This window comes from Salmo trutta, chromosome 6, assembly GCF_901001165.1.
Source record: "Salmo trutta chromosome 6, fSalTru1.1, whole genome shotgun sequence".
Taxonomy (NCBI): domain Eukaryota; kingdom Metazoa; phylum Chordata; class Actinopteri; order Salmoniformes; family Salmonidae; genus Salmo; species Salmo trutta.
Window position 1 is genome coordinate 44,648,534 of NC_042962.1, and position 60,401 is coordinate 44,708,934.

The following is a 60,401-nucleotide window of genomic DNA, read 5'->3' on the forward strand; positions in this document are numbered from 1 at the left end:
CTTCCTTTTTGGTGGTTGTAAAATTTAACATCTCCTTTCGGATTTGGATAATTAGCGGCTATCGCCCTGCATGCATTATTTGGTGTTTTACATTGTACACAGAGGATATTTTTGCAGAATTCTGCATGCAGAGTCTCAATTTGGTGTTTGTCCCATTTTGTGAATTTCTTGGTTGGTGAATGGACCCCAGACCTCACAACCAAAAAGGGCAATGGGTTCTATAACTGATTCAAGTATTTTTAGCCAGATCCTAATTGGTATGTCAAATGTTATGTTCCTTTTGATGGCATACAAGGCCCTTCTTGGGTTGTCTCTCAGATCGTTCACAGCTTTGTGGAAATTACCTGTGATGTTTAGGCCGAGGTATGTATAGTTTTTGTGTGCTCTAGGGCAACTGTGTCTAGATGTAATTTACATTCGTGGTCCTGGCAACTGGACCTTTTTTGGAACACCATTTTTTTTTGTCTTACTTAGATTTACTGACAAGGCCCAGGTCTGACAGAATCTGTGCAGAAGATGTAGGTACTTCTGTAGGCTCTCCTTGGTTAGGGACAGAAGCACCAGATCATCAGCAAACAGTAGACATTTGACTTCAGATTCTAGTAGGGTGAGGCCGGGTGCTGCAGACTGTTCTAGTGCCCTCGCCAATTCATTGATATATATGTTGAAGACAGTGGGGCTTAAGCTGCATCTCATCATCGTCTCATCCCCCGGCCCCGTGGAAAGAAATGGGTGTGTTTTTTGTCAATTTTAACCACACACTTTTTTGTTGTTTGTGTACATGGATTTTATAATGTCGTATGTTTTTCTCCCAACATCGCTTTCCATCAATTTGTATAGCAGGCCCTCATGCCAAATTGAGTCAAAACCTTTTTTGAAAACAACAAAGCATGAAAAGACTTTGCCTTTGTTTTGGTTTGTTTGTTTGTCAATTAGGGTGTGCAGGGTGATTACGTGGTTTGTTATACGGTAATTTGGTAAAAAGCCCATTTGACATTTGCTCAGTACATTGTTCTTGCTGAGGAAATGTATGAGTCTGCTGTTAATGATAATGCAGAGGATTTTCCCAAGGTTGCTGTTAACGCATGTCCCACAGTAGTTATTGGGGTCAAATTTGTCTCCACTTTTGTGAATTGGAGTGATCAGTCCTTGGTTCCAAATATTGGGGAAGATGCCAGAGCTGAGGATGATGTTAGAGTTTAAGTATAGCCAATTGGATTTTGTGGTCTGTATATTTTATCATTTAATTTAGGACACCATCAACCCCACAGGCCTTTTTGGGTTGTATTTTGTCCTGTAGTTCATTCAATGTAATTGGAGAATCCAGAGGGTTCTGGTAGTCTTTAATAGTTGATTCTAAGATTTGTATTTGATCATGTACCTTATTATAGAGCCAAAATGATTGGAGCAGTGGTTTAACCATACATCTCCGTTTTGGATAGATATCTCTTCGTGTTGTGGTTTGTTTTCCAAATTTCCCAGAAATGGTTAGATTCTATGGATTCTTCAATTACATTGAGCTGATGTCTGACGTGCTGTTCCTTTTTTTAACGTTTTGTATTTCTGTATTGTTTTAGTGATCCACCATAGTGAAGGCGTAGGTTCAGGTTTTCTGGGTCTCTATGTTTTTGGTTGGATAGGTTTCTCAATTTCTTTTGCATTCTTCATCAAACCATTAGTCATTGTTGTTAATTTTCTTAGGTTGTCTGCTTTACATTTTTTGATTTGATAGGGAAGCTGAGATCAAATATACTGTTTAGGTTTTCTACTGCCAAGTTTACACCTTCACTATTATAGTGAAACATTTTGTCCAGGAAATTGTCTAGAAGGGATTGGATATGTTGTTGCCTAATTGTTTTTTGGTAGATTTCCACACTACTTTCCTTCCATCTATAGCATTTCTTAATATTATTCAGTTTCTTTGGCTTTGATGCCTGATGACTGAGCATAGCTCTGTTCAAGTAGAGTGTGATTGTGCTGTGATCTGATAGGGGTGTCAGTGGACTGACTGTGTATGCTCGAAGAGACTCTGGGTTGAGGTCAGTGATAAAGTAGTCTACACTACTACTGCCAAGAGTTGAGCTATAGGTGTACCTACTGTAGGAGTCCCCTCGAAGCCTTCCATTGACTATGTACATACCCAGTTTCCGAAAGAGCTGCAGGAGTTGGGACACATTTTTGTTGGTTATGTAGTTGTGTCTAGGGGGGGAATATTGGGGAGCGAATGCTGTCACCTCCAGGTAGGTGTTCGTCCCCCTTTGTGCTGAGGGTGTCAGGTTCTTGTCCAGTTCTGGCATTTAGGTTGCCACAGACTAGTACATGTCCCTGGGCCTGGAAATTGTTGATCTCCCCCTCTAGGATGGAGAAGCTGCCATCGTCAAAGTATGGGGATTCTATTGGGGGGCTATAGGTAGCACACATGAGGACATTTTTCTCTGTTGAGATAATTTCCTTATTCATTTCTAGCCAGATGAAAATGTTTCCTGTTTTTACTAATTTAATAGAGTGGGTTAGGTCTGCTCTATACCAAATTAGTATACCCCCTGAGTCTCTTCCCTGTTTCACATCAGGTAGTTTGGTGGATGGGACTTCCAGCTCTCTGTAATCTACAGTAGAGGGCAACCAGTCTCCTAGGGCTGGGCGATATCTTGAGTTTTTTCAATATATTCGAGTTTATGTTTTAACGCTATATGGAAAATGCCTGTATTGCAAGAATCGAGGTTCTGTTATAATGTTGTAACATTTTACAAATGCAGCATCTCACTGTCTCTTCTCTGTCAACCCAATGTCGAATCATGTCCCAATTGCATGACGACACGTGCACAGAGGTTATCCACCAATCACAACCCTAGTCAGCGTTTCACAAATTGTGACCACGCCGGAGAAGTGTAGCGGCGGTAAGAGTTCAACCAAAATGGAAAGTGAGGAAGCCAGCTCAGCCTCTCGTGAGGATGAAACCATCCCCAAAAAGGGCAGCAATGTCTTTCCAGTAATATGGAAGTGGTTTGGGTTCAAGGGGTCTGATGTTCAGCAAACAAATGTCCTGTGCAAAATGTGTCGAAAGACAATTGCTACGAAAAGCAGCGGCACAACCAACCTCTTCCATCACCTGCAACTGAAACACCCGGTGGAATGGAAGGAATGCGTGAGACTACGCAATGCTGATTCCAGTCGCCCGATTTCCAAAACGTCTGCTAAAAGACAAACTACCATAGCTGCATCCTTTTCAAACGTAATCCCTTATGACAAGAAAAGTTTGAGGTGGAAGGAGATAACGGATGCAGTGACCTATTACATAGCGAAAGATATGGTCCCAATCTTTACAGTAGAAAAGCCAGGCTTTAAAAAGCTGCTAGGTACAGTTGACCACAAATATCAGCTGCCAAGCCGCAAGTATTCACGGAAGAAGCCCTGCCGCGATTATACACTGCTACCCGCGAAAGAGTCACAGAGAAGCTGGCTAGTGTTTCTTATTTTTCCACCACAGTCGATCTATGGTTGAGCATAACGTTAGAGCCATACCTAAGTTTAACAGTCCACTACATACATGAAGTCTGGAAATTGCAAAATGTCTGCCTCCAGATGTCTTACTTCCCCGATGATCATACAGGTGAAGTAATAGCCCAGGGTCTCAAAGACTCTCTGGCATCGTGGAAGATGAGCGAAGACCGACAGGTGTGCATGACTACTGACAGCGGGAGCAACATAATTAAAGCATTGCGCTTGAACAACTGGACCGGCCTGCAGTGCTTTGGGCACAGGCTTCACCTCATCATCGGTAAGTGTGACATTGGATAATTAAAGTGCATTCAAAAAAGTTATGTTCAGGCCAGCTGTATGCTAATGTGTTAGTAGTTGTGTCATTCTGCCAATCCAATAGCAAATAACCACAAATTAACTAAATGAATACATTTTCAATCAAAATGATTAGATAAATGACATATTCAAACAGCTAGAGGTCAAACGTTCCTAAACAATAGAATATACGTGTGGGTGGGAGGGGGGGATGGGGTTGTGTTGGTTTGACAGGTCAACTGAATGCTGTACTTGTCACGTTATTGAAAATGCTGCCATTCTTAGAATCCTTTCCTTCTTCATTCTTTTCAGAGAATGGTGTGAAAGACCCACGAGTTGACCGTGCCATTGGGTTGTGCAAGAAGGTGGTCAGCACCTTTTCCTTCAGCCGGAAGAAGAGGAGAGACTTGTCTGTAGCACAGGCTGAGCTCAGTCTGCCCACTCACCAGCTCATCACAGAGGCCCCAACCAGGTGGGGGTCAAGACAGAAGATGATAGAACGAATCCTGGAACAAGAAAAGGCCATAACCTGGGTCCTGGGCTCAGAGAAGAAAAGCAGGCACCTGGTGCCCAACTATCAGGATACAGGAATTCACTGACATGCTGTCTGGGGAGAACTATGTTAGCGTCTCCTATCTCAAGCCTGTGCTAAACCTGTTCAACAGCAGCCTCCCGCAGCCAGAGGAAGGTGAGGGCACGCTCACAAAGAAAATCAAGAGTGCTACACTACAGTATCTCAATGACAAGTACAAAGATCCTGCCACAGTTTAACTCCTTGATATGGCCTGGCTGGTGGATCCCCAGTTCAGGACAACATATAAAGCAGATTTTACATTTTTACATTTTAGTTATTTAGCAGACACTCTTATCCAGAGCGACTTACAGTAGTGAATGCATACATTTCATAAAAAATGTTTTCCTGTGCTGGCCCCCTGTGGGAATCGAACCCACAACCCTGGCATTGCAAACACAATGCTCTGCCAACTGAGCTACAGGGAAGGCTAGATTGAGGCTAGATGACAAGGCTAGATGACAAGATTGAGAGCATCAAACAAAGAGCTGTTTTGGAGCTGAAGTCTCTGCTAGCTGAGGAAAGCACACGTCACCCTGGTCACAACTGTGCGCCAAGAAGAAGAAAGTAAACCTGTGTCTAAGAAGGGCAAGAAAACACTTGCAAGCTTCGTCAAGACGACAGCGCTGTCTGGCCCACAGTCAGAAGAGGACAACATCACAACTGAGTTGTCAAGGTACTTGATGATGTCCCCTGACACAGACAAAGACCCACTTGAGTGGTGGAAGCTCTATGAGGCCAACTTCCCAAGACTGAGGAAGCTTGCTAAAAGTACTTGTGCATTCCTGCTACAAGTGCCCCTTAGGAGAGGGTCTTTAGCACAGATGAGAACATTGTGACATGTCACAGGGCATGCCTCAAGCCAGAGTCAGTAGACAGGCTTGTGTTCCTCACTAAAAACTTGTGAAGAACAAAGTAAAGGAAGATCTTTTTTGACAGAATTTTATAATTTGATTTATTATTGTGCAAATTTGTCTTAGGAATACATTTTTTTCATTATACATTTTTTATTTGATATGGACACAATGATGACAGCCTGGCAAGCAGTGTTGTTCATTTGTTTTGCACAAATAGGCCTTGAGGCCTTGTATATATTTTTTATTTTAATAAAGAAAAGTAAATAAAGAATTATGTCTTGGCCTTTTTTAAATTTGTTTAGAGAAAAACAAGAAAAATCGAGATATATTATATCATGAATCGTCCAAACCTCTGAAAAAAATAGAGATATTACTTTTAGGCCATATCTCTGTCATATGAAGGAGACCAAGGCGCAGCGTGTGTATCGTTCCACATCTTTATTTCTATGTGAAACTATGCAAGACATACAATAAACTAAAAACAAAAACAACAAACCGTGATGAAGAGGTGCAACATGCATAAACTCAAAATAATCTCCCACAAACACTAGTGGGAAAAACAACAACTTAAATATGATCCCCAATTAGAGACAACGATGACCAGCTGCCTCCAATTGGGAATCATACGAAAAACCCCAACCTTGAAAAAAGAACCTAGAACACAACATAGAAAATTAAACTAGACAAAAAAAACTATATAGAAAAAAGAACCTAGAACACAACATAGAAAATCTAAACTAGAAAAAAAAACATAGAAAAAAGAAACTAGAACCAAACATAGAAATAAATAAACTAGACAAAACCCCCCAGTCATGCCCTGACCTACTCTACCATAGAAAAATACGAGCTCTCTATGGTCAGGACGTGACAATCGCCCAGCCCTACCGTCTCCTTTATATGTTTTTTGTATGATGACAATGTCTGTATTTCAATTTTTTTTGATGAAGTCTAGGTTCCTGCTCTTTAGGCCAAAGGCAAATGACCTCAGACTTTGTATATTCCAGGATGAGATAGTAAAAGCTTTGTGTTCCATAGTGTCTAGTGTTGTTTTTGTGTGGTTTCGGCCCGGACCATCACAGTAGGTGTGATCAGAGCATGTTGAGCATCGGATACATACCTCTTAGGTCGCAGGATGGGGCTTGGGAGGGTGTAATAGTGGGGGTTGGGCCTGTTGCTCTGCTCACGGCTTGGGCATATGTCCTGCTGTCATGTTGAGGTTCTTGTTGCAGGGGCGGGGGGCATGGGGTGGGCAAAAGGGGCAGAGGTCTGATGTGGGGGGGCCTATATAGGGTGTGGACAGGGTTTGGGATTGCTGCCTTGTAGAGGTGGACCTGGTCGTAAAGGCTGTTCAAATCCAGGGTGGAGTGGTGGGCCAGGTAGACATTAGGTTTTGAGGCACAGTCTCGCGGAATGCTTGCATTCACCTGCTGTATGGTGGCAGTGTGAAAGTATTTTCATGGTAGCAGGGTGGAGATAACCACTTGTTCAATCACTCCCTTGAGTGCTGTGGCCACCCTTTCCTGCTGGGCCCTCAGGTCATTGTGCCTGTGTGAATTATGATGTGGCTGGGGGACCCTAGCCTGCATTCTGACAACAGGTCCAGGGCTTGCCTAGTGTTTGGGCACCAGAATTTAGCCACTTTGTGTTTTGGAAAAAGTTTATCCTCTTGAATGTATTTGCCATTTGAGTCAATGAGGAGCACAGTCTCTGGCTTTTGTGTGTCCTCAGTGGACGTGTGGGGTTTGTCAATAGAGCTATTTGGTCCTGCCGTACATACCTACACGTACGCTACGGTCACAAGACGCAGGCATCCTTACTGTCCCTTGAATTTCTAAGCAAACAGCTGGAGGCAGGTCTTTCTCCTATAGAGCTCCATTTTTATGGAATGGTCTGCCTATCCATCCATGTGAGAGAAGCAGACTCGGTCTCATCCTTTAAGTCTTTACTGAAGACGGGGCCACAGTGTCTCACGACCCCTCCTGTCTCAGCATCTAGTATTTATGCTGCACTAGTTTATGTCGGGGGGCTAGGGTCAGTCTGTTATATCTGGAGTATTTCTCCTGTCTTATCCAGTGTCCTATGGGAATTTAAGTATGGTCTCTTTAATTCTCTCTCTCTTTTCTCTGAGGACCTAAGCCCTAGGACCATGCTTCAGGCCTACCTGGCCTGATGACTCCTTGCTGTCCCCAGTCCACCTGGTCGTGCTGCTGCTCCAGTTTCAACTGTTCTGCCTGCGGCTATGGAACCCTGACCTGTTCAGCGGACGTGCTACCTTGTCCCAGACCTGCTGTTTTCAATTCTCTAGAGACAGCAGGTGCGGTAGAGATACTCTCAATTATTGGCTATGAAAAGCCAACGGACATTTACTCCTGAGGTGCTGACCTGTTGCACTCTCTACAACCACTGTGATTATTATTATCTGACCCTGCTGGTCATCTATGAACATTTGAATATCTTGGCCATGTTCTGTTATAATCTCCACCCGGCACAGACAGAAGAGGACTGGCCACCCCTCATAGCCTGGTTCCGCTCTAGGTTTCTTCCTAGGTTTTGGCCTTTCTAGGGAGTTTTTCCTAGCCACCGTGCTTCTACACCTGCATTGCTTGCTGTTTGGGGCTTTAGGCTGGGTTTCTGTACACTACTTTGTGACATCAGCTGATGTAAGAAGGGCTTTATAAATACATTTGATTGATTGATTGATTGATTGATCAGGGGAGCTGACAGGGGGGCTGTTAGGAGGCTGTTGGGTCTGTTGGGGTGGTGGGCCCTATGTTGTCTGTCCCATTGTGGTGTTCAGGTTGTGGTCCAGATCTGAGGTGGGGTATTCTGCTGGCTTTTTTGGGGGAGTGTCCTAGTCTCTGTCACACCTCAACTTTCTCACCTCCTTCAGTGCCATGTGTGCCTCTAAGTTCTCTCACCTCAGTCTGTAGAACTGCCAGCTCTCTCAGACAGCCGTCCATCTCCACCTTCTGCCCTCCGGGTCTTGTTGAGGGGGTGTTGTTGTGGGGTCTGTTTTGTGGGTTTGTTCTGTCTGAATTGTGTGGACTGAGCTCCACCATGTCTCTCTCCAGCTCTGTGAATTTATCCCTCTCAATGATGGAGGAGCAGTGCAGTTGTGGGACATGGGTGTGTTCAGTGCTGGGGGGGTGACTATCCTCGTCTGCAGGACAGTTTGAAGAGGTGTGATCAGACTCACTCAGGATGGGGGAGTCGTCACAGAGAGAGGGATTTTCCTGCTGTGCTCTCTCTTTGATCCCGTAAAAATCCTGCTGGAATTGCATGAGGATGCCCTGCACAATTACTGTCCCAGACTTGTACACGGTGACAGAGGTTTTTTTTTAAATTTCCTCAATGTCTAGCATTCAGAGTTTCCACCCTGGGCCAATACCCTCTCTCTTGACATAGGGGTAGTGTGCCCTTATAGCACTGTGCCATGCCAGGGGATGGTCTGTGTGGAAAAATATGTTGCTTACGTTCCTCTCTTTGTAGCAGTCAGCAAATAGTGTCTCTGGATTGTCCTTGAGGAGCTTTTTTTCATGGGGTACTGTATTGTAATGACCTCTGCACAGGGATAAGCCATGGGCTCAAGAGTTTTCACAACTCTCACTTCACACTTCAGTGCTAATTGAAGTTGCAGCTAGGTCAGTTTTGTCCTAACAGCTTGGTAGCTTAGTAGCCTTATTTATATAACAGAATTACCTAGAGATTATAGTCTAGGGTTGCACAATTTGTGGAATATTCAGAGGTGGAAACTTTCTGTGGGAATTAACGGGAATATATGGGAATTAACAGGAATATATGGGAATTAACGGAAATATACAGTGGCAAGAAAAAGTATGTGAACCCTTTGGAATTACCTGGATTTCTACATAAATTGGTCATAAAATATGATCTAATTGTCACGCCCTGACCTGAGAGAGCCGTTTTTCTCTGTTTAGTTAGGTCAGGGTGTGATATGGGGTGGGCATTCAATGTGTTTATATTTCTATGTTTTGGCCAGGTATGGTTTCCAATCAGAGGCAGCTGTCTATCATTGTCTCTGATTGGGAACCATACTTAGGCAGCCTTTTTCCACCTGTGGTTTGTGGGTAGTTGTTTTCTGTTTTGTATTCGTTACCTGACGGAACTGTTGGCTTTGCGGTTTGTTTCTTTGTTCTAGTGTTTCATTGTTTAATAAATATAATGAACACGCTGCGCTTTGGTCCCCTCTCTACGACAGCCGTAACACTAATCTTCATTTAAGTCACAACAATAGACAAACACAGTCTGCTTAAACTAATAACACACAAACAATTATACGTTTTCATGTCTTTATTGAACACAGTGTAAACATTCACAATGCAGGGTGGGAAAAGTATGTGATTCAATAACAGGTTGACCCTCCTTTAGCAGCAATAACCTCAACCAAACGGTTTATGTAGTTGCGGCTCAGACCTGCACAATGAATTTTGGACCATTCCTCTTTACAAAACTTTTTCAGTTCAGCAAAATTCTTGGGATGTCTGGTGTGAACTGCTCTCTGTCTGGTGTGAACTGCTCTTGAGGTCAGGACTCTGACTGGGCCACTCCAAAAGGCATATTTTCTTCTGTTGAAGCCATTCTGTTGTTGATTTACTTCTGTGTTTTGGGTCATTGTCCTGTTGCATCACCCAACTTCTGTTGAGCTTCAATTGGCGGACAGATAGCCTTACATTCTCCTGCAAAATGTCTTGATAAACTTGGGAATACATTTTTCCGTCAATGATAGCAAGCTGTCCAGGCCCTGAGGCAGCAAAGCAGCCCAAACCATGATGCTCCCTCCGCCATACTTTGTAGTTGGAATGAGGTTTTGAGGTTGCTGTGCTGTGCCTTTTTTTCTCCACACAATGTTGTGTGTTCCTTCCAAACAACTCAATTGTAGTTTAATCTGTCTACAGAATATTTTGCCAGTAGCGCTGTGGAACATCCAGGTGCTCTTTTGCGAACTTCAGACGTGCAGCAATGTTTTTTTTTGGACAGCAGTAGCTTCTTCCGCGGTGTCCTCCCATGAACACTATTCTTAGTGTTTTACCTATCGTAGACTCGTCAACAGAGATGTTAGCATGTTCCAGAGATTTCTGTAAGTCTTTAGCTGACACTTTAGGATTCTTCTTAACTTCATTGAGCATTCTGCGCTGTGCTCTTGCAGTCATCTTTGCAGGACGGCCAATCCTAAGGAGAGTAGCAACAGTGCTGAACTTTCTCCATTTATAGACAATTTGTCTTACCGTGGACTGATGGACATCAAGGCTTTTAGAGATACTTTTGTAACCCTTTCCAGCTTTATGCAAGTCAACAATTCTTAATCTTAGGTCTTCTGAGATCTATTTTGGTCGAGGCATGGGTCACATCAGGCAATGTTTCTTGTGAATAGCAAACTCAAAAAAAATGTGTTTTTTAATAGGGCAGGCCAGCTCTAACCAACATCTCCAATCTCGTTTCATTGATTGGACTCCAGGTTAGCTGACTCCTGACTCCAATTGGCTTTTGGAGAAGTCATTAGTCTAGGGGTTCACATACTTTTTCCAACCTACACTGTGAATGTTTAAATGATGTATTCAATATAGACAAGACAAATACAATAATTTCTGTGTTATTAGTTTAAGCACACTGTGTATGTCTATTGTTGTGACTTAGATGAAGATCAGATCAAATTTTATGACCAATTTATGCAGAAATCCAGGTAATTCCAAAGGGTTATTTTTCTTGCCACTGTATGCAGATGAATATTAATACCATTTAAATGTAGATGATTTTTCTACCATATCATATGGAGACAGATACATGAACCTTTTACCTTATCACAAGTAGACATAATAGAAATAAAAATACCAACAATTTGTTACGAATTTAACTTTAATTAAATGAGTTGACTCTTCACATGGGATGATTTCACTGAACAACAAAAGAAAGGGAATATTGAATGATCCTCAATGATCCAACATTCATCTGTAAAATGATAGTCTAGAAACTAAAGCTTTGGTTGTCTTCCTCTCAGGCTTCCATGTCTTCTCCCTGGACCTCCTCAATGTCCACCTCTTGAACATCAGACTCTGAGGCCTCATCTTCACTGTCACTTTCCAACCTTGTTGAGGATGGCTCGTTGTCAGGCTCAAAAAGCCTCAAATTTAAATGGGCTTCAGGCAGAAGTCTTGACGCCTTTTGATGTATTTCAGAACTGCAGTTTCCTCTGCTTGGAGCAACAGTGAAGTGGGCAGGGCAGTACGGATTTCTTCTCTTACATCTGCAAGCAGAGTCTGAACATCAGACAGGATGGCATTGTCTCCCTCAATCTGTGGAATGGCTACTGCTATACGTTTCAGGATTTTCAGGCTGCTTACCACTCTCTCCGAAAATACATCATCCAGGAGGATCCTCTTGATGGGGCTGTCCATATTGGCAGACTGTGATATAGCCATTTCTTGGAGAGACTCCTTTCCCTCCAGGAGACTGTCAAACATGATGACAACACCAGCCCAATGGGTGTTGCTGGGCAGCTTCAATGTGGTGCTCTTATTCTTCTCACTTTGCTTGGTGAGGTAGATTGCTGCTATAACTTGATGACCCTTCACATACCTAACCATTTCCTTGGCTCTCTTGTAGAGTGTATCCATTGTTTTCAGTGCCATGATGTCCTTGAGGAGCAGATTCAATGCATGAGCAGCACAGTGTGATGTGAGGGTAGGACTCCTCCACTTTAGACCAAGCAGCCTTCATGTTCGCAGCATTGTCAGTCACCAGTGCAAATACCTTCTGTGGTCCAAGGTCATTGATGACTGCCTTCAGCTCATCTGCTTCATGTGCATGATCTTCCTTGTGGAGATGTAGTTAATTATTCCTTGCCCACGAACATTCGACCACCCATCAGAGATGATTGCAATACAGTCGGCTTTCGCTATGATTTGCTTGACCTTCACTTGAACTCTGTTGAACTCTGCATCCAGCAAATGAGTAGATAAAGCATGTCTGATTGGTGGGGTGTATGCTGGGTAAAGAACATTCAGAAATCTCTTCCAATACACATTGCCTGTGAGCATCAGAACTGAACCAGTTGCATACACAGCTCGAGCAAGACATTCATCAGCATTCTTCTGACTACGTTCCTCCATTGAGTCAAAAAAACTTCTGATTCCAGGAGGACCATGAGCTGTTGCTATTGATAAGGTGTCTGATTCATCATTTTCACCTCGAAAAGAAGTAGAGGGACTTTTGTCAGAGGTTGCTTGTTGTGAGCGCTGAGGGAACTTTATCCACTTGGCCAGATGATTCTGCATCTTTGTTGCATTCTTCACATATGATTTGGCACAGTATTTGCAAATGTACACAGCTTTTCCTTCGACATTAGCTGCAGTGAAATGTCTCCACACATCAGATAGTACTGTGGCATTTTCCTGTAAAGATGAGAAAAAAATGAGTAAAAAAAACCCAAATACAATTCCATGTACAAATAAATTGTTTAGCAGTTGGATTAAACAACTCCTTTGTAAGATAAATGTATGGAAACAGGTGAATGAACACTCCTCAGTTAGCAGGCTCAAGCAAGCTAAAACCGACATGGTAGCAAAAACTAACTAGCAGAAATTGTTAACAAGTTAGAAATGATTTAAACACAGTTTGCTGTAGGCTGCTATTTACTTGTTAACAAAAAAATTATGTATGTCATATAAAAAATATTCACCCCACCCAGTATTCTAATCAAAACTTACCAATTTAAGAAAGATTCCCAAAATTCCCGGGCTTAACTTTCCGGTATTTACTGGAAAGTTTTCGACCCTTTGCAACACTATTCGACCCTTTGCAACTCTATTATAGTCTTTACATTTTTTGGCTTCAGAAGTAGGTTCAGACTGAACATTACTCACTCAGTTTTGTGTTTGATGGTGTTTACAGGTTCCGCTGTGTTTCTTCTGCAGGTTTTGGTTTGTTAGAAGTTTTTTCTTGATAGTCAAATCAAATTTGATTTGCCACATGCTCCGAATACAACAGGTGTAGACCTTACCGTGAAATGCTTACTTACAAGCCCTTAACCAACAATGCAGTTCAAGAAATAGAGTTAAGAATAAACTAAATAAACTAAAGTACTTTTTTTTAAAATAAAATAATAATCAAAAAGTAACAAGAAATTACATAACAATAACGCGGCTATATACAGGGGGTACTGGTACCTAGTCAAAGTGTGGGGGTATGTACAGGTTAGTCCTTTGTAGTAATAGTCCATTCAGGTAATTTTATGTATGGAATTTTGATTTGGATTAAAGGTTTTGATGTTGAGGTTAGTATCCTGTATAAGTCCTTGCCAAACATTCAAGTTTATCTACATTTATCCAACTCTATTTCTATCTTTTTGCAGAAGAACTCAGGAGCCCATGAGTTCACTACCTCTCTCTCTCTTTCTCTCATCCTCTCTCTCTGTCTTTCTCTCTCTCTCCTAGGATGTCCTCAGTCTCACTATTTGCATAATAAGCTATTATGTTAACCATGTTAAAGGCAGAGCGGAGGTGGAAATGGAAAGAAATAGTTCATATAAACACAGCAAGACTGCAGTACTTAGTGCTGATGACAATTTGGTACTGTAATGGCAAATGGATGACTTCATCTCTATAGTACTGGGAGAGACAAGACCACAAGTGTGTCCAAGATGTGAGCAGCTGCCCTGGGTGGTTTCTGCTTTGTGTTTGACCTGGGCATGGGTCAGTGAGAGACAGCTAAAGCCTTTATTTCTTTGATTATTTGAAACAAAAGAGGGAAAATGTATTCTTTGGGCTCAACAGCCAATTGTTCGGGCCATTTACTGAAGAGCAGGTCCATAAATTGTCAAATAAACACATTTTCTATGTCATCCCCCTCGCAGCGGTACTGCACCACTTCAAGTTGTGAGTGGATTTCATAAATCGTGAAAGCCGATTACAATTAAGTCTGTATAGTTAAAGCAGTAATTCTTTCAGAGGGAAACCAGTGAACTAAAAGGGGATTTCCCACACACAACAGATGGTTCTCCTTCTAGCAAGAGAGGGACCATGACTCTATAATAATTCCCAGAGCTACGTTTGAAATGTTTACTCTTGGAAGACGGATCCTTAATCTGTCCTGACCTAGTTTGAAGTTCTTAACCCCTTCCCAAATTGCACCCTATTCCCTTAGTAGTGGACTACTTTTGACCAGGGCCCATAAACTATGGCTGCATCTTAAAACGCACCCTATTTCCTATATAGTGCATTATTTGGGATGCATTCATAGTCTTTTCTCAAATTTACATAAATAATATTCTACAAGATTACGATGGATTTTGAGCTTCTCTTTATTAAAAACGTGTAAAATTCCTATACATCAGAGTCTTTTATAGACAAATAATTTAATAATGAGGGCATGTAGAAACATATTAGTATTATTTTATGAGCTGATGTTGACACCTATGTGGGTTGCAAGCAGATCTAAACCATATTGCATGTACAATAATCGCAGTAACGGTAATGTGTGAGTCGCTCCTGTAAATAGCAGGGTTAGCGGTCCTTAAAAATACTTTTGGTTGAGATAGTCAGATAATATGGATGGTTGTGAAGCAGTTATTCATAATTGTAGCACCAGCCGTTGTTGCTTAGACCCCTGAAATCGTCCCCATCTCAGCAGTATTGGATATTTTCTGTATCAACAGTATATCATTTCGAATATTTTCATTAAATCGAACGTAAAAAGATATTTAGCTACGCTTATCTACACAGTCTGACATAAATTGTCATTGTCACCGCAGGAGATGGAAAAGAGAAGCAGCCTACATGAAAAGTCATATGCTCTCATATACAGTCTGTATAAATGCTACAAATAGTAATACTACAGTTTTTGCTCTCTATTAAAGTCCTTCATAGCAAAGTGTTTTTTGATGAGTGAAAAATGGCTTTGTCACAAAATGGTTTTTTGAAATGCAGCTGAAACATGGCCTTGAATGACGTCACAGGACGCATACAGCACAGCTACTGCATACACAGTAGCTCGTTTGTTTAGCTACCGATTGGAAAATGTACTTGCTTTACTTTGCGTTGACAGTGATTCAAAGTCTCTTCAACATCATGTGGATGGATGAAAAGCATTGGCTGTGCTCAGCTCCTTTGGCAGTTTCTTGGGCATATGATAAAAAAACGATTTGTCTAAGGCTAATCAGAACACATGTAGATAGGTGGCTTTAGTATCGACCCCTATCACGTTGCTGGCGGTGCATTTGTAGAAGCCCTGGTCTCTCTGTGTGGGGTTCTGGATGATGAGAGAGCCTTGTGGGTGGAGGTACTTGTTGCCAAAGAGGCGTGGCTGGGCACTGACCGCTAGCCGCGTCCTATCCGGCGTCTCCCAGGCAATCTCAGCTCGGGGGATCCCCGTGGCAACACAGTTCAGCTGGACCGCCACGCCGCGACGAGCGTACATCACGGGAGGCGGGCCATTGGTGATGCGAGGTAGGTACGCGATGACAATGATGGGTACGGAGAGCAGGGCGCTGCCGTACTCGTTAGCCACTCGGCAGACATAGGAGCCTCTGTCGTAGACGGACGCCTGCTGGATGGCGAGCGTCCCATTGGCCAGTACGGCGTAGCGACCGGCTCTCTGTGGCCGCCCCAGGACCACCCCACTGGGCAGGGTCCACGTCAGTCGGAGGGGGTCCCCCGTAGAGAGACAGTGGAGTTGGAGGCTCTCCCCATTCATAATACTGATGGGGGAGTGGTAGCGGTTATTGATCTCTGGTTTCCTTTCCGGGGCTAAAGTAATAGTACGTTCCACTAGCCCGGCTACATTCCTCGCCAGGCAGCGGTACATACCACTCTCAGAGACAGAGGGGTTAGTGATGACCAAGGAGCCGTCAGGTCGGTGGAAGAACTTGGAGAACTGGGCACCCCTCATGAGGGGGGAACCATTAGGGAGGATCCAGGTTACCGTTGGGGGTGCTGGGCCTCCTTGAAAGGAGCAGTTCAGGGTCATGGTACTGCCTATCGTTAGAGAGAGGCTCTCTGTTTTGGGTCCTCTGAGCTGTGGCCTCTCTACCATCTCTCTAACCTCCAGGTGGACCATCAGCCTGGCCTCCCCGCCCTCGTTGCGAGCGATGCAGGCCAGCTGAGCCGAGTCGGTCCCCTTCGGCGAACGTATATCCAATGTACCGTTACGATGCACCGTTATTCTGCTGCCGTAGTATGGCACCGGGAGGATGACGTTCTCCGGTAACACCCACATGACCCGGGGGATGGGTGTCCCCACGGCCTCGCAGGCCAGCATGGTGCGCTGGTCCCTTATAGCCGTCACTCTGATAGTGTTGACCATACCTCTCAGTCCATTGATGGTCGGCGCCGTCACAAGGACTTCCACCTTGGTGACTTTGCGGTCCTGGCCGGCACTGTTCCTAGCTGTGCAGGTGTAGTTACCAGCATCAAAGCGTTGCATCTTCTTGACCACTAACGTGCCATCATTATGGACCTGGTACTTAGTGGGGGAGGAGGCAATGGCCTGGTGGGTGGGGGATAGCCACGTGATGACTGGGGTCGGCTCTCCCTTGGCGCTGCACTTCAGAGACACGGTCTCTCCATAAAGAACCCTGATGACTCTCGGGCTTTGAGTTTTGTCTCTGATGATCGGAGGGTCCGCCACCACCTTGACGTGAACCTTCATCTCATCCTTCCCTATCTGGTTCTCAGCGTAGCAGGTGTAGTCTCCTTCCTCTCTCATCCCCACGTCGTTGGCGTACAACGTCCCGTTGTCGAACACCACGTATCTGGGGGGTGGGAGGGGTTGGGTGATTGTTTGAAAATGGTGTTGTGATTCTTATCGACTATGCAGTTAATGTGATTCAATAACAGATTGGGTGTACATACTGTATTATGTGATTCAATAACATTTTACGGTATGTGTAAAGTTGATGCGATTCAACAAACACCAAGTACCTGCGGGTGCGCCCACCTCTAACCCTGCTATCCGTCTGTTTCAGTGTGTTGATCATGGTGCCGTCCGGCAGAGCCCAGCGGATCTCAGGGTTGGGGAGGCCAGACGCTACACAGTCCACCTTCAGGTCTCCTCCATACATCACCTTCAAATTCAAAACGTACATCAGACAGAAAACCGACCAAAATATTTGCATGACACTCACATGCAGCACATTAAAATATCACATTAAAAAACCAAGGTTCTGCCCCATATGGCACCCTAACCCCTATATAGTGCACTATTTTTCACTAAGGCCCATAGGGCTCTGGTCAAAAGTAGTGCACTTTACAGGGAATAGGGTGCCATTTGGGATGCACCCCATTATTTACATAGAAACCTAAGACAAAAGACAGACCTTCTGACTCGCCAGCAGCTGCTTCTGCTCAATCTTGGCCGGCTTGGTCAGCACGTTAACCCTCAGAAGCATGTAGTCGTCCCCCATCTTGTTTCGGGCCACACACAGGTAGTCCCCATCATCTTTCTCTGTCATGGCCTGGATGGCCAGAGAACCGTTGGTGAACACCTTTATCCTGGGGTCGAAGCTGAAAAACCCCCCAACAAAAACAAGTTGTTATTGTTTGTGAATAACAGTATTTCCTGCTGTTAATAGCAACCATTTTAGGTCTTCCTTTGATGGTTTTTCAGCTAACCTTTAGGGAATAGAAAATGTGTCTGTATGATTTCACAGTAAACCTTCTCATTCGTGATAACATCTGATGATGATAGTTGATATACAGTGCCTTCGGTAAGTATTTATACCCCTTGACTTATTCCACATTTTGTTGTGTTACAGCCTGAATTCAAAATTGATTAAATATTTTTTTTCACTCATCTACACACAATACCCCATAATGACAAAGTGAAAACATGTTTTTAGACATTTTTGCTAATATATTGAAAATAAAATACAGAAATATCTCATTTACATAAGTAAATGAGTCAATACATGTTAGAATCACCTTTGGCAGCGATTACAGCTGTGAGTCTTTCTGGGAAAATCACTAAGAGCTTTGCACACCTGGATTATATAATATTTGCACATTATTATTTAAAGAATTCTTCAAGCTTTGTCAAGATGATTGTTGATCATTGCTAGAGAGCTATTTTCAAGTCTTGCCATACATTTTCAAGCCGATTTAAGTCAAAACTCTAACTAGGCCACTAAGGAACATTCAATGTCGTCTTGGTAAGCAACTCTAGTGTATATTTGGCCTTGTGATTTTGGTTATTGTTCTACTGAAAGGTGAATTTGTCTTCCAGTGTCTGTTGGATAGCAGACTGAACCAGGCCTTCCTCTAGGATTTTGCCTGTGGTTAGTTATATATATCTATTTAATCATAACTTCAAAATATGATGAGTGGTACTCAGTGATGTGTTGTGTTTGATTTGCCCCAAACATAACGCTTTGTATTCAGCACATGAAGTTAATTTCTTTGCCACATTTTTTTTGCAGTTTTACTTTAGTGCCTTATTGCAAACAGGATGCATGTTTTGGAACATTTTAATTCTGTACAGGCTTCTTTCTTTTCACTCTGTAATTTAGGTTAGTATTGTGGAGTAACTACAATGTTGTTGATCCATCCTCAGTTTTCTCCTATCACAGCCATCTAACTATTTTAAAGACACCATTGGCCTCATGGTGAAATTCCTGACTGGTTTCCTTCCTCTCCGGCAGGAAGGATGCCTGTATCTTTGTAGTGAATTGGTGTATTGATACACCATCCAAAGTGTAATTAATAACTTCACCATGCTCAAAGGGACATTCAATGTCTGTTTTTTACATTTTTACCCATCTACCAATAGGTGCCCTTCTTTGCAAGGCATTGGAAAACCTCCCTGGTCCTTGTGATTGAATCTGTGTTTGAAATTCATTGCTAGACTGAGGAACCTTACAGATAATTGTATTTGTGGGGTACAGAGATGAGGTAGTCATTCACAAATCACATTAAACACTAATATTGCACACAGTCCATGCAACTTATTATGTGACTTGTAAAAAGTACATTTTTACTCCTGCCATAACAAAGGGGTTGATTACTTATTGACTCAAGACAGCATAGCCTAGTGGGGTGGCAGCGTAGCCTAGTGGTTAGAGCATTGGACTAGTAATTGAAAGGTTGCAAGATCAAATCCCCGAGCTAACAAGATACAAATCTGTTGTTCTGCCCCTGAACAAGGCAATTAACCCACTGTTCCTAGGCTGTCATTGAAAATAAGAATTTGTTCTTAAGTGACTTGCCTAGTTAAATAAAAATTTCAGCTTTTCATTTTTTATTAATTTGTAAAAATGTCTAAAAACATAATTCCACGTTGACATAATGGGGTATTGTGTGTAGGCCAGTGACATAGCATCTCAATTGAATCCATTTTAAATTCAGGCTGTAACAGAACAAAATGTGGAAAAAGTCAAAAGTATAAATACTTTCTGAAGGCACTGTACATACAGACAATGGCCTAAAGGGCATATTAGACAGTGAAAAAGATGCCAGAAGATGCATACCTGTACTGGGAATCCACTAATTTCTTAGAGGGAGTCCTCCAGACGATCCTGGGCTCTGGTTTTCCTGTAGCAATGCAGTCGAGCCTCAGCAGCTCCCCGTAGACCACGTCAGACTTCTGGGGAGACGAGGAGGTAATCCTGGCCTTGGTGGAGGATGGGAGTCTCAGTACTGTCAGAATGCTGGTTCTCCTGGAGGCTCCTACTGCATTACTGGCCACACACTCATATCTCCCTGCATCGCCTTGGCCTAGCCCACGGACGTACAGGGTCCCGTTGGGGAAGACAAAGAAATTACGGCCGTTAACGAACTGCGAGGTGAGGAGCTGGACTCCGTCGGGCGTGGTCCAGCGCATGATGGGCGTAGGGGCTCCTTTGGCGGTGCAGTGGATGTAGGCCGTGCTGCCCTCGGGGAGGGACATGTTCTCATAGCGAGGTTGTTGGATGACTGGAGGCAAGGCTGCCACATGGAGACGGACAGAGACTGTATCGGCTCCCACCACGCTGCTGCCGATACATTTATAGATCCCTCTGTCTGTGTGGCTGGCCTGGGTTATCCGGAGAGTACCGTTACTGAGGAGGTTCAAGTGCTTAGGGCCAGACTGTGGGCCGGGCTGGGGGCCACTGGCTGGATTGGCAGGGCCCGGGGCTGGGGGCGCAGCGAGGTGGATCCTGTCAGGCAGCACCCAGGTGACCCGGGGCATAGGATGTCCCTGTACCTGGCACTCCAGATCGATACCGTCCCCGTGGTACACGGTAGCATCGCGGTAGCGCGGCTGGAGCACTCTTGGATGCTGGGCCAGGACCATCAGGGAGACGACCATCTTGTCCACGCCATACTGGTTCTGGACCATACAGAGGTACTGGCCTCGATCCTGGGGCTGGCTGTTACGGATGATAAACGTGCCGTTGGGATGGACCTCGAACCTCTGGACCCGAGTGTTCTGGGCTACTGTCGCTCCTGCATGAATGAAAATAATGTGTGTTTCAAGACACTGAGCAGATTAAAACAATGCAGATAAAGGATTATTTCTACAACATGTTGTCTGTTGAAACGCATAAGAATGGAGCTTAGCTTATATCATGACAAATAGGGTTCTCCTTTTTTTGTTACATTAACAGGCTTATATACAGCTGTGTAGTTCTGTAACAGAGGGTGAAGGAGGATGTTCTATGAAGAGGGGAGAACAGAAAAGGAAGAACTGTTATACATACCAGTGGAGACTCTCGTCCAGGAGAGGAAAGGCTTGGGCTCCCCTACAGCCACACAGGGCAGCTGGGCATCCATCTCTGCATTCACTGTCACTGTCCGCACATCCACATTGGTGATCCGGGGCTTCCCTCTTACAACAGGTCCTGCTACGGAGGGTCTCTGACCACCTCCCGACACCCCACCTGATAACCCCTGTGTCTGGGTACGGGTCTCTGTCCTCTGGCCCCCACTGGACGGACTCTGAGGCCTCGATGAAGACACTGATGAAGTCTGAGAAAAGCTCTTTGTGGTGGTGGAAGCGAGAGTGGTTGTAATGGTCGTCTGTTTGACCATCTGGGTGTTTGTGATTGTGACTGTCCTGTGGGGTGTTCTGGGTTCTGTGGTGGTTGGTTTAACACCGGTGACTGGGTCAGGCTTGATGTCAGTTGACTCTAGTTTAGTAGTGGTGTGGGAGTCGGCTGGTGGTGGTTGTCTGTTGGGGTCAGATCTGGTGATTAGGATGGAGTCTTCTCTGTTGAGGATCGGGTTGTTTCTCCGGTCGGGTTGAGAGATGAGGACTCTCTCTCTGTGACTGTCTGGGATGTGGTTGGAGTTGGAGGGAACCTCCACTGTTCTGGATGAAGGTTGGGCCCTGACCCTAGTGGATGGAGTGTTTAGTACAGGGATCTGAGGCCTCACCCTAGAGGGGAAAACTATGAATGTCCTAACTGATGTGGAAGTGACAGGTGACATAGTGGGAGTAACATCCTTTGTCGTAGTAGCAGCAACAGAAACTGGAACATTTTCCACTGGTGTTTGGTCTTTGCCTGTGGTGGAAATGCTTTCTCTGATGTTATAGTGCCCATCAAAGGTTGTTCTGGGCTTAACAGTGGCTGTTTTATCGGAACCAGATCCGCGATAAGAACTTTCAGATGTCGCCGGCCTTTCCGTGGTGCTAACCCGAGCCTTCTCATGTTCTGCCTCCTCATGGAAGGACTCTTTCGTTGAGGCACCCGGGGTGTGTGTGGTTATTTCATGCCGGATAGATGGAGACACGCTGTCACTCTCTTTGACCGGCGCCTTTTTAACCTCAGTAGTACCTGTTGTATATCGATAGTCTGGCGTGTTGAGCTGTCCATCTGCTGGCACTCCCGGGCGAGTGTTGTGATTCTCCGGGGACTTGTCAGGACTTGGAACAGGGTGAAGGTCTACAGTAACGCTGCCTCCCCTTTGTGTTGTCTCGGTTAGTTTAACTGCAGGAAGGGGGATGCTTGTAAATGTCCCCTGACTGGCTGTTGTGTGCACATCCGAGTGCTCTGGGACTGGGCTCTGAGTGTTCGGAGTCTGAGAGGCACTTTCTGGGGCTGTTCTGTGATGGCTGCTCTGGGATGTTTGTTTATATGTTTCTGTTAAAGAGGTTGTAGGAGACGCCGGTGGGGCTGTTGTGCTCCTGAACAGTGGTTTGGCGTGTGGTGAAAGGGTGTCCTTTGTCTCGGAGCGAGTTGTAGGTTTCACTGAAGGGTCAATCCTGTCTTCGTATAAAGAGACTACTGTGTTCTCTTCGTGACTCACTCTGCCTGATGACGTTGCTTGGCTGCCCGTCGATGGAACTGCGGTATTAAACCTGTCTGTCATGCTTTTGGCCTTGTCGAATGCTTCTATTTTAATCCATGTGGCAGTGGTTGCCTTGGTAGTTGTTGGGAGCGCGTCCTTAGGTGTGGCTGCGGTTGTAAAATCACTTCTCAACGGATTATTAGGCTTTGGCTTCTTTCTGCCCGCATTGGGCCGTCTTCTCCTGCCCCCACCCCCATTCCTTCTCCTGGAGTTCTGGTTCCTGAGTCGAGTAGCCACCTCACCTGGAGTTTCCTTCCTCATATTCACAGCTGATGTGAGCTCGGTTCTGGGAGAGGGTTTGGTGAGTGCAAGATGGGTTATATTAGACCTTGTATGCTGCTTTAGCTGAGTATCTGTGTCTAGTTTAGCAGTTGTGCTCTGAGTCTCAGTGAGAGAGTGATACAATTCATCTCTCTCTGTTTCCGATTCAGAGTACCCTCTAACTGTGGCGGTGGTGAGTGATGGGTCAAGTTCAGCTCTGTCTAAATATGTGTCACTTCCTTCATTAAAGCTGTTAACAACACTGGGTCCGTTAGCGTCTTTCGCCCCCTGATTATCCTCAGACGGGGGTGAGATGTCAGACTCCGTAACCGCGTCAACATCTGTAGTCAAAGTGGTGGTGGTGGTGCTTTGTTTTTCTTGTAAAGAGTCGTTGTTCGAAGAACTGGTCCAGACGTTCACATGCTGCTGGCCCAGGGTCTGGGAGTGTGTGTGTGTGACTGTGTGCCTGCCTTGCGTCTCTGTGTGCGCGACAGTGTTACTGAGCAGATGTGGGGGAACAGATGTGACAGGCTCTGTGACCGGCTGCGTGAAAAGTGCATGATTTGTGGCTGTATCCACATCTGAGTCTGTGGTGTAAGTAGTGTGTCGAGTGCGTGTATGCGGTATAGTAGTGGGTGTGTATAGCTCCTCCTCCTCTTCCTCATGTATGTCGTCCGTTGATCCCTCTATGTTGTCCGGAGACTCTGTCTGCTTAGCGCTAGCTGTTGTTGTTGACTCCTGCTTCTTCTTTGTGGTGAGGTGAGTTGAGCTGGGTGTTATGTTAGTGTTACCCTGTCCGTTCTTGTCACGGACTTTGGCCAAAATGTCCGCCCACTTCTCCGGGTCTATATTTTTGTTTGCCACGTTAATCCTCCTTCTCATCGCCACTGTGTTTTTCTTGTCTGCATCATTTGTCCCTGTCGTGGTTGGTTTTCTAGGTACAGCAGGTCGCCTCCATGTGTTTCTAAATGGATGACCACCACCCCTGTTTGAACTTTGGCCTCTCCTCCGATTCATTAGCTCCACACGGCTCTGGGATGAGGAGGAGGAGAAAGATGAGGAGGAAGGCGAGGAGGGGACTTCCTCCTGTGTGTCCTCATCGTCCCCTGATGCCTCCTCAGTGTCCTCCATGGGGGCTTTGACCCTGGTGTTGACCCCTGAAGCAGACTGTGGCCTCATTCTCCTCAGTGGTCGTATCTCTGCTCCTAACTGTCTGGTGAGAGTCACCTTAGTAGCCAGGGAATACACACCATGCTGGTTCATGGCCACACACTTATAATATCCACTGTCTGTCAGTCGACTCTCTGGGACTCTCAGAGTTCCATTGGAATACACCAGCGCTCTAGAAGAGTTGGCTCTGTGACTCACTATGTTGCTGTCAGGAAGGATCCAGTTAATCTCAGGGTCAGGAGAGCCAGACACGACACAGTTTAGAGTGAGAGGGACACCGGTGAACCCCTCTACGAGGGTAGGTGCCATCTCATCCCCTCCAAGAGGGGGAGGACTGGAGGACTCCTCGACCATCAGGCGGAAAGGGAGGACACTGAGGTCGTCAGAGACCTGGGCGATACAGTAATATATCCCTGAGTCTGAGTGTCCTACAGCTTTAATATCCAACCGACCGGTGCTCAACACTGACACCCTGTTGTCTGGGCTGCTGTACGGTGCCTCCAGCTGGGTCCCGTCTGGCAGCATCCAGCGAACCACCGTGTCTCCTGAGCTCAACACGTTACAGTCCATTACAGCAGGGCTGCCCACTACAACACTCAGCACCGTCCTGGTTGTGTTTGTGTTCTCTATCATGACCCATGTCCTACGGTGTCTGCGCTCCAGCTCAGGTTCCACGGTCTGTGTGAGGTGGGTGATGAGGATCAGCTTGACGCTCTTCCCAGTGGACTGGGGCCTGTTCAACTGCAGGTCCACAGAGCTCTGCATCAGCCAGGATGGTTGAGCTACCATGTTAGCCTTAACCCCTGTGTAGTACAATGCGTCTCTCTCCAGGTCCTGCCTGTACCTGGAGATCAAGAAGTTTGAGTTTATTAGAAAAAAACACATAACATAAAACATAACATAGCAGTATGAAATTAGATGCTCTATATCACGTATTGAACTCATGGCCCATTCAATACGGCCTGCAGGTGGTTTGATTATTATTAATATATACAATACCAGTAAAAAGTTTGGGCACACCTACTAATTTTTCTTTATTTTTACTATTTTCTACATTGTAGAATAATAGTGAAGACATCAAAACAATTACGTAACACATATGGAATCATATAGTAACCAAAAAAGTGTTAAACAAATCAAAATATATTTTATATTTGAGATTCATCAAAGTAGCCACCCTTTGCAAAGGGCGCCAAAGAACATGGCTGACGTTTTACATTCTCCCATTCTCTCTTGTGTAACTTATTTTTTTACTTATTATGTATATAATGTTGCTGCTACCGTCTCTTATGACCGAAAATAACTTCTGGACATCAGAAAAGCGATTACTCACCATGGACTGGAAGAAACTTTTTCCTTTAACAAGTTCGACGAGAAGGATACCCTGCTTTCACTGGAACAGTGCCAGATCCATACCTTTTGCGTGAAGAAAAGACGCCGGAAAAGGGGACGCAGATCGAAGATCCTTCTGAGAATCCGGAGGCGAGCGAGTAAACTCCCAATGCCTTCCATTCTTCTTGCTAACGTGCAATCATTGGAAAATAAAATTGATGACCTACTATTAAGATTATCCTACCAACGGGACATTAAAAACTGTAACATCTTATGTTTTCACCGAGACGTGGCTGAACGAAGATAAGGACAGTATAGAGCTAGCGGGATTTTCCATGCACCAGCAGAACAGAGACACTACCTCTGGTAAGACGAGAGGTGGGGGTGTGTGTCTTTTTGTCAATAACAGCTGGTGCGCGATGTCTAATATTAAAGAAGTCTCGAGGTATTGCTCGCCTGAGGTAGAGTACCTTATGATAAGCTGCAGACCACATTATCAACCAAGAGAATTCTCATCTGTATTATTCGTAGCCATCTATTTACCACCACAAAACGAAGCTGGCACTAAGACCGCTCTCAACCAACTCTATAAGGCCATAAGCAAAGAAGAAAATGCTCACCCAGAAGCGGCTCTCCTAGTGGCCGGGGACTTTAATGCAGGCAAACTTAAATCAGTTTTACCAAATTTTTACCAGCATGTCACATGTGCAACCAGGGAAAAAATGATCCTAGACCCCCTTTAGTCCACACACAGAGATGCATACAAAGCTCTCCCCGCCCTCCATTTGGCAAATCTGACCAGAATTCTATCCTCCTGATTCCTGCTAACAAGCAAAAACTAAAGCAGGAAGTACCAGTGACTCACTCAATGTGGAAGTGGTCAGATGACGCGGATGCTACACTACAGGACTGTTTTGCTAGCACAGACTGGAATATGTTCTGGGATTCATCCAATGGCATTGAGGAATACACCACCTCAGTCACCGGCTTCATCAATAAGTGCATCGATGACGTCCCCCCCCACAGTGACTGTACGTACATATCCCAACCAGAAGCTATGGATTACAGGCAACATCCGCGTCGAGCTAAAGGCTAGAGCTGCCGCTTTCAAGGAGCTGGAGACTAATCTGGACACTTATAAGAAATCCCGCTATGCCCTCAGACGAACCATCAAACAAGCAAAGCGTCAATACAGGATTAAGATTGAATCCTACTACACCGGCTCTGACGCTCGTCGGATGTGGCAGGGCTTGAAAACTATTACGGACTACAAAGGGAAACCCAGACGCGAGCTGCCCAGTGACGCGAGCCTACCAGACGAGCTAAATGCCTTTTACGCTTGCTTCGAGGCAAGCAACACTGAGCATGCACAAGAGCACCAGCTGTTCTGGATGACTGTGTGACAACGCTCTCGGTAGTCGATGTGAACAAAACCTTTAAACAGGTCAACATTCACAAAGCCGCTAGGCCAGACGGATTACCAGGACGTGTACTCAAAGCATGCACGGCTCAACTGTCAAGTGTCTTCACTGACATTTTCAACCTTTCCCTGACCGAGTCTGTAATACCGACATGTTTCAAGCAGACCACCATAGTCCCTGTGCCCAAAGAAGTGAAGGTAACCTGCCTAAATGATTACCACCCTGTGGCACTCACGTCGGTAGCCATGAAGTGCTTTGAAAGGCTGGTCATGGCTCACATCAATACATCCTCCCGGACACCCTAGACTCACTCCAATTTGCATACCGCCCCAACAGATCCACAGATGACGCAATCTCAATCACACGCCACACTGCCCTTTCTCACCTGGACAAAAGGAACACCTATGTGAGAGTGCCCACAAAGCTCATCACTAAGCTAAGGACTCTGGGACTAAACACCTCCCTCTGCAACTGGATCCTGGACTTCCTGACGGGCCGCCCCCAGGTGGTAAGAGTAGGCAACCACACATCTGCCACGCTGATCTTTAACTTCTTCGGGCTAGGGGGCAGTATTTGGAAGTTTGGATGAATGAGGTACCCAAAGTAAACTGCCTGTTACTCAGGCCCAGAAGCTAGGATATGCATATAATTGGTACTATTGGATAGAAAACACTCTAAAGTTTCCAAAATTGTTAAAATAATGTCTCTAAGTATAACAGAACTGATATGGCAGGCAAAAACACGAGGACAATCCATCCAGATTCTTTTTTTTCAGCTCACCTCTGATTACAAAGGCTGGGAATGGGAATATAAAAGGAAGTCCTCCCAGATTGCAGTTCCTAGGGCTTCCACTAGATGTCAACAGTCTTTAGAAAGAGTTTCAGGCTTGTTTTTTGAAAAAATGAGCTAGAATTTGTAGTTTTTCTAAGTGGCTCCCATTTTGGCTGTAGTGTTTGTAGCGCGTTCTGGTGAGTACGAGTACTTCGTTATTTATCTCCGGTAATGGTCTCCGGTATTTTCCGTCTTAAATTTGATCGTTTATTTACATGAGGATTGATTAGGAATGTTGTTTGACTTGTTTAGAAGAAGTTTATTGGTAACTTACGGGATTCATTTTGTATGCATTTTGAATGAGGGAAGCAGGTGGATTACTGAGTCAAGCGCGCCATTGAAACTTACTTTTTTGGGATATAAAGAAGGACTTTATTGAACAAAAGGACCATTTGTAATGTACCTGGGACCCTTGTGATTGCAACCAGATGAAGATCTTCAAAGGTAAGTGATTTATTTTATCGCTATTTCTGACTTTCGTGACGCATCTGCTTGGTTGGAAAATGTATGTAATGCTTTTGTGTGCGGGGCGCTGTCCTCAGATAATCGCATGGTGTGCTTTCGCTGTAAAGCCTTTTTGAAATCTGACAAAGCGGCTGGATTAACAAGAAGTTACGCTTTTAAATTATGTATGATACTTGTATTTCCATGAATGTTTAATATTACGATTTCTGTAATTTGAATTTGGCACTCTGCAATTTCACCGGATGTTGGCCAGGTGGGATGGTAGCGTCCCAATGATCCGCAAGAAGTTAGCACTGGGGCCCCTCAGGGGTGTATACTTAGTCCCCTCCTGTATTCCCTGTTCACCCACGACTGCGTGGCCAAACATGACTCCAACACCATCATTAAGTTTTCTGACGACACAACAGTGGTAGGCCTGATCACCGACAATTATGAGATGACCTATAGGGAAGGGGTCAGAGAACTGGCAGTGTGGTGCCAGGACAACAACCTCTCCCTCAATGTGAGCATGACAAAGGAGCTGATTATGGACTACAGGAAAAGTTAAGTGAGTCGAGAGTTCAAGTTCCTTGGTGTCCACATCACCAACGAACTATCATGATCCAAACATACCAAGACAGTCGTGAAGAGGGCACGACAAAACCTTTTAACCCTCAGGAGACTGAAAAGATTTGGCATGGGTCCCCAGATCCTCAAGGTTCTACAGCTGCACCATCGAGAGCATCCTGACCGGTTGCATCACCGCCTGGTATGGCAACTGCTCGGCATCTGACCGTAAAGCGCTACAGAGGGTAGTGCGAACGGCCCAGTATATCACTGGGGCCAAGCTTCCTGCCATCCAGGACCTATATAATAGGCGGTGTCAGAGGAAAGCCCATAAAATTGTCAGACTCCAGTCACCTTAGTTGTAGACTGTTTTCTCTGCTACCGCACGGCAAGGTGTGCCAGAGCGCCAAGTCTAGGACCAAAAGGCTCCTCAACAGCTTCTACCACCAAGCCATTAGACTGCTGAACAATTCATAAAAATCGCAACCGGACAATTTACATTGCCCCCCCTTCCCTTTTGTACACTGCTGCTACTCGCTGTTTGTTTGTTACCTATGCATAGTCACTTTGCCCCCACCTAAACATGCCTGTACCCCTGCACACTGACTCGGTACCGGTGCCCCCTGTATATAGCCTCGTTATTGTTATTTTTATTGTGTTACTTTTTATTATTACTTTTTATTTTAGCCTACTAGGTAAATATTTTCTAAGTAAGCATTTCACGGTAAAGTCTACACTTATTGTATTCGGCGCATGTGGCAAATAAAGTTTGATTTGATTTGGCTACTTTAAAGAATCTCAAATATAAAATATATTTTGATTTGTTTAACACTTTTTTGGTTACTACATGATTCCATATGTGTTATTTAATAGTGTTGATGTCTTCACTATTATTCTACAATGTAGAAAATAGTAAAAATAAAGAAAAACCCTGGAATGATTAGGCGTGTCCAAACCTTTGACTGGTACTGTATATTAATTTATTTTTGTGGGAAAAAACTCAATCAACATTTAAATGACTAAAACCAAATCAAGACTGTGTAGAAATGATAATGGACCTACATTTACAGTCTCTTCACTCTGTCCAGCTAGCTAACAGTCATCGAAATGAAAGCTAGACACTCAAGTAGAAGTTGGAATTTGGCCCATAATGATAAATTAAAAAGCGGTTTCTTAATCCAGCCTACCTGTAGCTGGGCACCGGCTCCTTAGTTAGCATGATCTCTCTCTGCAGGTGAGCGGGCGTGTCGCTATAGTAGGCGATCAGCCTCCAGAGTCTCTCATAATTGTCCCTGTTGATGGGACACTCCAGATCCACGGAGATACTCACATTATAGGCCAGCAGCAGAGGGTTGACCTGCTCCCAGCTGACCTTAGACGACTCCCTGCGGGGCTCTCCGACGCTGCACTCCAGATCCACTTTGTTCCCATGCTCGTCCGTCAGGCCTAGAGTAATGTTGCCGAACGACCCCTTGAACTCCTCCAGGGTCATGACCTCTGTCTCTGTGTCCTCTTGGGTCGTAGGTTGATCAGGGGAGGTGATAACGGGGCTGGAGCAGACCAGTGTGTCCAGGCCCAGGCCCAGGACTTCTTTCATTCGTAAGTTCTTTGGGGAGTAACACATAAAGCAGAGCTGACCTCCTGGGTAGGCCCTGTCCTTTTTACACTTGAGCACACCTATGAAGAAAGGAAAATGAGAGGGAACATTAATATCATTATTCAATGTTTGGAATTCCAAATGTGTAGTTTGTTTAGGTTTTGGACATACATTTTCAAGGCACAAATGTGTAAAATGACAGCTGCATTATGCTTTGAGCATTGATCCAATTGTATCTGCCATCACTGACGAATATGTACATTCACTGAGTAGCTAGTAAATAAAATAAACTCAGCAAAAAAAGAAACGTCCCTTTTTCAGGACCCTGTCTTTCAAAGATAATTCGTAAAAATCCAAATAACTTCACAGATCTTCATTATAAAGGGTTTAAACACGGTTTCCCATGCTTGATCAATGAACCATAAACAATTAATGAACATGCACCTGTGGAACGGTCGTCAACTTTTTAGTGACAGATGAATGATGTGCCCAAATTAAACTGCCTGCTACTCGGGCCCAGAAGGTAGGATATGCATATTATTAGATAGAAAACACTCTGAAGTTTCTAAAACTGTTTGAATGATGTCTGTGAGTATAACAGAACTCATATAGCAGGCAAAAACCTGAGAAAAATCCAACCAGGAAGTGTGGAAATCTGAGGTTTGTAGTTTTTCAAGTGATTCCCTATCCAGTATACAGTGTCTGTGGGGTCATTTTGCACTTCCTAAGGCTTCCACTAGATGTCAACAGTCGTTAGAACGTTGTTTCATGCTTCTACTGTGAATGGGGAGAGAATAAGAGGTCCTTGAGTCAGATGACTGAGAAAATGACATGAGCTCAGTGGCACGCGCTCCCGTGAGAGTTAGCTGTGTTCCTTTTCTTTTTTGACGACAAAGGAATCGTCCGGTTGGAATATTATGGAAGATTTTTGATAAAAACATCCTAAAGATTGATTCTATACATCGTTTGACATGTTTCTACGAACTGTAATATAACTTTTTTGACTTTTCGTCTGAACTTAAGTGCGCGAGCACAGTGCATTTGGAGTACTCTACCGAACACGCGAACAAAAAGGAGGTATTTGGACATATATATGGACTTTATCGAAACAAATGAACATGTATTGGGGAACTGGGATTCTTGGGAGTGCATTCCGATGAAGATCATCAAAGGTAAGTGAATATTTATACTGTTATTTCTGAGTTTTGTTGACTCCACAAAATGGCGGGTTTGGTTTCGTCTCTGAACGCTGTACTCAGATTATTTCAAAGTGTGCTTTCGCTGTAAAGTTATTTTGAAATCTGACACAGCGGTTGCATTAAGGAGAAGTGTATCTATAATTCTTTGAAAAACAGTTTAATATTTTATCAACGTTTATGATGAGTATTTCTGTAAATTGATGTGCTCATTCACCGGAAGTTTTGGGAGGCAAAACAATTCTGAACATTACACGCCAATGTGTAATGTGTAACATGAAGTCCTATAAGTGTAACATGAAGTCCTATGAGTGCCATCTGATGAAGATCATCAAAGGTTAGTGATTAATTTTAGCTGTATTTCTGTTTTTGTGACGCCTCTCCTTGCTTGGAAAATGGCTGTGTGGTTTTTCTTGTCTAGGTGCTGTCCTAACATAATCTAATGTTATGCTTTTGCCGTAAAGCCTTTTTGAAATCGGACAATGTGGTTGGATTAACGAGAAGTGTATCTTTAAAATCGGATATAATAGTTGTATGTTTGAGAAATTTGAATTATGAGATTTTTGTTGTTTTGAATTTGCCACCCTGCTATTTCACTGGCTGTTGAATAGTGTGTCCCGCAGGTGGGACGCTAGCATCCCACATTTCCCAGAGAGGTTAAGACACTAACAGCTTACAGACCGTAGGCAATTAAGGTCACAGTTATGAAAACTTAGGACACTAAAGAGGCCTTTCGATTGACTTTGAAAAACACAAAAGAAAGATGCCCAGGGTCTCTGCTCATCTGTGTGAACAGCTGATCGTCCTCGCAGTGGCAGACCATGTGTAACAACACCTGCACAGGATCGGTATATCCGAACATCACACCTGCGGGACAGGTACAGGATGGCAACAACAACTGTCCGAGTTACACCAGGAACGCACAATCCCTCCATCAGTGCTCAGACTGTCCGCAATAGGCTGAGAGAGGCTGGACTGAGGGCTTGTAGGCCTGTTGTAACGCAGGTCCTCACCAGACATCACTGGCAAAAACGTCACCTATGGGTACAAACCCACCCTCGCTGGACCAGACAGGACAGGCAAAAAGTGCTCTTCACTGATGAGTCGCGGTTTTGTCTCACCAGGGGTGATGGTCGGATTCGTGTTTATCATCGAAGGAATGAGCGTTACACCAAGGCCTGTACTCTGGAGCGGGATCGATTTGGAGGTGGAGGGTCCATCATGGTCTGGAGTGTTGTGTCACAGCATCATCGGACTGAGCTTGTTGTCACTGCAGACAATCTCAACGCTGTGCGTTACAGGGAAGACATCCTCCTCCCTCATGTGGTACCCTTCTTGCAGGCTCATCCTGACATGACCCTCCAGCATGACAATGCCACCAGCCATACTGCTCGTTCGTGCGTGATTTCCTGCAAGACAGGAATGTCAGTGTTCTGCCATGGCCAGCGAAGAGCCCGGATCTCAATCCCATTGAGCACATCTGGGACCTGTTGGATTGGAGGGTGAGGGCTAGGGCCATTCACCCCAGAAATGTCCTGGAGCTTGCAGGTGCCTTGGTGGAAGAGTGGGGTAACATCTCACAGCAAGAACTGGCAAATCTGGTGCGGTCCATGAGGAGGAGATTTATGTCTCAGTTGTGAATCTTGTTATGTTCATACAAATATTTACACATGTTAAGTTTGCTGAAAATAAACACAGTTGACAGTGAGAGGATGTTTATTTTTTGCTGAGTTTACATAACCTGGTGAGTTTTTGTCCCAGTAGGCGAACCACTTCATCCTGCAGTCACATGTCCAGGGGTTCCCATGCAGGAATAGGTTCTCCAGCTGAGGCATTCCTCCCAGCAGCTTCTGGGGCAGCGAGGTCAGCCTGTTCTCCGACAGGTACAGGTGCCTGATGTATCGATAAAGAGACAGGAGGGACATTGTAACATTAGCTTCAGGAACATCTTGGCTCTATCTCAATTCCTCTTTCCGTGATTCCTCACATCATATTTCCTTGCCTCATTTTCAACTGCATTAGAGAAGGTACAAGGTCCCTCCCCTCTGACCTTCTACAATGGGTTTTGAGAAGGCGGTGAGGAGAGAGGACGCAAATAATCTATGAAAGATGAATTGAGAAAGCGCCCGATACTAAGATAAAACCAAATATTGTCCAGAGCATTATGGGTACTGTAGTTCATCATGCTAGGCTTCACCTGAGGGTGGAGACGTGGAAGTGTCCCATCATGGAGAAGGTGGAAAAGGTAAAGGGGTGTAGCTGCTGCAGCCTGTTCCCCTCCAGCTGTAGGAGACGTAGGGAGGTGAGGCCCTGGAAGGTGTCTGGGTGAATGAACTCCAGATGGTTGTGGTCCAGGTGGAGTCTGGTCAGAGACCACAGACCCTGAAGAGTGTGTCTGTTGATCTCCTTCAGTTTGTTATAGCTCATCTTCAGCATCTGAGGGGAAGAAAGGCAGAGGTGAGTGAGTTATCATCCTAATAGAATAGAGCAGGGTTTCCCAAACTTCAAATAACCAACTCATCGTCAAGTTTTGATTATTTGAATCAGCTGTGTAGTGCTAGGGCAAAAACCAAAACGTGCACCCAGGGGGGCCCCAGGGTGCAGGACCGAGTTTGGGAAACTCTGGAATAGAGTATAGTAGAATAGAGTAGAATATAATAATAGAATGGAACAATTGTCTGGTTCTATACTCTATATCCTACTGTACAGTTCTGAGGTGATATTTCATGTTAATCAACATCTCCTGTTTTTTACTGGAAGCACAGCCACAAGCTGCCCAGTGACACGAGCCTACCAGATTAACTAAATTACTTCTATGCTCAATCGAGGCAAGCAACACCGAAGCATGCATGAGAGCATCAGCTGTTCCGGACGACTGTGTGATCACGCTCTCCGTAGCCGATGTGAGTAAGACCTTTAAACAGGTCAACATTCACAGACGTATTACCAGGACGTGTACTCCGAGCATGCGCTGACCAACTGCCAAGTGTCTTCACTGACATTTTGACTACCGACCCATAGCACTCACGTCTGTAGCCATGAAGTGCTTAATAAGGCTGATAATGGCTCACATCAACACCATCATCCCAGAAACCCCAGACCCACCATAATTTGCATACCGCCCCAACAGATCAACAGATGATGCAATCTCTATTGCACTCCACACTGCCCTTTCCCACCTGGACAAAAGGAATACCTACGTGAGAATGCTATTCATTAACTACAGCTCAGCGTTCAACACCATAGTGCCCTCAAAGCTCATCACTAAGCTAAGGACCCTGGGACTAAACACCTCCCTCTGCAACTGGATCCTGGACTTCTTGACCGGCCGCCCCCAGGTGGTAAGGGTAGGTTACAACACATCTGCCACACTGATCGTCAACACGGGGTCCCCTCAGGGGTCCGTGCTCAGTCCCCTCCTGTACTCCCTGTTCACTCATGACTGCATGGCCAGGCACAACTCCAACACCATCATTAAGTTTGTGGATGACACAACTGTGGTAGGCCTGATCACCGACAACAATGAGACAGCCTATACAGAGGAGGTCAGAGACCTGGCCGTGTGGTGCCAGGATAACAACCTTTCCCTCAACGTGATCAAGACAAAGGAGATGATTGTGGACTACAGGAAAAGGAGGACCAAGCACACCCCCATTCTCATTGATGGGGCTGTAGTGGAGCAGGTTGAGAGCTTCAAGTTCCTTGGTATCCACATCACCAACAAACTATCATGGTCCAAACACACCAAGACAGTCGTGAAGAGGGCACAACAAAGCCTATTCCCCCTCAGGAGACTGAAAAGATTTGGCATGGGTCCTCAGATCCTCTAAAAGTTCTACAGCTGCACCATCGAGAGCATCCTGACTGGTTGCATCACTACCTGGTATGGCAACTACTTGGCCTCTGACCACAAGGCACTACAGAGGGTAGTGTGAATGACTGGGGCCAAGCTTCCTGCCATCCAGGACCTCTATACCAGGCGGTGTCAGAGGAAGGCCCTAAAAATTGTCTCTCTGCTTGTTCTCTCTGCTACCGCACGTCAAGCGGTACAGGAGGGCCAAGTTTAGGTCGAAAAGGCTTCTTAACAGCTTCTACCCCCAAGCCATAAGACTCCTGAACAGCTAATCAAATGGCTACCCAGACTATTTGCATTGTCTCCCCCTCTTTTACACTGCTGCTACTCTCTGTTTATTATCTATGCATGGTCACTTTAACTCTACCTATATGTATATATTACCTCAATTACCTCGTCTAACCTGTGCCCCCGCACAATGACTCTGTACCGGTACCCCCTGTATATAGCCCCGCTACTGTTATTTTACTGCTGCTCTTTAATTATTTGTTATTTTAATAAAAAAAATGTTACTTATCTATTTAATTTTACTTAACACAAATTTGTATTAAAACTGCATTGTTGTTTAAGGGCTTGTAAGTAAGCGTTTCACTATAAGGTTGTACCACCTGTTGTATTCGGCGCATGTGACAAATACAATTTGATTTGATTTGTACCTGTAAGGACATGAGATCCCTAAAGGCCCCGTTGGGAATGTTGTAGAGATCATTCCCATGCATCATCAGAAGCTCCAGCTTCCTCAACCCAGCCAGAGAGGTCTGAGTCACATGGTTTATGGTGTTAAACCTACAGGAAACAACAATGACACAAGCAATTCATGACTGACTATTAACTTACTTGACTTGTTCTTTGTGGAGCAAAGTGCCTTCATTTCTGACTATATAAGAAGACATTGTTAAAAGACCTGACGGAACTTAAGACTTCATGATCCAAACATTGTCAATAAAGGTGGTACTGTAATGGGAACATATACAGTGGGTGGGCTTCTCTGTTCTTTTTAAGAAATGGCTAAAGCTCATATGTGAAATGACTCAGTAAAAAGCATGGGGTATATAATAAGCATATAATAAGATTACATCAGACTTCACTGAAGGCATATTGCATTATGCATATTTACTTGTGAGTTGCAGAGAGATTAATTTCAGTCACATGCTAAGCACATTTGAACAAGTACTTAACTGTAAACAATTCTAAAGGCCTCTAATGAAAAGTGACTTTTTGATTGCTTATTATTTATTTTTATTGGTCTACAATGCACATGCATAAATAAAAATCGTATACTTTATGCACTTCACATTATACCCATACTGTACGTCTATCGGTATAAGTTATTGTGCATGCTGCTTGTTTTTTAGGCCTACGGTCTCATTGCGGGTCATTGAATAAAGCCAATCCATCAGGCTTACCCCAGGTTCATGCGCTCCACTTGTCTGGGTATGCCGGCGGGCACGGTGAGCAGGGAACGGAACGTGCAGTGCACCTCTGTGGCCTGAGGGCACGTGCACTGGCGCGGGCAGGGGAGACTTGTAACTGGCACCATCAGCATGGACAGTATCAATATGAATGCGGCGGGACTGGCCATCTTCAGCTGCGCATCCATCCACCACAAAGTGTTCCTATCACTGGAGCTGGTCGAGGGTTACAGATTCATTATAGGCCTATTTCAGTAGTACCCAAATACAAATGAAAAGGTGATCTCTGACAAAATACTTCACAGCAGAGAAAATCGATAGACTATGAGCGAAATTAGTGACCACTGTATGAACGCATCTTTACGCACATCAAACATGGTATGACCTGAACCGAAAGGAAAATGTTAAACATCTCACCTTATAATTTGTATTAACCTTTATTTAAATCCAGACTCACTGTATCCCATTTTACCATGGCTTTGGTTTCTCCTCAATGCCACTCCTCACGAAGCGCATAACTCCATAGTTATACAGTCCTATAATGACAAACTCCCCAAAGAATAAAACAGTTACAAGAAATTCCGATGTAAAATCCGTAGACAGAAATGCGCACAGGGCTTCGATAGACTGTTTGAAGTATCCGTTTTGTTTCCTGTGTAGCCCTTGAGAAACCTTGCAAAGAAAATTACACTTTTGCCCAAAACTTTACAGTGCAGGATGCGCCTTCCACCGACGGCGAGGGGTGAGTGAATGGCTAATCGTTTCCATCATACAGTCAGTTTTGAGAAGCAGAAGGACCCAATGAGGGGTGACAAAGTGAAATAGAGGTAAGAGACGGCAACTGCTGAAGTCGGCTACAGTAGGTCGTTACAATAAGGATATCGTTTTTCCATTCAACTACGTGCATAATCATTGTGTCATCACATTGACAGTTGGCCACTTACAGGAATCGCTGCTTTGAGACTTTATCTTCATTAAAAATATGAATTTATTTATAAAAAGTAAGGGAGATACCACAGGCTAATTATTTTCTCTGTTCTACTTCTCTGTTGTGGAGGGAGATACCAGTAGCCTACTCCTTTTCTCTGTTGTACTTCTCTGCTGTAGACCATCATGTGAGGTAACCTACTAAGCGAAGGGAGCAGACAGACCAAGGTAAAGTTTATGTTGGTTTTACAGCCCTGTCATTTAACATCTCCCCCTCTATCACACAACACACACAGTACTGTGTCAGCAAGCACATGTGTCATTTACAAGCATTCCAGGAACCACAAACAGTCTGTCACACTGGTCCCTCTATCCCCATTTCCCCTTAGTTGATTTGGTGTTTATAGGACAGCCTTTTAGAACATGTAAATCAGATTGGGTGTGTGTGTGTGTGTGTATGCTTGTAGGGTGAGGTCTGTATAAAAGTTCAGAAAACCTGACCCCAGGGGACTGACCTCACAATAGTCCTTTAACCCACCAGTGGGAAGCCTTGTGGCTGAGAGAGGCAGCGGACCCTATTGACCTGCTGTGTGTGATCATGTCAACCTTGAGGAGCGAAGAGTTCAACGTTTCCCAGAGGGTCAGAGAGCTTGAGAAGCCTGTGTGTTCAACCAAACGCCTGAGATACGTCAGACTGTGATCCTATCATGACATCCATCACCATGTCACTTCAACAGCCAATAGAACACAGCTGCACCAAAGCCACATGTAGGTGCGGCCAATATCAAAGTGCCAAGAAGGGGGAACTAAAGTACAGAGTCAACTCAGTCAAGTACCACACACATTGCGTCATCTTGACAAGTTGGCCCAAAAGTCAGATAGCTTGTGCAAGATATACTCTAAAGAGCATAAATACACATATAGTATATTTCATTTGATGAGGGTTAATGTTCTGGGATTTCCACTTTGGAGATCTGTAAAAGAAGATGAGAAATGTATCATGAAATTAATATTGGAAATACTTGATTGATGGCGATTGTGCATGCCACCAAAATGATACCTTCCCCTCATAGAATTATTACTGCTACCATACTCTTTGCCAAGAGTGGAAAGATATCATTGTGAATTATGGCTATGCACTTGCATTACTTTGCCTTTTGCAAGTTACTACAAAGTATTTTCTCTTAACATGCCATTAGTATTATTTTTGGCTTTCTAGTGTAAGGTTCAGATACAGCATAATTCAAACTCATAACTTGTATTTGGCATTTTTATTTCATGATGCAGTGCTATGCAGAAGGCGGGGAAAATACACTGTATTTACACTACACAAAGAAGTCTCCTGCAGAAAGGTATTTTGCTTGTTTAATTACAATAAATGTGTTTATTTAAGAAACCAATGTACTTGGGTTAATTGTGTTTACAGTGTTTAATCTTTGCAAAAGGACTTGTTTCTCTCCCTCCCTCCCTCCCTCCCTCCCTCCCTCCCTCCCTCCCTCCCTCCCTCCCTCCCTCCCACTCATCGACCACAACAGGCATTCAGTTAGCTGAGTAAACAACATCAACATCTACCCTGAGACAGAATCCATAAACCCTTTAGGAAAGCTTTAATGACGGTCAATTATAGAATAACAAAGCTGTTATTAAGGAGAGGGGAAATCTATAGCTTTGTTGAGGAAGAAAACCCAATAGCAAACTTAAAAGGCCTTTATATACTATCATTAGGCGCAGTGGGATGATTAGCCTTATAGCATTATAATGAATAAATCAAGCTTACAAATCGAGGCAGATTGGCAACAAATAAGTTACTGTCCATGCCATATTTTACATGACAATACAGTAGTGTCAGGCATGTGAAGGGGTTCTCATGTATGTTCTGTTGTCGTGGTTTGGAATTGTTCACTTCCTGATTTGACTGAATTAAAATCAGTCTACCCTGGTATTTAGTCTTCATCTTTGTCCACATATCACGGAGCCAGCAATGGGTAAAAAAAACTCCATCCATACGATGGCCATAAAAAAAGTAAGGGAATTATTTGCCTCACCCTGATAGATACCCATAGGGGCGTAGAGGTCAACTGAGCTAGGCCAGCCATAAACCATGACTGTGTTTAATGTGTGTTGAATTGACTCGCAGAGAGAGTCAGGATGCAATGGATGCCAGACTATTCTAGTTCCTCGTTCCTCGCCATGGCAGCAGTGTGGATGGATACACAGAGGTACAGTGAATGAGCGGGCGTACTGTACCCACCAAGGCACCATGACGAACGATCCGAGAAAATAAACCAAGGGGGAGTGTCTTTTTCACCGGGACATATGGCTCTCGCATGTGTCCTAGTTACAGTATTCAGAATTACTCAGAAATAAGAAATCTTTGTATCTCACTGGCTGCGTGTCTGGAGATGGCACCCTATTCCCTATATTGTGCACTTCTTTTGGCCAGAGCAGTGCAGATCTTTTGGCCAGAGCATAGGCCTTAGGAATAGGGTGATGTTTTGGACACGGAATGTTTTGGACATGCATGGAAAAAGCCTGTTAGAACTAGAAGTCTCTCAGAGGCGCTGCCCAAATGTAGCGCACTATAGGTAATAGAGTGAGATTTTGGCTTGTTAGAGCAGAATAATTCTCTTAGAGGCTACTGAATGTTTGGATTGAGTTCGGACATTACACAAACACCAGGGGAGAGGGGTAGGAGGCGAATGCTTGGAAAGAGAAATGAAATCCTGCATTCTGCAGTCTCATACCATTTACTTGTTCCAATGTCATGATGTTGACAGGGGAGAAAGGGATCTATGACTTGTGCTATCCTTCAAGTCTTGAAGTAGATTTTCAGGGAAAGACCTTGTGTATGGTTGAAACAGGGTCCAGACGAGACCTTGGTTCAACACTGCATAGCTGTGCTTGATTGAGCTTGCCTGTTGCAATGAAAACAACAGAAAAGTCCCTCTCCAGCCATGCTAAAGCAAACGCTGGAAGTATTCGAAAGATTTCAAATAATATTGGAACCCAGGTCTGACCGGGGCAGGTCCTTCCATGAGTTAGGTTGACTTTAACAAAGGGCACCATTCTTCAGACACTCAAACCTTTATATAAGTCAGAGCCTGTTTGCAGAGCCTGTCTGCAAGTCTGAGTACACAAGAGCGATGTGATTTTTGTGAAGAAGCATAAGCAACTACAGAGGCCAAGGTAAACTCTCCATAAACCTGCCGTGTAGTAGAAACAGCCTTTGAATCATAGAGATAACAGAACCATATAGATCAGCGGAAAACTCTTGGTGACCTCCTCACCTTTCAGAAAGACATTCATCACAATGTCCACCCGCTCAACATGTGTTCTACCTCATCCGGAAAGGTCCAGAAACATCCCAGAACTGATTCAATTTCTCACTTCTTTCCTGTTTGGGTCTTATGAAGGTTGTGACCTCATGTAGAGACGTAAAACTTTACCGACCACCCAACCACGTCCAGGTGTAATGGGGTTTGACAGGTGTCATTCAGAACAGGGAGCTGCTTTGTGTTACCTGGCTGCACTAAATTGAATGACAGGATTTCCATTTGACATGCTACTTAGTCTCGGAGCTGGCATGTACCTCAGTATGTTCAACAACAGCCATTCCACATAACTATAGTTAAAACTACTTCTAACCAGGTTGGTGGGTAAATATAATGAACTACTGTAAATTCCGGACTATAAGCCGCAGCTTTTTTCCCAGGCTTTGAACCTCGCGGCTTAAACAATGACGTGGCTAATATATGGATTTTTCCCGCTTTCAATAAATAAAAAAAATTAAAAACACATTCTGTGACGTGCTCAGTTTTTTGGCGGCATGAAGCTTTCATTAGACCAATGAAATTGCCGAACGGGTTAAGGTCAACAACTTTTTTGTTTACTATTTAGATTAAATCGAGCGCTCTCAAACTTCCCATCATTCTGATTATGGTAGTCATTTTGTCACCCTCATCATGGCAAAGACACGGAGAAATGCATATGATGCAGCTTTCAAGTTGAAGGCGATTGATCTGGCTGTTGGAAAAGGAAATAGAGCTGCTGCACGGGAGCTTGGTCTTAATGAGTCGATGATAAGACGTTGGAAACAGCAGCGTGAGGAATTGACTCAGTGCAAAAAGACAACTAAAGCTTACTGCAAATTTTTTATTTTTTGTTACAAGCCGTGTTTCATTAAAGCCTATTTATTTTTGTTACAAGCCGTGTTTTGTTAAAGCCTATTTATTTTTGTTACAAGCCGTGTTTCGTTAAAGCCTGTGTTCATTTGTTTCAATGTACCGGTAGGCACCTGCGGCTTATAGACATGTGCGGCTTATTTATGTTCAAAATAATATATATTTTTTAATTCAGTGGGTGCGGCTTATTTTCAGGTGCGCTTAATAGTCCGGAATTACAGTAAATAAAGAATAAATCTACAATAGTGAAATGCTTTTGCTTTTTTTATGTAACACAATGTACACCTAATTTTGAGTATATTTGTTGAATAAAACTTACTGGATGGGAAACTATTTCTATCACATTTTAATTAGCACTACTCCTTATTTAATCTAATGCATTCACGGTGTTCAACAACTCTAATTCGATTTCCTGCACACACAGTGTCTCTAAAAATCCTTCAATGTGTTTCTCGTTCCCCTCCTTCTTTCGTCAGACAATGTTAAAGTTTCCACACAACAGGCAGGGTTCTATGACTGCTCTATGTGCTAGAAGACCTAGATTCAAATAGTGTTTGTTTTTCATTTTCTTTCAATCTTCAAGCTACACTTGATTGAGCTGGGGGGACGCAATTGAACCAATTGGGGTAGTTCCAAACGTGTGAACCTCGCCTATCTGGCACTCCAGACACGCTCGATCAAAACGCTCAAAGCATTTGACAGAAACCAAATACTATTTGAACCCAGGTCTGAGCCAGACCCAGACTCTCAACCACTAAACACATGCTATGCTCTCCCTCAGGAGAGACATCTGCTGCCATGATCTGACCCACCAACCACACAGCTCAGCAATAATAAACACTATCCATTCTCCAATACTATACGACCAAAGATTATTGCAGCTACTCATTCAAGCCGCTATGCTATTCTTGCACCCATGACATAATGCACCTAATGTTGTGTCATTAATATGCTGATTATTATTACCAGTGCTATAATAACTAATTAACAGATGAAAATCATTTGTGGTGGATATTTCTTTGCGGAGAGAAGACAGACAGGTTTGTAGGTCAGTCATTCCATAGCTCTGAGTCAGTATGCATCCCAAATGGCACTCTATTCCCTATATAGTGCACTACTTTCGACCAGAGCCTGTAGAGGGGATAGAGTGCCATTTTGGACACATCCTGAGTCTGAACTACTGCCTTTTTCCTTTTTGTCTTCTACTGCCCCAGAGCCCTGCTTACTTCACAGGGCTGTCGGCCGGGACTACTCAGCGGTATCAACAGCCCGTTGGGCTGCAGCTGTGCTCTCCTCGGCTCAAGACGGGATGGGCGGATACGCCACCTGAGGCTGGGGATGAGGTATAGGGTTGGGGATGTGGCTGGGAGGATAGGGTAGGGCTGAAGCTGGAGCTGTGGGTTGAGGCAGAGGCTGGGCCTGAGGGGGTTGAGGCAGAGGCTGAAGCCCGGGCTGCTGAGGCTGAGGCAGCGTCCACCCCACTAGCTGCCAGGTGTGGGAGCCAGTTACATGTCAGTAGTCCCCCTTCACCAGGGGATCTATGAATCATCTGTGGAGGGAGCCATCCCACCCACCCAATTTACAGTAGCTATTACAGTGAAAAAATACCATGCTTTTGTTTGAGGAGAGTGCACAACAATAAAATACTTTTGTCACAGCACCTGGTTTGATACATTCACCTCTGAAGGTAAATAATATACTTACATTCAGTAATCTTGGTCTGATTTGTCATTCTGAGGGTCCCAGAGATAAATTGTAGCATAGATTCATTTGATAAAATCCATTTTTATATTCAAATGTAGGAACTGGTTTCTACAGTTGAACCCCTGCTGTCTCTAGCTCCACACCAACCCCGCCCGGCCATCTAGATGTGTGAAAGTTAGCGTATAAGCTAATGCTCAATCATGCATGACATTCCTGGGAGTGTGTAAACTTACATTTTGTATTACCATATCATTTGAGTATGTTCTCTATAGTTATGCACTTGAAAATGTATCAATTGACCAATTCGGCACATTTGGGCAGACTTGATACAAAATATTGTCCAGTATTGCAATGCTTCACTGGATCGATCTGAAACTTTGCACACCCAATGCTGCCATCTAGTGGCCAAAATCTAATTTTTGCTTAAACTACATCATTATATTATTGCCTTTCTCTTGCAAATTATCTTTTACCAGATCGAATGGGTTATATTCTCCTACATTAATTTCACATTTCCACAAACTTCAAAGTGATTTTCCTTTCAAATGGTATCAAGCAGTGATGTTCACAAATCTTTGAGGTAGAGTCCAAGTCAAGTCTCAAGTCTATTAGGGCCAAGTCTTTGTCAAGTCGCAAGTCCCTTTTGGCAATGGCTTTCTGCCTGCTGTGAGTTAGGTCTATAAACCTTGTAAATTATTTGAAGAGACTCCCTTGTTCATTAGTCCATACTTGTATGAAAGAAAGCACATCAGGTGCTATTTAAATAAAAATAAATTCCTCTTAAAATGTAGACAGTTTACATTAATAAAAGTAATTGTACCGGATATGAAAAAAAGCTAACATAACATTTTAAATTGCATGGTATTTTGTGGCAAACATTGTCTATATTTCACTTCATTCTGTCACACAAACAGAACATCTGTAGGTGAGGGAAGATAAATGACAAGCATGAATGTAAACCAAAAAGGACTGACAACTGTTCAATAACTGCACTAAAGTGTCCTATATATCAAACGTAATGACCTTTATTCCTAAAAAATATTTACTGACCTGGACACTTAACAGAAATACAATTTCCTGTGACAATTAGCAAATTACGTCCTGTGCCCTAAGACAGAGAACATTTATGTTGCAGACGGGTTGCATTTCAGAAAGATCAAGTTTGTCAGCGTCCTTGCACTGAGCCTGGCACGATGAGGGCGCATGATTAGGCCTCCATGACAAAACATTCTCTCCACTGGGGCACTGGTGGCAGGCACAGCCAACACTGTCATTGCTACCTGCTTGAGCCTTGGAAAGTCTTTTGCATGGATTCTCCAAAAATCCAAGCAATCAACTTAATTTTCATCAGAAGATACTTTAATGTACTGAATAATATCTGCTCTGAAAGATGACTTTATGTCTCCTTTCTAATCTTGTTTCGGTAGCCAGAGAACAGTCTGGAGGTTTTGGCAGGTGGTTGTTCTTCATCATCTTCGTAAACTGCTCTCCGTAACAGTGACTTTCCGTGCCTCAGCCAGAACAAGGTCTGAAAAGAATTCATACAATTATGTATATGATCAAGAATATAACACAATACATTATACATGAAAAAAAGAATGTAAGTGACATAGAAAACGTTGCAATGCATTGTACCTACCAATCAGACTCTCCTTCAATTCAGCTTGATCTTCATGTGGTATGAGGACATCATGATCAAGCCAGAACAGGCAGAAAGATGGGTCCAGCAGTGCAGCCATTATGTATACATTGTCACCAAATGGAAATGTTGTTGCCTGTTCATCCGAGTGCTCCATTCTGACATTCACAAACATCCCCGGGAATCGGCATTTGAGTGACTGCTGCAGTGCTTTTACTAGACTGACTAGGTGACGACTTGTGCTCAGTATACTTTGCAGACGATAGTTGAGTGACAGTACACAAGGAAGGGCAGCACTGAGAGTCACCACTTTCTCCCTCTGAGTAAGGTCGATGGCCTGGACAAAAGGGTCCAAAATGTCCACTAGCTGGCTCCATTCCCTTGGTGATAAGCAGAGCTCCTTGTGTCCTTGGGGCTCAAGTAGAGTATTGAGGCTTTATTTATTCCGATTGGTGACTGCTTTAACAAGCCAGAGGATGGAATTCCATCTGGTAGACACAGCAGCAGGGATACTATGACTGGCTCAGAACTCTGCTTCAAATGCTTCTTTCAAACCACAGGTAGTATGTAGTAAGCTGCAAAGTTTAGTTACCTTAGCCATCACACTGTTTATGATTTTTGTTTCCTTTAGTCCATTTCTAATCACCAGTTGTAATGAATGGCAAAGCACTGCAAGCACTGTTGCCTGCAGTTGGTTTGGATAGCTTCTACATCAGCATTGTACTCTTCACCAAATTCTTCCCATAGGCTGGGGTTATCCACATCATGCCCATTATGATCATTGCTTGCTTTGGGGAAACAAACTGTAAAGGCTTTTTTCATATTTGCAGTGTTATCACATATGATATAATCTAATTTATGTTTTATGCCAAAATGATCACATATTACTTCAAATGTATTACTGATTCTTTTCCCAGTGTGTGACCCTGTGAATCTATCACAGCTCAACAGAACTGACTCCAGTCTGGGAGTTTTTTTCTTCTCTTCTGTGGCCATGTAATGGGCCCTTACTCCCATGATGCCCCTCATGGCCCTGTCAGTCCATATATCTAGTGACAGACACTGATTCTGTCTTCTCTAGGGGACTTTTGATTGCAGCCATGCAGGCGCCTGGTCAACGTGGGCCTACTTACTGGTCTATATTTATCATCTACCACTGACATGAAATGCCTAAAGTGAGGGTTGTCCACTAAGGACATAGGCAGGTTGCAGGAAATGATTAGGTCTTGCAGTATAGCCTCTGTTATGGCCTTCTGCCTGGGGTGGCCCTGGCTGTACACATGGGACACCTGTGGTGGTCAAGAATGAGTCGATGCTGCTCTGTCCTTCTGTCCCTGCGCTGGCCACCTTTGCTCTGCAGAATTCAGTGAACCTGCAGATGAACAACATGATGGATAGTTATTGCTGACTTGAGATGGAAGTACAAGGACACAAATAAATATATATGGTCTATGGGATTTTCAGCAGAAATGTCCAAGAAGTTGCATGCTTTGTTTGAACTCTCGTTTTATACCAAGTTACTTCCTAGGACCAGGCTACAACAGAAAGTATATTACATCTCAGAGTGATATGCATATAGCCGAGATGTATCTTAATAATCTCTGCTAACAAGTAGGCCTAGCCATCTGACAACCCACCTCTTAACCTTTCAAGAAATATTCGACAGTAATACATTTCCAGTTAGCTAAAAGATGACACACAAGAAAGCTACCTGGAATCTGCTAAACAGGCTATTATTAGTCTAACCACATTGTAACTTTGTTAGCTAGCTAACCTAACTGACCTTTCGTGGTGAGTTTTCAAATGTCGGATGTAGTTGCGCCAGCATCTTTAATGTTTTGCAAACAGCATTTCGTTTTTTTTGCCACTGGCATTATACTGCAGGTTCTTGTAACCAAATTTAATAACGAACGCTTCACTACCTGGTGGAATTGTTGCTGATTACAAGTGTTTAGCTGTAGTACTACAGTGACGTACAAATGACGCAAACGTTCTAGAACGCTTCTTAGCTCTATGTATTAAACTACTTTCTCTGTGTTACAACGCTGCCTGTTCCATCTTATCTGACAAAATGGACAACTAAAACTTCTCAGTACTAACTTGCATTGTTCACGAGTCTCTCATCTAGAGTCCAAGTCAAGTCTTAAGTCTAAGTCAAGTCGCAAGTCATTTTCTTTGCGACTTAAAAGCGACTCGAGTCCGAGTCTCAGACTCGAGTTTCCATCTCTGGTATCAAACATATGCATATCTTTGCTTCAGGTCCTGAGCTACAGGCAGTTAGATTTGGGTATGACATTTTAGGCGAAAACTTTAAAAATGGGTCCGATCCTTAAGAGGTTTAAAAAGCAGGGAACCATCTGTGTGTGTATGATTGTGTGTGCGTACAGTATGGCCTACATTTTAACAGGTTTAATAGGTCTACATCCAAACTGGAATATTGAGTAACAATTTCATTTAATTTCTGGTATGCAGTCAAATCTCACATTTCCCTTTCTACCCAAAGTCATTTTTAATCTCAATATCACAGATGGATATATTAAGAGTGACACGAATTCCCCCTAGACTTTACACTGTTAATAACTCTATAGTTCCCTCAGAGCAGACAGTCTATGGCTTCGACTTTCTATATACAGTTGAAGTCAGAAGTTCACATACACTTAGGTTGGAGTCATTAAAACTTGTTTTTCAACCACTCCACAAATTGTTTACAGACAGATTATTTCACTGTTTCACAATTCCAGTGGGTCAGAAGTCTACATCAACTAAGCTGACAGCTTGGAAAATTCCAGAAAATTATGTAATGGCTTTAGAAGCTTCTGATGGGCTAATTGACATCATTTGAGTCAATTGGAGGTGTACCTGTGGATGTATTTCAAGACCTCTGCAATCTGCCCTGGCATGCTGTCAATTAACTTCTGGGCCACATCCTGACTGATGGCAGCCCATTCTTGGATAGTCAATGCTTGGAGTTTGACAGAATTTGTGGGTTTTTGTTTGTCCCCCTGCCTCTTGAGGATTGACCACAGGTTCTCAATGGGATTAATGTCTGGGGAGTTTCCTGGCCATGGACCCAAAATATCGATGTTTTGTTCCCCGAGCCACTTAGTTATCACTTTTGCCATATGGCAAGGTGCTCCATCATGCTGGAAAAGGCATTGTTTGTCACCAAACTGTTCCTGGATGGTTGGGAGAAGTTGCTCTCGGAGGATGTGTTGGTACCATTCTTTATTCATGGCTGTGTTCTTAGGCAAAATTGTGAGTGAGCTCAATCCCTTGGCTGATAAGCAACTTCACACATGAATGGTCTCAGAATGCTTTACTGTTGGCATGACACAGGACTGATGGTAGCACTCACCTTGTCTTCTCCGGACAAGCTTTTTTCCGGATGCCCCAAACAATCGGAAAGGGAATTCGTCAGAGAAAATGACTTTACCCCAGTCCTCAGCAGTCCAATCCCTGTACCTTTTGCAGAATATCAGTCTGTCCCTGATGTTTTTCCTGGAGAGAAGTGGCTTCTTTGCTGCCCTTCTTGACACCAGGCCATCCTCCAAAAGTCTTCGCCTCACTGTGCATGCAGATGCACTCACACCTGCCTGCTGCCCTTCCTGAGCAAGCTCTGTACTGGTGGTGCCCCGATCCCGCAGCTGAATCAACTTAAGGAGACGGTCCTGGCGCTTGCTGGACTTTCTTGTTCACCCTGAAGCCTTCTTCACAGCAATATAACCGCTCGCCTTGAAGTTCTTGATGATCCGGTAAAGGATTGATTTAGGTACAATCTTACTGGCAGCAATATCCTTGCCTGTGATGCCCTTTTTGTGCAAAGCAATGATGAAGGCACGTGTTTCCTTGCAGGTAACCATGTTTGACAGAGGTAGAACAATGATTCCAAGCACCACCCTCCTTTTGAAGCTTCCAGTCTGTTATTCGAACTCAATCAGCATGACAGAGTGATCTCCAGCCTTGTCCTCGTCAACACTCACACCAGTGTTAATGAGAGAATCACTGACATGTCAGCTGGTCCTTTTGTGGCAGGGCTGAAATGCAGTGGAAATGTTTTTTGGGGATTCAGTTCATTTGCATGGCAAAGGGAGACTTTGCAATTAATTGCAATTCATCTGATCACTCTTCATAACATTCTGGAGTATATGCAAATGCCATCATTAAACTGAAGCAGCAGACTGTGAAAATATTTGTGTCATTCTCAAAACTTTTGGCCACGACTGTAGAACTGTTTGGCCATAATGACCATCGTTATGTTTGGAGGAAAAAGGGGGGAGGCTTGTAAGCCGAAGAACACCATCCCAACCGTGAAGCACGGGGGTGGTAGCATCATGTTGTGGGGGTGCTTTGCTGCAGGAGGGACTGGTGTACATCACAAAACAGATGGCACATGAGGAAGGGAAATTATGTGGATATATTGAAGCAACATCTCAAGGCATCAGTCAGAAAGTTAAAGCTTGGTCGCAAATGGGTCTTCGAAATGGACAATGACCCCAAGCATACTTCCAAAGTTGTGGCAAATTGGCTTAAGGACATCAAAGTCAAGGTATTGCAGTGGCCATCACAAAGCCCTGACCTCAATCCTATTGAAAAAGTGTGTGCGAGCAAGGAGGCCTACAAACCTGACTCAGTTACTGTCACGACTTCCGCCAAAGTCGGTCCCTCTCCTTGTTCGGGCGGTCGACGTCACCGGCCTTCTAGCCATCGCCGATCCACTTTTCATTTTCCATTTGTTTTGTCTTACACACCTGGTTTCAATCCCCCAATTACTTGTTCATTATTTAACCCTCTGTTCCCCCATGTTTGTTTGTGAGTAATTGTTTTTTTGTATTGTGGTCCGTATTGTGTGGCCTTGTATTTACGACGTGTATTGTGATATATTTTGAGTAAAATTGTTTTCTTTACTCTTATCTGCTGTCCTGCGCCTGACTCATCTCACCAGCTACACACAGACACTTTACAGTTACACCAGCCCTGTCAGGAGGAATGGGCCAACATTTACCCAACTTATTGTGGGAAGCTTGTGGAAGGCTACCCAAAACATTTGACGCAAGTTAAACAATTTAAAGGCAATACTAACAAATACTAATTGAGTGTATGTAACTTCTGACCCACTGGCAATGTGATGAAAGAAATAAAAGCTTAAATAAATCACTGTCATTTCACATTCTTAAAATAAAGTGGTGATCCTAATTGACCTAAGACAGGGAATTTCTACTAGATTTAATGTCAGGAATTGTGAAAAACTGAGTTTAAATGTATTTGGCTAAGGTGTATGTAAACTTCCGACTTCAACTGTATTTATCTACCGTCCCCAGTGTACCAGCGCCTCCATTCCCCTCACTGTGGATGGGAAACCTCTAAAGGCTGATTTGTCCGTATCACAGACTGATTCCCCTCTGGAGACTAACCCCTCGACGTTCTATCATAGCTTAGGGACGACAGTTTCACTTCACTTTGTACCGCTCTAGGTCTACCGGAGTGGGTGCCTGTTGTCAAAGCTTATGATTTAACTGTTGGTTTTCAGGCTCGCAGAATGATGTAATCATTCTATATGGCATGCAATATAGAACACAGTATGTGGCACGGCGGTCTTGTTTTCCATCGTGGGATTACGTTGTACCTTGCACGCTTTAACCTGCTATCGCCTGAGGGAATCGGTTCTGTTGTTTTTGAGAACATGGAGAGGGTTGTCTGAGCCCCTACTCAGACTACGTCCCCCTTTGTGTGTGTGTGGGTGTGTGTGTGCTAGCATGCATGCTTACGTCTGTGTGTGTCTGTGCGTACGTGCACGAGTGTGTCTCAGTGTGTGTGACCGACCATGTGGGTCTGCCTGGGATTGTTTTTTACTGCTAATGAACTGGCCTGGGGAGGTGGGAGCCACACCTGAGATAATGAAAAACACAACACGATGAGAACCATCTGTGGAATGGCAGTTTGATGCATCACTCTCATTCCATCTCTTCCTAGTCAAGGAGGGTAGCAGCAAGGGCCTCATTAATGAAAGTTAAGAAGAAAGAAAACAAAAATATCAGCTTTCTTAAAGCAAACAGCTTGAGTCAGGTTGGTTGGCCAGGGAAAATGTTTAATATTGAAGGAACCTAGGACGAACTGAAGCTGCTGAACTGATACTGTTCAGAGTAATAGCTGTGAAAACCTTTGGGCTTTGGGGTAGCTGACCTGAGGTCAGGGAGAGAGGAATAGAGAGGGGGAGAGAGATAAAAATGAAACTAGTTGATAATACATGTTGCAATAAGCTGTATACACTATACAGTATAAAGTATCCTATTTACCTGTTAGCAGTGCAACACTATACGGTATATAACCATTAGGCATCCTATTTACCTGTGCTACACTGTACGCTATATAACCATCCTATTTACCTGTGCTACACTGTACAGTATAACCATAAAGCATTCCATTTACCTGTTAGGTAACCTGTTTTTTTTTACTATTCTCTACATTGTAAAATAATAGTGAAGACATCACAACTATGAAATAACACATACGGAATCATGTAGTGACCAAAAAAGTGTTAAACAAATCAAAATAGATTTTATATTTGAGATTCTTCAAAGTAGCCACCCTTTGGCTTGATGACAGCTTTGCACACTCTTGGCATTCTCACAACCAGCTTCATGAGGTAGTCACCTGGAATGCATTTCAATTAACAAGTGTCCCTTGTTAAAAGTTAATTTGTGTTCTTTATGAGTTTGAGCCAATCAGTTGTGATGTGACAAGATAGGGGTGGTATACAAGGTAGGGGTGGTATACAGAACATAGCCCTATTTGGTAAAAGACCAAGTCCATATTATGTTAAGAACAACTCAAATAAGCAAAGAGAAACAACAGTCCATCATTACTTTCAGACATGAAGGTGAACTTTGAAAGTTTCTTCAAGTGCAGTCACAAAAACAATCAAGCGCTATGATGAAACTGGCTCTCATGAGGACCGCCACAGGAAAGGAAGACCCAGAGTTACCTCTACTGGAGAGGATAAGTTCATTAGAGTTATCAGCCTCAGAAATTGCAGCCCAAATAAATGCTTCACAGAGTTCAAGTAGCAGACACATCAACATCAACTGTTCAGGGGAGACTGCTTAAATCAGGCCTACATGGTCGAATTGCTGCAAAGAAACCACTCCTAGGACACCAATAAAAAGAGACTTACAATGGACATTAGACCGGTGGAAATCTGTCTTTGGTCTGATGAGTCCAAATGTGAGATTTTTGGTTCCAACCGCTGTGTCTTTGTGAGATGCAGAATAGGTGAACGGATGATCTCCGCATTTGTGGTTCCCACCGTGAAGCATGGAGGAGGTGGTGTGATGGTGCTTTGCTGGTGACACTGTCTGTGATTTATTTCGAATTCAAGGCACTCTTAACCAGCATGGCTACCACAGCATTCTGCAGCGATTCGCCATCCCATCTGGTTTGCACTTAGTGGGACCATCATTTGTTTATCAACAGGACAATGACCCAACACACCTCCAGGCTGTGTAATGGCTATTTGACCAAGAAGGAGACTGATGGAGTGCTGCGTCAGATGACCTGGCCTCCACAATCCCCTGACCTCAACCCAATTGAAATGGTTTGGGATGAGTTGAACCACAGAGTGTAGGAAAAGCAGCCAACAAGTGCTCAGCATATGCAGGAACTTCCTCAAGACTGTTGGAAAAGCATTCCATGTGAACCTGGTTGAAAGAATGCCAAGAGTGTGCAAAGCTGTCATCAAGGCAAGGGTGGCTATTTGAAGAATCTCAAATATAAAATATATTTTGATTTGTTTAACACTTTTTCTTACTACATGATTCCATGTGTGTCATTTAATCATTTTGATGTCTTCATTATTTTTGTACAATGTAGAAAATAGTAAAAATAAAGAAATCCCTTGAATGAGTAGGTGTGTTCAAACTTTTGACTGGTACTGTAGTTCCCCAAACAGTGTAGGCTACTGGCTAATTGGAATCATAAAAAGGCAACAAAGGCCCTTGCACATAGAAGACAGTACAGTACATACTGTATGCATACTAATTTAACTAGAAACAGAGCCGAGGTCCATGTGTTAGTCAATGGAACACTACCTAATGGGTACATTAGAAAAATGACAGAGACAGAGAGACACAACCGTGCAGGGCTAACTAACTCTTCGGCTGTTACCATGTGGAGCACAGCCTGATCATCAAGTTACCACTGACTCTGCTAAACTACTGAATCAGCCTGCTAAATAAATGTTACTGTACAGGCCATTGTATGCAGTGTGCTATAATGAGACAGTAATTGAAGATTTGTGGAGTGTTAATGTGGTGTTGACATGAATATACGACTGTATGCCAGTATGTGTCATGTGAGTAGAGTGGTGGAGGGATATGCCTATGGATGGCAACTGAACATCAATGGAAACTTACTCTAAGTAAATCTAAAGTATGGTCATTCTTCCTCTAAGCTGGGTTCTTCAGTGTATCTAAACTTCATTAGAAGCTAGTTCTGCAAAGCTATAGAGGGAGGGTCTGGCTTAAAGCCCCACTCCTGGAAAAGAAAGATCTAGACTAAGCCAGAACGGTTGTGTGGACACAGCACCGCTTACATAACCATAACACATTGATACAGCGCTTCATGACAAAATATTTGATTCCAAAAAGACTGATGGAATAGTAGCCCAGTGCATGGGGACCTCAGCGGATGCACCTTTTGAACATAGCCACATGGGAGGATACCTCTCGAGAAACACTGATGGGTGAGCATATGGAAAGAGGATTGTGGGACCACCGCCAGAGAGAGAGAGGAAGAGGGAGAGAGAGAGAGAGAGAGAGAGAGAGAGAGAGAGAGAGAGAGAGAGAGAGAGAGAGAGAGAGAGTGAGAAAGAGGGAGAGAGTGAGTGAGAGACAGTGAGGCAGAGGGAGCGAGAGGACGGCCCTCAGCTGGAGAATAACTTAATTTACAGCTGACAGGTTAATGCTTTATTACTTGTTATAAGCATGTATGAACCTTTATAACATCTTGTAAAGGCTTATAATAGGTTACATATCGCTACATTTTCTCCAATTTGATATCCCACTGGGCACAGATATCAGTTCAATGTCTATTTACAACGTCTACTTACATTTGGTTGAGTTTTCAACTAATCAAGTAAAATAAATTTGTATTTGTCAAATGTGCCGAATACAACAGGTGAAACCAAGAATGCAGTTTTAAGAAAAATAAGTGTTAAGTAAAAATAGATAAGTAAAAAATAATTAAAGAGCAGCAGTAAAATAACAGCAGCGAGGCTATATACAGGGGGTATCGGTTAGTCGAGGTAATTGAGGTAACATATACATGTAGGTAGAGTTAAAGTGACTATGCATAGATAATAAATAGAGAGTAGCATCAGTGTAAAAGAGGGGGGGGGGGACAATGCAAATAGTCTGGGTAGCCATAGGATTAGCTGTTCAGGAGTCTTATGGCTTGGGGGTAGAAGCTGTTAAGAAGCCTTTTGGACCTAGACTTGGCGCTCCGGTGCCGCTTGCCGTGCGGTAGCAGAGAGAACAGTCTATAACTAGGGTGGCTGGAGTCTTTGGCAATTTTTTGGGCCTTCCTCTGACACCGCCTGGTATAAAAGTCCTGGATGGCAGGAAGCTTGGCCCCAGTGATCTACTGGGACGTACGCACTACCCTCTGTAGTGCCTTGTGGTCGGAGGCTGAGCAGTTACCATACCAGGCAGTGATGCAACCAGTCAGGATGCTCTCGATGATGCAGCTCTAGAACTTTAAGGATCTGAGGACCCATGCCAAATCTTTTCAGTCTCCTGAGGGGTAATAGGTTTTGTTGTGCCCTCTTCACGACTAACGTGAAGTCAACGTAAAAGCAACAAAAGAATTCACCATGACATTGGATTTAGGTTAAAAGATACAATTCCTTTACGCTGATTACTTTTTGCAAATCCAATCAGTTTTCCGTGTTGATTCAATGTCATCACATAATATTTTTTGCTGTTGAAATGATGTGGAAACAACGTTGATTCAACTAGTTTTTGCCAAGTGGAACGTTTCCTAGTGAGCAACTCATACAAAGTCTTCCAATTACTGAAAGGTGCACCATCAATTCTCATAAACCAGACTCTGATGCAACTAATCTCGTAACGTTACATCACCTCGACCTCAACCACCTAATAACGCTCCTTCCTTGAAGTTTAATCAGGATTGATAAGACATCTTGAAGTGTACAGTAATACTTCAAAGGCCCAGAGCGAGCGAGAGACAGAGAGAGACAGAGAGAGACAGAGAGACAGAGAATTTATGGACAACAGTCTCTGCCTAGAGAGTAACCACTTATCAAAACTGGCCCAGAAACACAACATTGAAATGAGCACAAGTGATCTGGCCCCAAGGGCAACACTTAAGAGAAGCTGAGGTGAATAATACGAATGCATACATCAACTATTGGTGAAGTGAGGTCAAAGGTCAGAGAAAGTTGGAATGCTACCCAACATTGGAAAGAGACTTCACTTTAACTGAATCCTTAACCCATGTAAAAGACTCCAAAGAAAAACATTAACCAAATACAGAATTAGAGATCATAGCCTGGCAATTGAAACCGGATGCCATCAAAAAACATGGTTAGCCATATAGAGGACAGACTCTGTCATCACCTTGTGTCAGGAGAGATTAAAAAGTGAAGAACATTTTCTAATCACCTGCCCCAAATATCTATTAATTAAAGACTCAGTCTTCCCCAAAATCAAAATCAAAAGTTCAACATTCACAGAACAATCAAATAAAGAGACACTTTGTATATTTTTGGGGAAAGGTCTGATGTTACAGAGTTGGCAGCACAGTATGTCACAGCTTGCCACAAGCTAAGGGAAGAAACATAAAATGTACTATTTTCTCCATGTATTATAAGTAATAGACAATATACACTGAGTTTTCCATGACTAACCAGGTAAATCCAGGTGAGAGCTATGATCCATTATGGATGTCACTTGTTAAATCCACTTCAAATCTGTGTAGATGAAGGGGAGGAGACAGGTTGGAGAAGGATTAAGCATTTAGATAATTGAGACACAGCCTTTGTATGTGTGCCATTCAGAGGATGAACGGGGCAAGACAAAATATTTAAGTGCCTTTGAACGGGGTATGGTAGAAGGTGCCGGCCGCACTAGCTTGAGTGTGTCAAGAACTGCAACACCACTGGGTTTTTCACGCTCTACAGTATCCCTTGTGTATCAAGAATGGTCCACCACCCAAAGGACATCGAGCTAACTTGACACACCTGTGGGAAGCATTGGAGTCAAAATGGGCCAGCATCCCTGTTGAACACTTTCGACACCTTGTAGTATCCATGCCCCTAACGAATTGAGGCTGTTCTGTTTTTGTTTGTTGAATTAGAGTCTGAACTTTGACCATTGTTACAATTCTGTATTATATATTTATTTGTTATATGTACAGTTGAAGTCGGAAGTTTACATTAAAACTTGTTTCTCAACCACTCCACAAATTTCTTGTAAACAAACTATAGTTTTGGCAAGTCGGTTAGGACATCTAATTTGTGTATGACACAAGCAATTTTTCCAACAATTGTTTACAGACAGATTATTTCACTTAATCACAATTTCAGTGGGTCAGAAGTTTACATACACTAAGTTGACTGTGCCTTTAAACAGCTTTGAAAATTCCAGAAAATTATGGCTTTAGAAGCTTCTGATAAATGATGTCAATTAGCCTGAGTCAATTGGAGGTGTACCTGTGGATGTATTTCAAGGCCTACCTTCAAACTCAGTGCCTCTTTGGTTGACATCATGGGAAATCAAAAGATATCAGCCAAGACCTCAGAAAAAAGAATTGTAGACCTCCACAAATCTGGTTCATCTTTGGGAGCAATTTCCAAATGCCTGAAGGTACCACGTTCATCTGTACAAACAATAGTACGCAAGTATAAACACCATGGGACCACGCAGCCAGCATATTGCTCAGGAAGGAGACACGTACTGTCTCCTAGAGATGAACGTACTTTGGTGCGAAAAGTGCAAATCAATCCCAGAACTACAGCAAAGGACCTTGTGAAGATGCTGGAGGAAACAGGTACAAAAGTATCTATATCCACAGTAAAACGAGTCCTATATCGACATAACCTGAAAGGCTGCTCAGCAAGGAAGCCACTTCTCCAAAACCGACATAAAAAAGTCAGACTACGGTTTGCAACTGCACATGGGGACAAAGATTGTACCTTTTGGAGAAAAGTCCTCTGGTCTGATGAAACAAAAATAGAACTGTTTGGCCATAATGACCATCGTTATGCTTGGAGGAAAAAGGGGGAGGCTTGCAAGCCGAAGAACACCATCCCAACCATGAAGCACAGGGGGTCGCAGCATCATGCTGTGGGGGTGCTTTGCTGCAGGAAGGACTGGTGCACTTCACAAAATAGATGGCATCATGAGGAAGGGAAATTATGTGGATATATTGAAGCGACATCTCAAGACATCAGTCAGGAAGATAAAGCTTGGTCGCAAATGGGTATCTAAATGGACAATGATCCCAAGTATACTTCCAAAGTTGTGGCAAAATGGCTTAAGGACATCAAAGTCAAGGTATTGGAGTGGCCATCACAAAGCCCTGACCTCAATCCCATAGAAGATTTGTGGGCAGAACTGAAAAAGCGTGTGCGAGCAAGGAGGCTTACAAACCTGACTCCGTTACACCAGCTCTGTCAAGAGGAATGGGACAAAATTCACCCAACTTATTGTGGGATGCTTGTGGAAGGCTATCCGAAACATTTGACCCAAGATAAAGAATTTAAAGGCAATGCTACCAAATACTAATTGAGTGTATGTAAACTTCTGACCCACTGGGAATGTGATGAAAGAAATAAAAGCTGAAATAAATCACTCTATTATTCTGATATTTCACATATTTGAAATAAAAGTGGTGATCGTAACTGACCTAAGACAGGGAATTCTTACTAGGATTGAATGTCAGGAATTGTGAAAAACTGAGTTTAAATGTATTTGGCTAAGGTGTAAGTTAACTTCCGACTTCAACCGTATGCATTTTGCCATTAGTATTATATCTAATATTCTCATGTTGTTTTCAGAATTTTGTGTATCACTTCGCTTTGCCACACTGACCTTGTCCTTCATGCCAATAAAGCATATTGAATATAAATATAGAGACAGAGAGAGAGTAAATCACCCAGCCAATAATAGCAGAGTGTTGACAGGGAGAAGAAGTGTCTGACTGCTTTGGGGAGACAAGATCAACCTGCCCAATATGATACTATTATGCAGGGAGGGCGTTCACATACTGCAGTGTACTACTAGTCTATACATGCGAAGTCCTAAACCTGCCACGTCTATACAAGAGCATTCTCAAACCAGCCTGGTCTCAATCCGCCAGCGGCGTTATTGGATGTCTGTCCTAGATACAGCCTGGAAAGTACAGTCGTGGCCAAAAGGTTTGAGAATGACACAAATATACATTTTCACAAAGTTTGCTTCTTCAGTGTCTTTAGATATTTTGTCAGATGTTACTATGGAATACTGAAGTATAATTACAAGCATTTCATAAGTGTCAAAGGCTTTTATTGACAATTACAGGAAGTTGATGCAAAGAGTCGATATTTGCAGTGTTGACCCTTCTTTTTCAAGACCTCTGCAATCCGCCCTGGCATGCTGTCAATTAACTTCTGGGCCACATCCTGACTGATGGCAGCCCATTCTTGCATAATCAATGCTTGGAGTTTGTGGGTTTGTGTTTGTCAACGAGCCTCTTGAGGATTGACCACAGGTTCTCAAAGGGATTAAGGTCTGGGGAGTTTCCTAGCCATGGACCCAAAATATCGATGTTTTGTTCCCCGAGCCACTTAGTTAACACTTTTGCCTTATGGCAAGGTGCTCCATCATGCTGGAAAATGCATTGTTTGTCCCCAAAATGTTCCTGGATGGTTGGGAGAAGTTGCTCTCGGAGGATGTGTTGGTACCATTCTTTATTCATGGCTGTGTTCTTAGGCAAAATTGTGAGTGAGCCCACTCCCTTGGCTGAGAAGCAACTTCACACATGAATGGTCTCAGGATGCTTTACTGTTGGCATGACACAGGACTGATGGTAGTGCTCACCTTGTCTTCTCCGGACAAGCTTTTTTCCGGATGCCCCAAACAATCAGAAAGGGGATTCATCAGAGCAAATGACTTTACCCCAGTCCTCAGCAGTCCAATCCCTGTACCTTTTGCAGAATATCAGTCTGTCCCTGATGTTTTTCCTGGAGAGAAGTGGCTTCTTTGCTGCCCTTCTTGACACCAGGCCATCCTCCAAAAGTCTTCGCCTCACTGTGCATGCAGATGCACTCACACCTGCCTGCTGCCATTCCTGAGCAAGCTCTGTACTGGTGGTGCCCCGATCCCGCAGCTGAATCAACTTTAGGAGACGGTCCTGGCGCTTGCTGGACTTTCTTGGGCACCCTGAAGCCTTCTTCACAACAATTGAACCGCTCTCCTTGAAGTTCTTGATGATCCATTAAATGGTTGATTTAGGTGCAATCTTACTGGCAGCAATACCCTTGCCTGTGATGCCCTTTTTGTGCAAAGCAATGATGACGGCACGTGTTTCCTTGCAGGTAACCATGGATGACAGAGGAAGAACAATGATTCCAAGCACCACCCTCATTTTGATGCTTCCAGTCTGTTATTCGAACTCAATCAGCATGACAGAGTGATCTCCAGCCTTGTCTTCGTCACCACTCACACCTGTGTTAACGAGAGAATCACTGACATGATGTCAGCTGGTCCTTTTGTGGCAGGGCTGAAATGCAGTGGAAATGTTTTTTGGGGATTCAGTTTACATGGCAAACAGGGACTTTGCAATTAATTGCAATTCATCTGATCACTCTTCATAACATGCTGGAGTATTTGCAAATTGCCATCATACAAACTGAGGTAGCAGACTTTGTGAAAATTCATATTTGTGTCATTCTCAAAACTTTTGGCCACGACTGTACATTTACTACCGTCTCTGGTTATTAATTAAGAGTTGATTGCACCCCTGCCTAAATCTAAGTAACATAAAAAAAACAATCCCCATCAAAATCCCGAAGTTTAAGCTAGGGATATTTTTACATGGGCTGCGTCTCAATCCACCGCATCCGCCGATGTCGGCCTTCCACATCTGCGGTGGAAGGTGGTCGAGCTACAGCAGTGTCTGTCAGATCATGAGACATCCTGAAAATCGGTCTTCTCACAAAAACATCTGTAGCGTCCGAACGGTTTGGACTACAAACTAATATGACCCCATTATGGAAAGGGGAGACTCTCACGAATCTCTCCGTTTTGGACTCATCTGAAGGTAACCCATACAAACGAATGGAAGTATGAAGGTAGTTTTGTGGCAACAAAAA

General features: G+C 43.7%; 2 protein-coding genes across 4 annotated transcripts in view; one reads left to right on the top strand and one right to left on the bottom strand.

The window, feature by feature from the left end:
• Nucleotides 1–4,418, top strand: part of LOC115195223 (zinc finger BED domain-containing protein 4-like) — a 6,715-nt gene extending 2,297 nt beyond the window's left edge. Inside the window, exons 2-3 of one of the 2 annotated variants that reach the window (XM_029755006.1) lie at nt 3,611–3,778; nt 4,108–4,418. In XM_029755006.1, coding sequence (XP_029610866.1) covers nt 3,658–3,778; nt 4,108–4,394 — 408 coding nt within the window. In that variant the 5' untranslated portion in view covers nt 3,611–3,657 and the 3' untranslated portion in view covers nt 4,395–4,418. Of the gene's footprint in view, nt 1–3,560; nt 3,779–4,107 lie in introns of those variants that run through there. The other variant, XM_029755005.1, reaches the window with a different exon arrangement.
• A 10,103-nt stretch (nt 4,419–14,521) lies between these two features.
• On the bottom strand, nt 14,522–37,542 carry LOC115195999 (immunoglobulin superfamily member 10-like). 2 transcript variants are annotated; one of them, XM_029756429.1, is made up of 11 exons: nt 37,001–37,542; nt 36,578–36,799; nt 35,828–35,957; nt 33,516–33,754; nt 33,060–33,211; nt 29,713–30,202; nt 20,909–24,774; nt 19,697–20,654; nt 17,552–17,738; nt 17,157–17,299; nt 14,522–16,987 (listed from the first exon to the last, which is right to left on the bottom strand). In XM_029756429.1, exons 2-11 carry the CDS (start codon nt 36,769–36,771, stop codon nt 15,394–15,396), a joined length of 7,953 nt encoding a protein of 2,650 aa, XP_029612289.1. In that variant the 5' UTR covers nt 36,772–36,799; nt 37,001–37,542; the 3' UTR covers nt 14,522–15,393. The 2 variants fall into 2 exon arrangements, with proteins under 2 accessions (XP_029612289.1, XP_029612290.1); XM_029756430.1 differs by lacking the exon at nt 37,001–37,542 and having other exon boundaries at nt 36,578–36,863.
• Between the last annotated feature and the right edge of the window lie 22,859 nt (nt 37,543–60,401).

Coding starts and splice junctions, on each gene's coding strand:
- LOC115195999 (XM_029756429.1), bottom strand. CDS start 36,771: ATGGATGCGCAGCTGAAGATGGCCAGTCCCGCCGCATTCATATTGATA. Junction 17,739..19,696: donor TTAGTGGATTCCCAGTACAG/GTATGCATCTTC, acceptor GGGGTTTTTCAG/CTTCGACCCCAGGATAAAGG. Junction 17,300..17,551: donor AGCTGCTGGCGAGTCAGAAG/GTCTGTCTTTTG, acceptor TTGAATTTGAAG/GTGATGTATGGAGGAGACCT.